We start from the raw sequence: 72,089 nt of genomic DNA, 5'->3' as shown, positions 1-72,089 counted from the left end.
TTTCAGCAGCACTTAGATGCTCCTTGTAGTGTAAACAAGCAAATAGTGAGTGGGTGGGCTATAACAAAAATATAAGTACCTTTCCATACAACATTTAACAGTTACAATAATTGGTAACATGAATGAATTTTCTTAATCAGTGCTAGGTACTCACAGAGTATCAATCACAGAGGGTATTCAATACTCAGACTTTATAGATCAGACTACTGCAGCAGTTCTCAAACTGTGGGTTGGGACCTCAAAGTGGGTTCCAATTCCGTTTTAATGGGGTCACCAGGGCTGTCATAGGCTACGTCTTCACTACCCGCCGTATCAGTAGGTACCAATCGATTGCTCGAGGATCGATATATCGTGTCTCATCTAGACATGATATATCGATCCCCGAATGTGCTTATATCGATTCCGGAACTCCACCAACCCGAACGGAGTTGCGGAGTCGACATGGGGAGCCGCGGACATCGATCTCGCGCCGTGAGGATGGTGAGTAATTTGATCTTAGATACTTCGACTTCAGCTACGTTATTCACGTAGCTGAAGTTGCGTATCTGAGATCGATTTTCCCCCGTAGTGTAGACCAGCCCTTAGACTTGCTGGGGCTAAGGGCTGAAGGCAAAGCCTGAGCCCCACTGTCTGGAGCAAAGCCTGAGGGCTTCAGCCTTGGGCAGTGGGGTTCAGATTACAGGTCCCTGCCTGGAGCTGAAGCCTTTGGGCTTGGGTTTTAGGTCCCTCTCACCCCCGGGGCAATGGGGCTTTGGCTTTGACATCCTCCCTTTCCCCCCGCCCTCCCCGGGGTGGCAGGGCTTGAATCGGCTCAGGCTTTAGTCTTCCCTCCTGGGGTCATGTAGCAATTTTTGTTGTCAGAAGGGGGTCGTGGTGCAGTGAAGTTTGACAATCCCTGGACTACTATTCAAAATGCCTAGAAATGTGAAAACTTTTGTCAAAGTTGAAGGATTCAAAACTTGTTGAGCCAAATTAATTCTGGTGTAACTCCACTGGGAATCATTTGGTCCATTGTAACTTTACAGTGTTTTCTTGGAAAGGGGTATTAGCTGAAATACAAAGCACACATATAGCTCCAATGTCTCTTTTTCTCCCTGCACTCATTTTTATCTGTCTTCCCACAAAATACTCTGAAAAATAGCTTATTTAATAATTTATCTATTTTAATTGGCTCTGTCAAGTATCTTGCTCTCCTCTTAAATTTTAAAACAGATTAAATGGTCTGAACTTAGTGTGGGAGGTAAAACAACTTGCATACGCTTTCCGTTGGAAAAAAGAAATACACCTCTACCTTGATATAACGCTGTCCTCAGGAGCCAAAAAATCTTACCATATTATAGGTGAAACCGTGTTACATCGAACTTGCTTTGATCCACCGGCGTGCGCAGCCCCGCCCCCCTGGAGCACTGCTTTACCACATTATATCCGAACTTGTGTTATACTGGGTCACGTTATATTGAGGTAGAGGTGTACAAAGAGTATTAGCCTCTTATTCTCCAGCATATTAAACTGTGAAAAATTGATGCTGAAGATGAAAATTTTGAAAAACGAAAAATAGTGAGATGAAGTGTCTCAGTTACAAAAGTATTTTATATACTTGTTCTGGCTCAGTTAATATCACTGTGTCCCAAACTTGTGGACATATGTAGTAGGCCTATAGATTGGGGGCCAAATTTGGGAGTAATTTACATCCTGTGCAAATCCATTGGACCTGAGTCTCCTCACACCAGTTTTATGGTAGTGAAATTCCACTGGAATAAACAGCTACTTCTGATTTCAGAGACTCATAGAATTTAGGGCTAGTTGAAACACTATATGAGAATTTAAACACTAATAAGACTGGAGAATCAGGCCCCTTTAAGAACGGCCATACTGGGACAGACCAAAGGTCCATCTAGCCCAGTATCCTGTCTTCCAACAGTGGCCAATGCCAGGTTCCCCAGAAGGAATGAACAGAACAGGTAATCATCAAGTGATCCATCCCCTCTTACCCATTCCCAGCTTCTGACAAACAGAGGGACACCATCCCTTCCTATCCTGGCTAATAGCCATTGATGGAATTTATCTAGTTCTTCTTTTGAACCCTGTTATTGTCTTGGCCTTCACAACATCCTCTGGCAAGGAGTTCCACAAGTTGACTGTGCGTTGTATGAAAAAATACTTTCTTTTGTTTGTTTTAAACCTGCTGCTGGTGACCCCTATTTCTTGTGTTATGAGAAGAAGTAAATAACACTTCTTTATTTGTCTTCTCCATACTAGTCATGATTTTATAGACCTCTATCATATCTCCCCTTAATCATCTCTTTTCCAAGCTGAAAAGTCCCAGTCTTATTAATCTCTTCTCATATGGAAGCCGTTCCATACCCATAATCATTTTTGTTGCTCTTTTGTGAATCTTTTCTAATTCCAATATATTTTTTTTAGATGGGACAATCAGATCTGCACGCAGTATTCAAGATGTGAGCATACCATTGATTTATATAGAGGCAATATGGTGATTTCTGTCTTATTATCTATCCCTTTCTTAATGATTCCCAACATTCTGTTAACTTTTTTGACTGCTGCTGCACATTGAGTGGATGTTTTCAGAAAACCATCAACAATGACTCCAAGATCTCCATCTTCAGTGGTTACAGCTAATTTAGACCTGATCGTTTTATATGGTTGGGATTATGTTTTCCAATGTGCCTTACTTTGCATTTATCAACATTGAATTTCGTCTGCCATTTTGTTGCCCAGTCACCCAGTTTTGTGAGATCCTTTAGTAGCTTTTGTGAAGTCAGGCTTTCCGGCCTGTAATTGCCAGGATAAGCTCTGGAGCCCTTTTTAAAAATTGGCATCACGTTAGCTATCCTCCAGTCATTTGGTACCGAAGCTGATTTAAATGGGGTTACAGACTACAGTTAGTAGTTCTGAAATTTCACATTTGAATTCCTTCAGAACTCTTGGGTGAATACCCATCTGGTCCTGTTTAGTTTATCAATTTGTTCCAAAATCTCTTCTAATGACACCTCAGTCTGGGACAGTTTCTCAGATTTGTCACCTAGAAAGAATGGTTCAGGTTCACATCCTCAGCTGTGAAGACCGATGCATAGAATTCATTTAGTTTCTCTGCAATGGCCTTATCATTCTTCAGTGCTCCTTTAGCATCTCGATTGTCCAGTGGCCCCACTGGTTGTTTAGCAGGCTTCCTGCTTCTGATGTACTTAAAACATTTTTTTCTATTACTTTTTGAGTCTTTGGCTAGTTCTTCTTCAAATTCTTTTTTGGCCTTCCTAATTATATTCATTTGCCAGAGTTTATGCCCCTTTCTATTTTCCTCACTAGGGTTTAACTTGCACTTTTTAAAGGATGCCTTTTTTGCCTCTCCCTGCTTCTTTTCCTTTGTTTAGTCATGGTGGCACTTTTTTGATTCTCTGACTGTTTTTTAATTTGGGGTATACGTTTAAGTTGAGCCTCTATTATGGTGTCTTTAAAAAGTTTTGTGCACTTGCAGGGATTTCACTTTTGTCACTGTACCTTTAATTTCAGTTTAACTAACTTCCTCATTTTTGTATAGTCCCTCTTTCTGAAATTAAATGCTACCATGTTGGGCTGCTGTGGTATTTTCCCTGCCACAGGGATGTTAAATTTAATTATATTATGGTCACTATTACCAAGCCGTCCAGCTATAATCACTTCTTGGTCCATGTGCTTGGTTTGCTGGTGCCTAGAGCCTCTCCCTGGTTAAGGACAGCCCTGCGAGAGGGCTGGGGCTGTAAGGAAAAGCCCAGGCTGATAAGGAAAGCAGGCACAGCTGGGGCCATGCCCCAAACAGAGCACAGCAGGTCTCTCTCTCTCTCTCTCACACACACACACAGACAGCCTGGCTGCCTATAGAAAGAGTACTGAGAGTGAAGCAGGGCTGGGGAAAGGCCAGAGAAGAAGGAAGCTCCAGGCTAGTGACTCTTCAGGCTACAGGGTTTGGTCCTAGGCCCACCCCTGAGGTACTGGGTGATAGAGGAAGACAGCAGATCCTACCCCCTTGCCTGTGATGACTGGCTCTTATACTGCAGTCTGCCCCAGGGAGTGAGGGCTCATTGCTGACTGGCAGTAGCCACCAGCTGAGGCAAGGTGGGATTAGGGGGTTGGGGTCCCTGGGGAGGGGAGACCCTGAGAGTGAAGGGTTACTGCCAGGGGGCAGCACCCCAGATAATGGGGCACCAGTTCTGGGAGACAGACAGAGGCTCATCAATAGTGAGATGTTGGCCTGCGGAGGGTGCTTCAAGGCTGGAAAAAGAGCTAATTCCCAGGAGGCCAGCAGGAGGTGCTGCAGAGGTGAGTCTCATGCCATTACAGACCCCTGTCGCATTCAGTGCACAGAATGGATGATGTTGTTTATATGCAGCTGTTCCTCATTTTGTTTGAACAATGAGGAGAAATGTCTAGCCCATGTCATATTTACTGCACATTATTCAAACCCTGCTCTGAAGAGAGTTATTAATTTCCTTATGGGCTTATCTATGGCACTCGTAACTATAGTACCTGGGCAGTTCACAAATATGAATTTATTTTCACAACACCCTTCTGAGGTGACCGGGTGGGATTACCTCCATTTTAAAAATGGGGACTGAGGCACAGAGAGATTAAGGTCAAAATATCCACTAATTTTGCATGCTCAATTTGAAATGCCTAGGGCCAGATGTGCAAACCATAGCTCCCATTGACTTCAGTGAGTGCTCAGCACTTCTGCAAATCAGACCTGAGGGCCTCAAGGCAGGCAACCAGAAAAGGATGAATACACAATTAATGACCATGAGTGAAAAGTTTGTTTTAAGTGACTTGCCAGGCATTGCAGAGAGAGGGATAGAATTAAATTTTCCAGGGCACCATTCAACTCCCTTAAACAGTAGCCCTTCTCTTGTCTTCTGCAGCCACCTACCTTATTCACTTACACACCTTCCAAATTCTGCAACAAATGAAGCAGGGAATCCTACAGACAAATGTCTAACCACACTAACTTAATGCACCCCTGGAGCAAGTTCATCATGTGCATTGACTGAGGCAGGGGTCCTGTGGACCTACAGTCCTTCTTACATATCACTTTAATTGTGAGCTAAAAAGATCAACATAAAGAATTAACTGAATAGACCAGCTATGGAAACATGCATATAAATCACTGTACTGCCTTCCACTGCTAGACAGAAAGTAGAAATAAGGTATTAAAAAGAGATTAATTTAGTTCCACTGGCAATTGTAGGTTTATGCATAATTTTCACTTTGGAAAGAGGAGTATGTGATCATGTAATTAAAGACTATATCATAATGAAAACTCAGAAGGGGGCTGAATTAAGATTGCACAAACAACCTTAACTCTGGCATTTTAACTTGTGAGTGCTTGACTTTACAAACTTAATAATTTTTGGAGTGTAATATTATGCACTGAATTACATTGTGCATATATAGAATTGCAACGTGGCAGAAGTTTGTTTAGAAAATGTTAATATTAGAGAAAGTTAGCTTTAAAAATGTCAAACCTGTGCAGCCTGGCCCCCAGCAGTCCAAAGCTGCAATCATGGAGGAAATTATCCTTAGCCCTGGGCTGAAGTGCAACCCAATGCAGATGAACTTAGGGAATTTAGCTGGAAAACCCTTTAAAAAAGGTCTCTACTAGCATGTGCAAACTGCATCTTTTCAGAGGCTTATTACTCAGCCAAATTTGTGCAGATTTTCATGTGGGTGGCAAAAGGCACATCTTTGATGCAAAGGCCACATCCTGCCAAATTTCAAGTCACTGCACCAAAGCACGGGGTCTCTAGAGCTGTTCAGAGGAAAGGGGGACAGGGTACTAGAATGTTTTACCATGAGCAAAACACATTTTTCTTAGCATTGTTTTCAGAAACAGTTGAATTATTTTGGCTGGTGAGGAAGTGAGGGGAGAAACAGCCTGAGTCAGACCACTGGCAATGAAAATAACAGCCCAAATGGTTAGTGTTTGGCAAAGTTTTAAGCAACTGAAAACAGTGCCTGGTATTGGGAAGAATTGAGAACCCTTCCTAATAGGTGCCTGGCCTATAATTATCTTTTCAGAACAAAGTTTTGCAGGTGAAATGATGAACAGTTGAGGATAATTGGTAGGGTGATCAGATAGCAAGTGTGAAAAATTGGGACAGGCTAGGGGGGTAATAGGCATCTATATAAAAAAAAGCCCCAAATACCGGGACTGTTCCTATAAAATTGGGGCATCTGGTCACCCTAATAGCTGGTGTGATTGCCCAGAGCTTATAAGCAGCAGTGCTCACTATATGGAATACTTGCAAGCTTTGTAAATGGCATTATGTATCTATGTTAAAAAGTTCTCCAGTTAGCAGAGTCCTATGATCTCAGCTCTCTCATCTATGCCTCTTTCTAGTTTCTTTTCTGTATAGAAAGAATGAAAAAATAACAAATTATGTTGCTGGAATTTTAGGATAGAGATTTAAACTCACAAAAGCCAAGAACTATTGTGCTTCATTTGGCTCTTCCTATTTCTGTCCCAATCTACCCTCCTCTTTAACTCCTTTGTGCATATTCATTATGTGTATTAGGACAGTCTGACATGGAATTGCTCCAGTGTCCATATACTCGCAGAATCTGATATTTTACTGCCACCAGTGATGGAATATTTGTACCTTGGCCCTAGTAAAAACATATATACAAAATAAATATTATTTGTACAATATTATGTCTTGGTGCTCTGTGTTATGGTAAATATTGTAAGTAGTGTCTTTCATTGTCTGTATTCTATTGCGTAGAGATAAGGGCTGGCATTAGAAGGAAGGGGAAGAGCGCGAGTAATTCACTGACTATAGATTTCAATTGCAGCCTTAATATTCAATCTGTGTGGCTTTTTGGACTGACTCATAGCTTCAGTTAAAATACTGTTATTTTTCAGCAGCCTTGTCCCTTTGTATTTTGCTTTCTGAATTTAGCACTACTAAACAGCAGCTACTAAAAGTTTTATTTTTATTTCAACAATAGGGGGCATCCTAGCATTTCCACACTAGGAGAGAAATATAAAACTCCAACAGTAAAACCATATGACAGTCTGCACAGCAGTACCATCCAGCCCAGCAAGTTATCAAAACAAAAATAGTAGCTGTTAACTGAAGGAGGGAGTTTGCCTAACACTGCACTTTCCAAAATGAAGAACATCAGATGATATATGCATATTTAAGTCATAATACAGAGTGGAAAAAATTCTGTGGGAGAGTCAGTTCCAAGGGAAAGGAACCATACATTCTAAATATAGGTAGCTTAAAACTGTTGTTTAGGCCATATGCTGTTATTCTTGGGGGGGAGGGGAAGGGGATTAAATTCAGTAGCTTTATATATTCATGTAATGTATAGAAATCCAAATACATTCACATTTTCTTACCTACCGTACATACAATATTGTTTTTACAATAGTTTTGAATGTTTCATACAGAAAAATACTGGTTCCTTAACTGTTTAAGGAGCTCATTATTTTCTGGGCACATTAAACAAACATTTGGCCCTGTTCCTGCGAATGCATATACACATGCTCAATTTTATGCACGTGACAGTGTGTACTTACCTTTACTTGTGTATAAAGGCAAGCACATATGTAAATGTTTGTAGGAGCAGGACCTTCGTTTTTATATCAAAGGTATTCAGGAAGCATCATGTCACAAACTTGATGTGACAAATAAAGGAAACATTTATATTTGATACAAATCCCTTTAATTTACATCAAGTCACAAATATGCTTCTTAATGGTTAATACAGCAAGCAAAAATGGGAAAACAAATATAGCCCAGCTTGCTCCGCAAAAATCAATATCTGAATTTGATGGTAGTATTGCAATTATATAGCGGTTACAAAAAAGGCTCTTTTAAAAATAGCGTTTCTACTTGAAAATCATTCCTGTCCTGGCTGTTAAAATACATCTTTTTTCCCAAACAACCAAAAGGCCACAAGTTCTTTTTTAAATAGCAGGCATAAAGTAAAATTCCTTTTTATTAAAACAAAGAACTGACTTTAAAAGAGAAACAAGCTGATCATATTTTCCCACCTGTACTGCTGTTATTAATGTTTTACATTAAGCATTCATTCATGAAAAAAGCTTTCCATTTAAGTTCAATATATGTCCCACATCTCTTGAAAATTAAATATATTATCTCATGAAATACTGAGAAAATATATTATCTGAATACACATTGAAATGATGTACAAATCGATATTACATATTATAGTAATTCTGGGCCTGTTATCCCAGAAATATCTAGACAGCTTGGCTATCTTATTTCTCATGTGTCTTCTCAGTGCTAAACTTAATTCATGAACATTAATTAAAAATGTGAGGTTGCTGTGAGTAAATTGTGATTGGAGTTTTGTATTCACAAACAGAGGGTGATGAGTAGGGGAGCATAGTCTCATAATGTCATTGTCATAAACAGATAATTAAGGGTTAATAGAACAGGAGTACTTCATGTCTCTTTTGCCTGTAAAGGGTTAACAAGTTCAGTGAGCCTAGCTGTCACCTGACCAGAGGACCAATCAGGACACAGGATACTTTCAAATCTTGAGGGAGGGAAGTTTTTGTGTGTGCTGCTAGATTTTGGCTGTTGTTCTCTCTGTGTTCTGAGAGTGACCAGACGTGCCACCAGGTTTCTCTCCAATCTCTCTGATACAGGTTCTTATAGATTCAAAATAGTAAGTACTAGGTGATAAGGCGAGGTAGGCTTATGTTTGTTTTCTTTATTTGCAAATGTGTATTTGGCTGGGAGGAGTTCAAATGTGTATTTTGCTAAAAGGATTTTAATTTGTACTTGAATACTTAGGCTGGGAGGGTATTCCCAGTGTCTATAGCTGAAAGACCCTGTAACATATTCCATCTTAAATTTACAAAGATAATTTTTATTGTTTTTTCTTTCTTTAATTAAAAGCTTTTCTTGTTTAAGAACCTGATTGTGTTTTTTTTTACTGGGGTTTGGATCCACCAGGGAATTGGTGGGAGAAAGGAGGGAATGGGGAGAGAGGTTAATTTCTCTCTGTGTTAGGATTACTTTCTCTCTCAGGGAGAGTCTGGGAGGGGGATTTTCCTCTCTGTTTTAAGATTCAAGGAGTTTGAATCACAGTGATCTTCCAAGGTAACCCAGGGAGGGGAAGCCTGGGAGAGGCAACAGTGGGGGAAAGGGTTTACTTTCCTTGTGTTAAGATCCAGAGGGACTGGGTCTTGGGGATCCCCGGGCAAGGTTTTGGGGGGACCACAGTGTACCAGGCACTGGAATTCCTGGTTGGTGGCAGCGCTACGGGTACTAAGCTGGTAATTGAGCTTAGAGGAATTCATGCTGGTACCCCATCTTTTGGATGCTAAGGTTCAGAGTGGGGAATTATACCATGGCAGTCATGTTTCCAACTCTTGAGTTCCCAGAAATCTCTCACAATAAGAAAATATCACCTTGGGTTGGAGATCAGTGAACCAGTTTACATATTAAGCAAAGCAGCAAGTTTTGTCTGTGTGTAAATGTAAAAAAAGCCCCAAACAAATCTATTTTGGCTCATATACAACATAAGATGTATTCATCCAACCCTCACCGGTCCACACAAATATTCCTGATGTGGGAATGGTTTTAATCTTGCCTTCTATTTTGAATTGTGGTAGCAAAATGTTTGTTTATAGGCACAATGGGTATGTGTCTGAAAATGAACACTCACCCTTGCTGTACTGAAACCCCCACAGGATGTGACGTGGAAAATAAATGGACTGAGAGCTGGCCTTTATTATATTGGAGAAAATCTCTTAAAATGTGGATACTGGCAAAGGAAAAGGGTCATCAAAGGAATAAATCCAGTGTCATGCTAAGGGTGTTCCAGGCCCACTTTGAAGACTGAAATCTGCCCCTGCTCTGGCTGCAATGAACAAAACAAACCCCAAAACAAGCAAACAAATTACCTCTTCCCCCAGTTCTTCTTCAAGTGCTTGCTCATATCGATTCCAAACAAAATGAGGAACAGCTGCATATAAACAACATCATCCATTCTGTGCACTGAATGTGACAGGGGTCTGTAATGGCATGAGACTCACCTCTGCAGCACCTCCTGCTAGTCTCTGGGGGATGTTGCAGGACTAAGTGCAGACTCCATGAGGAGCTGCTTCAATTGAAATTCCCACTCCTCCTTCATCCTTGGTTTAAATGACTTGCAAATGCGGCACTTGTCAACAAGGTGGGATTCCCCTAGGCACTTGAGGCAGGAGTCGTGGGGATCCCCTATTGGCATCGGCTTCTGGCACGCCGAGCACGGTTTGAATCCCGGTGCCTTGGGCAGGGGCCCGCACCGGGGTGGAGGAAAGGGGCTAATCCCCGATCCCCCCCTTCAACTATATACACTAACTATGAATAGAAGTACCAACACTAACTATAACGACAAGAACTCGAACTATAGACACAGTAAATAGCAAAGAACTAAGAGAAGCTAGGAATGTGAAGATCAGCAAAGCCACAGTTCCAACGACCATCACGGGCGGTAAGAAGGAACTGAAGGGCCGTTGGGTCGGCTGGGGTATATATCCGGCGCTATAGCGGCGCCACTCCAGGGGGCGACCCAGTTGACTCACAGAGTATTGCTAGGGTAAAAATCTTCTGATGACTGTGCATGCGCCGCGTGCACATGTAACTGGAATGGATATGAGCAACACATCTTGAAGAACAACAGTTACAAAGGTGAGTAACAGTCTTATACCTTAACCTTTCTTGTCGCACAGACATTCTTAGATAGGTCTTACATTTTACGTTGCTGAAACTCCTTTCAGTAGCAGCCATGGTTGCAGAAAGATAGCAAAAAAATACACCAGTGCTGTTTCTGTGCTAGAGAAACTCGCATCTAAAGACCTTTTGTGAATGTAGCTAAGGAAATCAATGGGAGCCTTTATTTCCAAGCCATCTGTAAAGACTTGCTTGCAAAAGCTGGTGAAGAGCTCAGTCTCATTCTCAAAATTCTCCAAGTTTAAATCCTTGGGTAGCTGATTGAGTCAGAAAAAATGTTTGCTTTTTGGATGATCAAGAAACCAAAAAATGTCAGTAGTACTGACTTAAAGGCACTTGGGAAATTGAGCAATCATACACGTATCCTATTTTTCAATTGTGTTTAATATTATATATCAAATTGGGTTGAAAACCTTTCAACAACTTTTTTGGTATCTGATGACCTTTTGTCCTTTGCAAATTTGTCAGATATTACTTATCATCTTTGAGATAATTTCTCTTTGTACTGCATGTCTAGCCCTAACATTTTAGCCTGTGAAGCAGCTGCTTCCTTATATTCAATGAATTCACGATACCATAATTCTGATAAAGCATGTCAAAGGCTGCCAAGTAAACCATGAGCTGTTTGAATGTCAAGATCTGTATGCAGCAATTTTTTGCTGACATCATTAATTTTTTTATACGATAGGGCAGGGGTAGGCAACCTTTTGGCATGTGAGCTGATTTTCAGTGGCACTTACACTGTTTAGGTCCTGGTCAGCGGTCTGGGGCAGGGGGGGGTTGCATTTTAATTTAATTTTAAGTGAAGCTTCTTACTTAGTTACTTTACATACAACAATAGTTTAGTTATATATTATAGACTTATAGAAAGAGACCTTCTAAAAACATTAAAATGTATTACTGGCATGTGAAACCTTAAATTAGGGTGAATAAATGAAGACTCGGCACACCACTCCTGAAAGGTTGCTGACCTCTGAGATACGGTCTGCTATCACAGACAAAGCAAGTAATAAAAACTTTTTGAAATGTTCACTTGCAAGCTATCAGCTTCCAACTTAAATTCTGGCATAAGATCTCAATCTCATCTAAAGTGTCAAGATCTCCTGATTTCACAGTGGATTGGTAGCCTCTGCCCTTGCTGACAATCTTGTCCTGCTTTGGCACTTTAATGTAATGTAAATATACTTTTTCAAAACCTCCCAACAGCTCGTAGAAGCAGAGTACAGGATATACCATCTTTGAACAATTCCAAAAAGTAGAAAAACTTGAGGAACAAACATGGCAGCAGCTTCTCCGATGAATTTCACTGCCTGTTCTCTGAACCTTAATTTTCAATCCTTTGTGTGCTGCTGTCATTAGCTCTGTCATAGCTTTGTCCTCTGCAATTAATCATATCTAAGCCATCTCTTTTTTTTCAGCTTCTCTAAAATAACCTCCCTCGTACCCATCCCTGTTTTGGTGTGGATATCAATGAAGTCTTTCAAATCATTAAATGATGCCCTGAACAAACCACTCAGGGCTCTACAAGGGGCCTCAACTGGTGCATTGGGAAAACTAAATGAATGCGGCTAGGGGATTATGCTGGAAGAAATGAGTGAGACATTTTACAAAAAATAAACCTAAACCCAAACCCACAGGGCCCTTCATGGGCCCAGGCCCAGTTTTACTGAAAGTATTTGAACGCCCTTTCGCACAGCCATAAATGAACCTGTTTGATAACTTGGGGGAGGTAAGAAAATGAATCCCAACAAAGTCTACACCAGACAATTTTTCTCTAATCAAAATGTAGCAGGAGTTAAGCCAAAAATACATTCTATGATGAGCAGAGCAGGAATAGCAACTCTCTAGTGCTCTAAAGTACGTAGTGTCACTGTGTAACAGTGGCCTTTTAAGAGTGAGCATGGCTAGTGCACCTGTGACTGCACAGCTGATGCCAATGAGCTTTAAAAGAGGGCACCTGGAGAGGAAGGGGAACAGAAATTGGGAAAAGGGCAGTAAGAGCAGATATGGAGCTCTCAATGCCTGCTCCCTGGGAATAGGGAGCCCTGGCGAGCTAGGACTACCTGAGTCCCCTAGGAGGAGAAGCAAGAGCAGCAAGCTGCCAATCTCCTGAGAGGGGAGGTGGAAGGAACCTGAGAACTAGAGGTGGGGAAACCCTGAGGAGCAGTAGCCCAGGGTGAGTTGAGGAGCTGTGTTTTAATTGATTTGACCTAAGTTTGGCCAATAAAACTACATAAAAGACTGTGGGCCTGAAAATGAGTCCTTCTGGGGAGAAGCCCTGCCTTATTGCATGTGGCTTACATTTTCAAGAGTGACCAGTTATTTGGACTGCCTCAATTTTTGTGTGGCCAACTTGAGACTCCATAAAGGGACCTAATTTTTAGGGGGTGGGCAATCAACGCTTCCTGACAATCAAGCCCTTTATGTTATCACAGAGGGTAACCAAAAACTGGGGCACACCAAACCACTAGACATCTTTGAACTGTGAGGCCATTGTGTGAGTTTACTAGAGTCTGAAGCAGGTATACCTCCCCAGCATGAGAGAGAAACGGATGCATGCTCTGGCCTTGGTGCTGGGGCCTCAAAGTAGTTGCTTGTGTTTGTAGGAAGGGAGGAGGAAGTTAGTCTAAAGTTAGTTTTAATAGCAAAGAAACAGTAGGTCCATCATCCCCATTCTCTTCACTGTGAAAGCACCACTTAAAAATGTGTAAATGTATATAACAGAGAGCGAAGTTCTGGCCCTAAGCATTGGTACCAGAAATATTCTGGTTTGTTTAGGACTCAGTATGCAGTTTTCTAAAAGGTCCGTGCGAATTCTTAAATTTTGTATTAAAGAGCAACAGCCACCACTGAGGTGTCTTGGCATAGTCTGTGTCTACTCTTAGGGCTTGAGCAGGAGTCAAACTACTTCAAACAAAGTATCCTCTCCCCTCCAACAGCAAAGTATTGCAACCTTTGAAAGGAATCTTCACTGCTGCAGTAAGTGATAGTGACAGAGATGATGCTGACAGAGTGACGCTGCACATTAGTCTGTGAGAAACTGGCTCATGCAGCCATACCATTGTGAAAAGCGACCTGAGTATGTTCCCTACTTCTCTGTAATGAGTGGGCAGATATATACATGGAATTACGCACTGTTGGTGCTTGCTCAGTTTTCTGTTTCTGTTATGTTAGTTTGATTAAAAATGTTTCAGCCCATCCAAGGGTTATTAATCAGTAACTTAAGTGATGGTTACTTCATTGGCACCAGCATATATTCTTCTCTTCATCCATTAGTCTCTCCTGGTGAACTCATTCATTTCCAGGGGTTTCACAATCTATCTGACGGATGATAACACCCAATTCTGCCTTTTCATCTGAACTTCTCTGTTTCTTCCCCTCCCTGCAGACTCATCTCTGACATCGTCTCCTGGATATCCTGCTGGCATCCCATGGTGAAAATGGGATGGATTAAATCTTCCTTCCCAACCTTCACTTTTCCTTCTTCTTAGACAGCTCCACTTTCCTTTCTTCCCTGTGCTCACAACCTGGGTGTCCTATTGAACTCAGTCCTCTCCATAAACCAGACCAAGATTTGGTGAAAAATCATCATCTGAAAATATTCTAAAACCTGTCCCCTTCCTCTTCATAAACCCTTGTCTCCATTTCTTGTCATCAAGTGGGTCAACTACCTTAAACTTAGGGTGACCAGACAGCAAGTATAAAGAATTGGAACAGAGCATGGGAGTTCATAAGCGCCTATATAAGACAAATCCTCAAACATTGGGACTGTCCCTATAAAATCGGGACATCTGGTCACCCTATTTAAACTTCTCATCTTTGCTCTCTCCCAACTGCCCCCTCCCCCTCCTACTATTTAACCTGCTGCTGATAAAATCATCTTCCCATCCCATTGCTCTATATCACTCCTATCTTTGAATCCTTTCAGTGGTTTCATCTTACTTTCTCCATAAAGTTCAAGTTTTTGATCCTTCAAGGCTATGTACAACTCCAGCCCTGATTTTACCTTTTCTCTCATTTCTCCCCTACTCCACTCGTTCCTATGCACCTTCTAAACCTCTTTCAAACTGTCCCTGTTGCATTTTGCTCCCATTCTCATCTTTATGCCTCTTCCCCCATGATGCTCCTAAGTTTGCAACTCTCTCTCCATGCATCAAATGATTTCCCTCTCCGCATTCAAATCTCCTCTTAAAACACACTTCTTCCATCAGTCCTGGCCCAGACTGACTGGCCCTTTAAAAGAGAGGTGAGTCTATTACACTTGTGACTCATCAGCTGGTTCCCAAGAAGGCATTGGAGCCCTATAAAGGAGAGAATGTATGGGGAGGTGGCTACTGCCTAAAACCAGACTGATGGAATCAGGAAGGCCAGGATATGAGAACTGACTGAGAACAAAGGAGAAACAGAAGGAGCAGCAGAGCGTTGCCTGAGTGGAAGCTGCAGGATGCCTGAAGGAGAGCAGGAACTAGGAGCTGCTGGAGTGGAGCTTGGAGGAAATCTGTTGGGAGGATTGGCTAGAGCTGGGGAGCCCTGCCAAGTTGCAGGAAATCTTTTATGCAGAAGCGCATAGAAATGAGGGGAAGAATGAGCTTGGTCAGTATAATCTGGCCCTAGAATCTAGGGGTTGACTGTGAAGGGAGGTCCCCAGTGGTGAGATTCCTGAGCAAGGAGGCAGAGAGAGCACTGCAAGGAGCCATCTGGTAGAAGAGCCAAGTGGAAGGCAGTAGGAGGAATCCAGTAACAAGAGACTGAGCCTGGAAGGAGGTTCCCTTGAGCAGGGATAGAACTAACAGGTGAGGAGGCCCAAGGGAGGAGATCTAACCTGGGGCTACAGGAGACAACTTGTGGGAGAGAAGCAGGTTTTGGAACCCTCAGGTAGAGGGCCTGGAGAATGGAGCCCTGGAATAGAGGCTAAAGGAACTGGGACAGAGTGGTTAATGACTCTCCTGTGGGTGACCTGGGAATGGTGAGCTTTAAAGAGCTGCTGCATTGCAACCTTGGAGAGTTGGGAGCAACTGCTTTGGTTCTGAGGGGTCGGTGGACTGCGGCACTTATGAAGAAATGTTTTAGAATTTGCCACTGAGAGAGACAGTATTCTGTTGTGCTATGCCTGTTCTGCCAAATGTGCCCATGTCAGGGTAACTAACAGTCTGGTACAAGCTGTGGGATTCCAAACCCTTCCTATTACAGAGACTGCCAGGGCTGCCCCCACCACAAGTAGCGCACGCAGAGGATCTGCCATAGGGTGGCCTCCAGATGATATTGGCATTGCTTCAAGATTGCCCATCATTCTATGGATCGTGTCTGAACTGGATTGTGTCTGATTAAGGGCATCCCTGCACTTCAAGCTGGGGGTGGGTGGGGTGTAATTCCCAGCTCAAGAAGATGTTCCTGCGCTAGCTCTCATCGAGTTAGTGAGCTGAAAGTAGAGCATAGCTGTTGTGGTGTGAGCAATATGAGGGTCTAGCCTCCCCAAGTAAATCTCCATCTGAAACCATAGGCACCTACTCAGTGCAGCTAACCCCTCACACTGCTGTGGCTATATGTCTATTTTTAGCACACTAGCTCCATCTGAAAAAGTAGGAATGATGCTTCATAATGCTCAGCTTGTTGCCAGTGTTCATGTTACTACAGTAAGGGGCGTGGTATAAGAACTGATATAGAATAGAAATGTTAAAAATAAGGCTACATCGGACATGCTCAAGTAACGCTAAAGAGCAGAGTGTGTTAAAAACTATAGGGATCATTGGGTATTTATCTGGAAATTCTTCTGAATTCAACAGCATTTCCGCTTGACAGTCCAGGACAGTGAGTGCTCTAGGTATGGCTGCACTACAACTAGGAGAGAGTCTCCCAACCTAGGTAGACAGATTCATGCTAGCAGAGCTCGAAAATTGCCATGTGGGCACTGTGGTTCCGGGGGAGACTCAGGTTAGCCACTTGAGCTCAGACCCGGTAAAGTCGGGTAGATGTGAGAGCCTGAGCTATCAGCTGAGCTGCAACATCCCCACTGCTATTTCTAGCATGCTAACTCAAGCCCTCCTAGCATGAGTTTGTCTACCCAGGCTGGGAGGCTCATTCCCAGCTGCAGTATATGCCTATCCTTAGGGACAGACTTTTTAAACTTTTTCTTTTTACACTCTCTGGCCCTGTGTAATCATTATTTCTGTTACCTGCTGCTTCCAGCAACTTCAGCCTTTGAATTCAAAGCAGGGCTGATCCAGAAAAGATACTTTCATTGCCCACAAACTCCCTCAGTGGGGTAATTCAGAATCAAAGCCTTCCTGTCAGAAGGAGAGCAAAGATAATTTGTTTTATGTAGTACAGGGGCCTCTCTTCCTGGGTTATTTGATCACTGTAAAATACTGATTATCTGAAAGTTTTTGTAAAGCACAAGTCCCCTCTCCCACCACCACCCACTTTTCAACCTTAATGGAATAGTTCAGAGACAGGAGCAAACTTTCTCTCCAACAAACTTTCAGGTCTTCTTGCATCTGACTGCTGAAGCATCTATGCTAGCTTGCTAAAGACATATTTTATATGAAGACCTTCAGTAACTGATCCGATGAGTAGTGGCAGTTTTGCCACTGGGGCACTGCACCACTGAGAAGTGAGACCTGTTACATTCATGTAAATCAGGAGGCAATGGAGGCACAGTGGTATGTATCTGGCATAAATGAGAGGAGAATCAGGCCCTCTATACAAAGCTTCATCAAGGACAAGGAAAAACTATCAGATCACTGGCCTTCTTATGATGTGTTCAAACCAAGATAAGCACCTCCAAAAGGTAGAGAACTTTTGATCCTGCACTAAACGGTCTGGCCATAAATGTGATATGTTCAGATCCTTTTTCATAAACTATAGTGCAGATCATTTTAACAATGACGTGACACTGGTGCTGCTGGAAATTATGTGGCTCAACATGATGAGCAGCTCTGAAAAAGGAAATGGCTCCTGGGAAGTCTTTCACTTAACTATCTTAAAAGGTTCTTGTTTGTTAAACATCAACAACATTACTTTTTAATAGTTCCTAAACTCAGAGTTTTGTGTTACCTTTAGAAGAAAGTGCTTAAAATGTCGATCTGCTCCCATATCGTAAGTTTAACCAGAGAGGCAATCAAGCACGTGAGAAAAGCAGGGAATACTTTTGCTACTCAGGTCTAGGTTAATTTACAGTTGCAGCTGGTTTAGGGCCCAGTCTAGGGTTAGCTTAGGGTTGGAGTCAGATCAGGGCCCTGGCCTGGTGTTAGGCTTGGGGCCAATTCATTGACATAGGTGAGTATTAGTGCCAGAATCAATTCATGCTTAGAACCATTAGCAATTATCTCTGAGAACTCATGGAGGACTGGTGAGGTCTCAGAGGACTGAAGAAGGGCAAGCATAGTACCTGTCTTTTAGGAAGGGAGGACCTAGGGGAATTATAGACCAATCAGCTTAACTTCAATACCTGTAAAGATACTGGATCAAACTATTAATCAATTTGTTCAAACCTGGAGGATAATAGGGTTATAAGTAATAGCCAACATGGATTTGTCAAGAACTAATTATGCCAAATCAATCTAATTTTCTTTTGACACAGTTCCGTATGACATTCTCACAATCAAATAGGGAACTGATGGTTTTGCTTAAATTACTATAATGTTTTGCTGTCAAACTGGTGGTGGTGGAGGGGGAAGATTTAGTGGCGTCCTGCAGAGGTCTGTCCTGGCTCTGGTACTATTCAACATTTTCATTAATGAGTTGAATAATGGAGTAGAGAATATGCTTATGAAATTTGTCTACTATACCAAATTGAGATGGCACCAAGTTGCAAGGACTTTGGAGGACAGGATTAGAATTCAAAATGACCTTGACAAATTGGAGAATTGGTTTGAAGTCAAGATGAAATTCAATAAAGACAAGTCCTACACTTAGGAAGGAAAAATCAAATGCCCAACTACAAATTGGAGAGTGACTGGCTAGACAGTAATCTTGCAGAAAAGGATCTGGGAGTTATTTGAATATGAGCCAACCAAGTAATTCAGCTGTAAAAGGGGTTAATATCATTATGAGGGATATTAACAGGAGTATATAAAACATTGGAAGTAATTGTCCTGCTCTACGTGGCACTGGTGAGGCCTCAGATGGAGTATGGTGCCCAGTATTGGGTAACCCACTTTAAGAAAGATGTGACCAAATTAGAGAGCTCAAAGGAGAGCAACCAAAACAATGAAAGTTTTAGAAAATCTGACTTATGAAGTTAAGTATTTGGGAGGTTAAGTGCCTGACAGAGATTTTGAAGAACAAGTTAGACAAACACCTGTCACGGATAGTCAAGATTTACTTAATCCTTTATGAGCACAGGGGAAATGGACTAGATAACCTTACGACTCTGGCAAACCAGGTGCCAGTTCTTGTCCAGGCTGCAGGCATTAGCTAAGAACTGACAACTTCATAACTGGAGACCAAACCAGTTCACCTGGTTAGTTTTGCTCAAAGTAGTTATTAGTCTTATAAGAAAGTATTTAGTGTTTAGACTCTATGGAATGCATGTAAGTTGCTGCATGCATTAATCTCACTTGTAATATCTGATTTTCTTATAGCATGGAATAATGTTTTACTTTATAACTTTGAAAATGTTTGTGCTGAACTTGTGAACCCAGGCATGGGAATTGGCCCCTCTGATTTTGATAGTCCTTCTGGATGTGCAGGGGAAAGGGGACATCAAGGAATATTGCAATACAAAGGTCCCCCTGTGCTATACGAATATGTAATATACTCTTTGGGACAGAGTAACATAGTCTAAAAAAACAATGTGGTAGACTGTGTACATGTGGTCATATGATACCAGAAATGAATTGATGGTATCCATGCAACGAAAGAATGAATACCATGTCTAGCTCCAGATAAAGCCAATAGGACTGCAGTAAGGCAAAAAGCTTTGAAGGATTTGGGTTAGATTAAGCATAATTTGGTTACAAAATGTATTTGTTTAATGAATTACTAAATAACTGTCTCTCTAGGTAACCAATATAGTGCTAAGTAAGCAATACACTATGTAAGCACACGTTGAGGGAAATACATTGATAGCAAAGACTCCAATGTCAATGGGGCTGGGATTTCACCACTTGAGTTTAGACTTTGTACCTAAAACTTGGAAGTTTCTTGGCTGTCTGGGTTATGTCTTTGGGCCAAATCCTTCAAGTTGGGTGCCTAAAATTAGGCATCTAATAACTGAGCTGATTTTCAAAAATGCTGAGCACCCACACAACTCCCACTGAAGTCAAGTATATTACGAAACTACACTGCCACAGGCCTCCTACATATCAAGGAAGATAATGGAGCAGACGATGCCTCTTTTGATCCGTTCTCATGAAGAATGTAATTCGCTTTTTCTGATAGACACACCAGTTTGTATTTTGCATGCTTTTTAGCAGGCAATGAATGCTGAAAAATCAGCCATCTGTGCACAAGTCATGAAGGGAATAAATGATTATTTTTCAAAGTGATTTGTTGCTTTTTTTTCCCAAAAGAAAAAAACAATAAAAGCTCTTTTTTTTTTCAGCTTCATCCCCATTAAAATGCTTTTAAGCGACATCTGCTGTTGGGATTCCTGCGTGGCATTTTCCTTAGGCTTTAACCACATAAATACAGCAAAGCAGCGGATATTGGTGATGAGAGCTGTTGTGCACTAAGATTAGTATTAATCCACAAGGGCAAATACTATTCCTCAGACCGCTCCTGGAAGCTATTTTTAATGCAGTCTCTTCAGTGGCCATCCTGTTTCATTTGTAACTGCTCTGATCTTTCTCTGTATTTGTTCTCTCTAGTCAACTTTTCTTTCTCTATTTTCCATTGGAAATTCATCATTAAAGAAAATGTGTTCAGATTCATCATGGGCTATCAACAGAGCTCTTCCGTGGGACTGGAGGCCAGTGCAAGGAAGTTTCGCGCCCTAGGCGAAACTTCCACCTTGCACCCCCACCCAGCTAACTCCTCCCCCCAGCAGCTAACTCAGCATCCAACCCAGGGAGCCCCCCTGCAGCAGCTACCCCCCCACACACCGCGACACCTCTCCCCCCTCATCCCCCCCCCGGCAACTAACCCCGCCCAGGGAGACTCTCCCCTGCCACGACAGCTAACCCTGCCTGGGGAGACTTGCCCCCTCTCCCTCCCTGTCACGGCAGCTAACCCTGCCTGGGTAGCCCGCCCCAACTCACCTCAGCTCTGCCTCCTCCACCGAGCACGCTGGCGCTGCTCTAATTCTCCTCCCCACCCAGGCTTGCAGCGCTGATTGGAGGAGACTTAGAGCTGGGCTGTGTGCTCAGCGGAGGAGGCAGAGTGGAGGTAAGCTGGGGTGGAGAGCTGTTCCCCTGTGCGCCACCCCTGTTGTTGCAGACAGCCCTCCCCGTGCGCCCCCCCATCCAGTTCACCTCCACTCCATCTCCTCGGCTGATGGGACTTTTAGGCGCATCCAACCACCAGGCGGCCGCCTAGTTTGCCTGAATGGTTGCACCGGCGCTGGTGGGACTTAATGCTCTGTGTTCACCCTGCCTAGCTAGCTGAATTGTTACTGCACAATATTCTTCACCTCCTCACTTTTGCATAGCTACGTATTTTAACTCATATACAACATGTTTTTGAAACTCCTGATACGCTAAATTGACTGCCAAGGTGAAAAAGCTGGGAATGAGTGTGCATGGCTAGGGGAATTCTTTTAAAAATAGCCATTGATTAAAAAAAATATGCTGTTTTGGATAAAAATAAAGCCCCAGCGCTTACTGTGGATTTTACGCCTAGGAACCATGTACTAGTTAGTCATTCTCTCTCTCTCCATATGTTCCAGGACAAAAAAATTGTTAAACCATACTTAAGGCTGGTACTGTATATCAGTTATTAAAGTGTCAGTTACAAGAATGATATTATTATCTGAAACCCAAGTATTATGAACCCAGGAAATTCAGAGTAAAGGTTAAATTTAAAAGACATCCCACTCTGCTAAGGCATGGAAATTGCACGCTTAAGGGACCCAGAAAACCTTAATTCTACCATGTAATGATGTCATGAAATCAAAATATGATTTTGACAAAGATATTTTAGATTTTGTGGTCCCAGCTTTGATTAAACTGATATTTCTAAAGGCAAAGGGTTTTTTCCCCCTTATATTTTCCCTTTTTGGTGTCGCTATAGGCCACGTAAATTCTCCCAGAATCATTCTGTGCTCAGCTGTAAGTTTTGGGAGGATACTGTATTATTCATATAAAACAAGGGGACTGAATCTTTGCTTTAGGTGCAAAATCAAACAGTCTTACCAATGGAGTTGTGATCAGTGGCTTCCATAATATTCTAAAACATTCTTTCAAAAGTAGTATAATACATTCATTGCATGATAATGGATTAATATACAAATAGACATGTTAATTATATGTTCATACATATATTTATGATTGTGGCATGGAATATTATGACATGACTTTTAGCCTAGAATTGAAGCTACAATAGATTAGTGTTAACTAATAAAGCTAGGACTGAAAGAAATATTAGCCAAATCCTCAGCTGTAACAGAGGTCTCTCTTCAGTAAAGCTGGGATGGGAGGGAGGGACAAAAGTGACTTTAAATTATCTTTGGACTTTCCCCTCAGTCCCTGGGATTGTTGGGACTGGTTCAGCTGCCAGCATAAGTTGTAAAAGTCTCAAGGGTAGTGAGGCTGCCTATTAGGCCAGCCATGTCCGAGGGGAATGGGCATGTAGTGGCTGTGTCCCCTCCTGTTTGCAGGAACGATGTGCAGGAAGCTCTATCAGGTGGGGATTTATTTCTCTTTGCCTGGCCCATAGAATTCCCCGCTGACCAGGTAGGGCAGCTTGGAGGTTGGTTTGCGTCACTCCAGCAATGCCTCCCAGCATTATTGAAGGTCAGGATGTGGCCCAGTAATTGTTCTCTAACAATTAGCATTTGCTGATATCTTTTTGCACCATATCTTGCTGAATTTCTTTTACCCTATTCCCTGCCAATCTCTTTTCACCTTGCAAGCTGGCTGTGTACACTTAAAATCCACTGTGGTGGGTTGTGGAGCCCCTGTCCCTGGGTTGGCAGTTTAAAAGTTAACATCCTTCACCTGGAAGAGCCACAGCTGCTTGCACAGTTTGCAAAAAAATACTCAGACAATGGTAGAAACAGCTGGAGAAGAGAGAGCGGCTCCTCTTCACTCACACTATATAAAGAGTTCAGTCAGAGGGGGAAAGAAGGTATGTAATGGGATTTACAGTAAGTATTGTGTTATGTGGTGGTTTCCTTAAAACCCCAGCTCCTGGAGTTAAGTGATTATGTGAGAATTTCAGCTTTCACTTAAGAAAAGAAAAAAGAGTTTCTAATCTTGCGGTTTCAGAGAAAAGCTTGAAAATATGACTCGAGTGCATCATGACATACAGGCTCAGAAATCAGCAGGTAAATACTCTACCCAGCCTCCCATCTATTATGGTAAAAACCTCTCCTGACTTTTGAAAGTTTGGAGTTGGTAGTACATTGGGAAGAGTCCTCTAGGTCTCTCCAGGGGGCTAACCCTCCTGATCTCTCTTGCTTCAGAATCCTTTCAACCCTGGGGAGGGCTGCAAGAAAGAAACAGCTTGATGAGTATATTCCTTTCTATTTTCTTTGAGAGTTTCCTACACAGTTACAATAGCTGGAGACTGGAAAGTGACCAGAAGGAGTAGTAGGCCTTTCTCTTTGACATTGGCTAAGGTAAGAACTGAGGTGGTGTCTTTGTTTGGGGTTGGCCTTAGGAGAGCAAAGAACAGTGTTGTTTCAACCTTTGTTTGCCCTGAAAGGAGGAACTTTGTTATTTAGCTGGAGCGCTAAACCTTTTCAAATCTCCAACCAGCCTGTGGGGAATCGCCTCTTGTGGAGAAACTGAAGTACAGGCCTGATCAGATTACCTTTCCACAGTGACCTTGACAATAAAGGAATGTCACTATTACTATGTTCCCTTTCTTGTGAATTCCTTTTCTGTAGATGTTTGCCTTCATGGGCTGAATTCTTCCTGATGTAAATCTGAGGTACCTACACTGAAGCATATAAGTGAGATCAAAATGGTCCTAAGAGTTTCTGAGGTGGGAGTTAATTACATCATGTATTGAGTTATCCTCAGTGGAATGCAGGTTATATACTACTGTCTCTAACTTACCAGAGAGAAATGTTAAAGTGCATAGAAATAAAGTGGCCACTGGCAATTCTAAAGAAGGTTTTGATGCTCATGAAAGTTACCAGAGAGAGTCCTCAACTTTAATAAATGTAATTAATATAGTGATAGCATTATTATAGCATACCTTTCTGGTGTTGTGATAGCAACGAAAGGTACCTATTAGGATCAGAGCACTGGACTTGGCTAGGTAGCACACAAGCCTACAAAATTACATTGCAAGCTCTTCAGGACAGAGAATCTACTCTTAGTCAAGATGCAACAAGTGAGTATAACAAACTATAGGAGGGAATTGGGGATGGTACACTAAGTAAAATTCTCCTTTTAAATATTTAACATTCTAACACATTTTGTATAATAAAGGGGGAAATGATACAAGAAAAACCATGTATGCAGTCAGTGGGTCAAGACTGATACTCCACTGCCTTATCCCTTAGCCTGTGCAAAATGGACATGAAATGTTTCCATTCAGGTTTGGAAGCATTTTCCACCCAATGTGTAAAGCTCTCATCACCAGTGTGAAAAATTCTACTATGTTCAGTGTAAAACAAGGCCCTTTATGCCTAAAACTTACGATATGTGTTTCCAGTTAACAAGTAATGCCAACAATGATCTCTCTCTAGAGATGAGCCTGAGCTGCAGCCATTCAAACACTCCACAATCTAGTACTATGCTAATCTGGAGCATGATTCTGTTTACACTGACAAAGTTTTAAAGTAGGCATAAATGAGCTTTTGTCTGTCGAGTTGAAAATGGTGTAAATGAGATTAGAATCAGGCTTCTGGAATTCTGAACTGGATCTATCTATAAAACAAAAGTATAGAAAGGATGAGCTGGAACAGATTTGATCCATAGCAACTCTGTCTTCAGTGGAATTACCCTAGCTATAATGCCCAGTGCTGCAAGGTGCTGGGCACCATCATCTCCTAGTGATATGCATTGAAGTTGAAGGTGCACAGCAACTGATAACACCTGCCAAGTGCACCAGAAATCAGAATCTAGACCCTCATGTTTAGGAAGATTTGAGGCCAGGTCTTCACACTCAGGGTTAATTAAAACCAAACCAAACCAAACCAAACCCAACTATAATCCTTGCAAAAATAGGAGCAGAAAAATCAAAGTGGGTTTTTAGGAAACTGACAGCATGTGAGTAAGAAAAGCTATCAGCCTGTCAAGGGTGAATGGATGTGGATCACAAGATGGTCACTGTTACAGCTGATAACTAATCATGAAAACTTTTGCAAACACTTTCTTTTTAAACTACCGGACATGTTGAGGCTAGTTGCAAAACCTTGGCTGGCAGGTTGTCTAATTGCTTGGTCTCTTTATACTGACAGTAGCACCTGCTTGTCACCAAGGAGAGCTGTTGTAGCTGATGCTGCAAACCATCTAAAGAGTGAAATCCACACACACTTGGATGGGGAAAATCATGTGGAAGAAAGAGTTTTATTGCTATTGACTTCTCTAAACCAGAAAACTCTAACTAAACAGGTCTCTCACTGGCAAAAAATCTACTCTGAGCAAAAGTAGTGTTTAACCAATCTCTAACAAGCATGTTATGGGTTTTATAAAGGACTTCACAGGATAATAATCTTTGTTTCAGGGGGTAAGTAATGTGCGGGGTTTCCCCATAATCTAGCTTCAGTGAGATTCTGTTTGTTGCTTTTTGTCTGAAGCATCAAGTAAAAACCAGGGTCAGAGGCATGTTACGGGTGTAGATGGACCAATGATCTACTTTGACTTGGCAACTGCTATGTTCTTCAGTTTCATAGGAACACAGGATTATGATAAGATTATGGCCTGCCCCATATGTGCAAAGCTGAGAACCAAGGCAATCTTTGTGCTGTTGCATTAGAGCTACTGTTAGAACTAGCTTCTCCAAAGTGGGTGTTGGAGTGGGGCCTGCCTCCCCAGGTGTTTGGGCACAAAGGGAGCGGACACTGTATTCTGCTGGAAGGTGCTACGGTCCTTGGAGCTCCATAAGGCGCTATACATGAGCCGGGCACAGTGCCTCCTGTGAATCCTCCTGGGGCAATATACCTCTCAGCTATAGCTATATGACCCAATCCAACCCTTACTGAAGTGGAATATAATGTAATAATAGGCACCAAAGAAAGACCACACATTTTTTATACGCTGACAACAGAAAGGACTGCAGAACTGAGATTACACCAAAAGGGAATGTCATTGTTTTCTTTCTTGAAAGAGATTATAAAAGGTGCATCAAAGTTCTATGGTAGAAATGGTTGTAAATAATAAAATAGTCTTGGGAATTGCAACAGAATTGTTACAGCACTCATTAAAATGCTGCTAAAAAAGCATACTAAGCAGATCCTCTACACTGTACTGCATTACTTTCCTTATCTGATCATAATGTACCCTATGGAGACTTTAACAAGTATGTGGAGTTTTCAAAATAATCATTCAGGTAATTAATCAAGTACACTCAAGGCACCGATCTCTCTCTCTCTCCATTCTGAAGATCTCTGCATTCATAATACAGCAAAAGAAAAGTAGATGAATAGTATGAGTCTGATACAAATGATTGGTTTTATATATTGCAGTTGCCGAGAACCTAGCAAAAGAAAACCCTCCCACAATCCTATAATCAATTCCACATAAACTACAGTTGCCCTAGAGTATGGAAAGAAAACTATAGATTAGGTAATTGTAGTTTACAAGTCTGCAAGTCAGTGCAGTCAGGGAGCCCAATTTTCAGATTGCCTACAAAAGACATCAGAATCTCATATGAGCACTAAGATCAGCACTAGGGATCAGCTTAGTTTAAATCAACATCTAGCCACACTAATCACTAAAGTCTAAAATACTGGATTTGGACAGCCAGTTTAGGCACTTCTTTAATAAAGAAAAACTGTACCCATTGTAAATATATGTACTATACTTCAGAAGAACTAGAAGTATTTGAACTTTAATGGTCAGATCTTGAATGTCTCAATTTTGTTTCTACTCTAGATATTGTATTAAAGGTTGGGTCTATATCTTTTCTCAAGATATTACTTCAAAAATGCTCTGAATGTGCAGTAAGGTGGCTGCTGTTTGGATGTTACTTTTATATAGATAAAAAATATAAATCACCCAAAGTGAGTTTGGAACATTATAGACAACTAAGATGACAAGGTCATTGCCCTGAGTAGCTTACACTCCAAATAGGCAAGTGTGATGGGAGCGTCCACCCTACACAAGGCCTGGAGGGGTTAAAAGGGCTAGGAAGGCCAATTAACTGCCCAGACTGCACCTGGAGAAGGAGACAGGGTGCAGGGATTTAAGTAGAACAGGCTCAGCTGGGCAGGACTAGGAGCAGCCTGCAGGAGCTTAGAGCAGAAGAGGGCTGTAGAGAGGGACTCTGCAGTCACTTCCTGGGAGAAGAGAGGTATTTGAGCTATTAGAAAAAAGAAGCCCACAGTCATTCCCTGGGAGGAGGGTTTATGGCTTGGCAAGCCCAGAGAAAAGAGAGCCAGAGAGGTCAGCAAGGTTCAGGGACAAGCAGTGAGGTATGGGGTAGATTGAAGCTTGATGGCTGATGAGAAGGCCCCTGAGCTGTTGCCCAGAGTAGAGGGTCAGCCTGGGTCCCCTTACCAGCTGCTGACAAAGTGGCATTGGCAGGGCAGTGAGAGGAAGTCTGCCTGAGTCCATTGTCAGAGGCACTTTGATACCCCAGAAGCTGAATCATGAAGAGGAAGCAGTGGTTCTTGGAGTGAGAGGGGTCTGCAGAGTGAGAAGATGATGGGAGAGAAACTCCTGGAGGAGGGTGCAACATCTAGCCAGACCTAATCCCCAGGACAGCCAGGAAGGCACCAGCAACTGTGCGTGGGATCCCGTGACCACAAGAAACGGACAAGACATGGGAAACAACAAAGGCAAGTGATTGAGGGGCTCTGATGGTTAGCAGATGTCCTGTTAGTTCAATTTTTTTGACATTGTTCTTTTCCTTGATGCACTCTGCTTGGGTGGGTCGGGATTAAGACGTTTGGGGATTTATTTTTTTTTAAGAGGTATCTATCGGAGACAGTGGATCAGACAAATACAGCCCCAGAGGGTGGAGTATGAAGTGTGAGTTGCAGTGTGGGTTGAAGTGCTGTGCTGAAAGTATCCTGTGTAGTCCCTGATAATATGAACTAAAAGGTACCTCTTCCAACTTGGGGGTGAGGGGGGAGATGCAGTGAAATTAAGGTGAACTAGGTACCTTTTTAATTCTTTGAGGTTTTTGTACATGTGTCTCCCACTTATGGCGCAGCAGCGGCCCAGCACAGGAGTTTGGAAGTGCAAATAGCCATATCCATTACAGGTGGCACATGCTCCCTTGCCCATGTATGCTACTTTAGTTAGTTTAGTTTGTTACCATTACAATTTATAAGCTTTTAACTTGGTTATTAGACTAGGGAGGTAATACCAACCTCTGCAACTCCTGGGAGGCATCTCTCCTCCCTCAGGAGCTTTAAAGATTATCTGCTGGAGCAATCAGATATGGCTTCAGTCAAATCTGCAATCAGGCTGTAGTTCCCTTCCCTTGTACCAAGAAAAAGAGAGGCAGAGTGACGGGTACCCAAGGAGCCACTCAAGGCCTTATCAAGGAAGAAAGCAGCACTGGAAGATCCACTTCTTAGCAGCCCCGAGCTCAAAGAGATCTAAGACAAATTCTTCATGGGTTTCCTTGGTGCTGCTGCAGCAGCACTCACAGCACATCCTGGCAAGAGCAGAGGCTACAGGATCAGGGTGCTCACATGCTAACTCCTCAGTACTGGCTCAGGGAGTGCCTAGGACAGCATCAGCCCCCTGTGGTACTGAGGTTATCTTCTGCAGGCAAGAAGTACCTGTCAGTGGTGGTACCAGGCTCCTCCTTTTCATGGTGGTACCAGAGATCCCTTCAACTGTCACTTTCAGAGACACGGATGACATCAGAATAATGCCAGAGTTAGGCTCCCATTTGTTGAATTATTCCCCTTTTTCAGCTGGAATGAAGACTCCACTGGGACAGTCCAGGGTAACTGTCATGAAGATATCACTGCATTCTGGGAGTCAGAGTCATGCTTAACTGCCTACTCCTCAAAATCAAGTAGTGCCTTCAAATGCAGCACCTCACTCTGAGGACTCTTCATTATCATCTGCAATATCTTCCCAAGCACCTAGTAGAGACTATTCACCCGAGCTTCACTCATATCATAACCCTTATGAGTGGATGAGAAGAGAATTTATCTTGAGGACTCTCATTTGATGGAGGTCTAAAGGTAATCAGCTTTCATTCCCAGAGGACAACCTCATTGGGCCCATATGCAACCATGGCTTTATTGGTCTTATCACTTATTGGCCATTACCTCATTATTCAGCCACCCAGGAACCTCCTAGAGTAATCCATCAATACCCTATTTCTCCACCAGTGACTGACTACAGAATTGCAACTGACTCTTAGAGGAAGAGGATGGAGATGTTCAGGATACCCCTTCTTCACCTAGACCTCTTTACTCCTACTCAGGATAAAACCTCCATGACTTCTTTGGGGGATGATTTTAAGACTTACCAAGAACTTTTAGAGAGAATGGAAGATGTCCTAGAGCTTCCTTTGGAGCCGATTCAGGAAAAGACAAAGTTCTTTGCTACCTTACTACCACGTTGCTCATAACAGAATAGCCCTTCCAATTAATAAAGAAATTCTCGATCCTGCTGAGGAATTGTGGGCTACCCTATCACATCAAATTTGAAAAGGACTTGTAGGAGGGTGCTGGAGCAAAGGCACCTAATTAGCCCCAGCCAGCTCCAATCAGGGAAAACAGATTAGGGCTGGGGAGAAGCCTGGTGCCTGGCCTCTAGAACTGGCTGCACCTGTGGGCCTGAGGCTTCAAGGACTATAAAGGCTGGCTGGCAGCCAGAAGACAGGGGAATGGCCAGGAGAAGGTCAGTCTCCAGGCCGAGGGTGGACTCTGGGTGGAAGAGGAGACTGTAAGGCCTGCACTGTATATAGTATATGACTGGTGGTGGGAGAACATGTTTAAATAAAGCCATAGGTGCTGCAGAAGAAGCCTCTCTGTGCTTTATTGGGGCAGCCAGTGGGACCCAGGAAGAGGGGGTGGGCAGAGGATCTGTTACAGGACTGAATAAAAAGATCAAGTCCCTCCTCCCCGGATTTGAATAGCTTTATTCACATCCACCACTGTCATCACTTGTAGTTACAGCAATAAATGAAAGAGCCAAACAAGTCTACAAATCTGCCAAGTTTTTTTTTAAACCTTTTCTGGTCATGCTTATTCATCTGTTCAGATCAGTATAGTGAACTACTAAACTATGTTGCCTAACTATACATTGACACAGTAGGACAAGATCATTCAGAAAATCTTCTAGACTCTTCATAGTTCATTGGTGTATCAATCTCCTCTCAGATTATCCAAATGGATTGTTAACTGTATCAAGATTTCTTACCATTATGAATAAGTAACAGCTACTAAATTGAGTGACTGCTTAGCCTATTAGGACTCAAGCTATGCTGGAAGCATATTTCAGCAGAGTTCCAGTCATTGAAATTAGTAGAGCAGTGACACATACACACACTTTACTAACCATTACTCTGTAGCATCAGTATCTAGCACAGATGCTCAGTTTGGAAGAGCAGTTCTGCAGTACATTCCAGAAGAACAGTAGTTACCACGTGGTAAATAAATGTTGCTTCATGCTGTGATAAGTGAAGCGGGGAGCCCCCTTTTATGGACACCCAGCCAGCCAGTTAGCTATAAAGTCCCTCTTGGTGGCTGCTTGCCTTACCTGTAAAGGGTTAAAGAATCCTCCAGGTAAAGAAAAGGGAGTGGACACCTGACCAAAAGAACCAAAGGGAAGGCTAGAACTTTTAAAAATGGGGCAGGGGGGGAAGCTTTCCTGTTGTCTCTCTGTTCTTCTCTCTGGGCTGAAAAGATGGGGGCAGTGTAAAGTTTGTACCAGGTATGACAATTCATCATCCATACCTAGACACTGGGACAGGGAATGTTTTTAGATAGATGTGATTAGGTTTATTTCTTTTATTTTCTGTAGGGTTTGTGGACTCCTCTGTGCTAACCCCAGATGCTTTTGTTTGCTTGTAACCTTTAAGCTGAATCTCCAAGAAAGCTATTTTGGGTGCTTAGGCTTTTGTTAGATTTTAAAAGAGCAATTGCAAAAATTAAGTCCCAGATGTATTTTCTTTTTTGTTTTTAATAAAATTTTACTTTTTTTTTTTAAAGAACCTGATTGGTTTTGTGTCTTAAAAGGTCTTTACATGTGTGTTTTCAATTAGCTGGTGGCACCAGCTGGGTTTCCCTTTTGTCTGTTTTTTCTTTTTCAGGCTTCCCCAAGAGTCTGAATGGGGGAGTTACAGCGCAACACTTCAATGTGTGCTGCAACTCACATCACTGAAGTCCACACTGGGGGGCTGTGTAGACAAGCTCTTCATTGTTTTGCATATTTTGTCTTCATTTACACCTCTACCACCTGTGTGTAAAATGTCACTAAATTGGGATAGAGAAACTGGCCTGATGTAGCTCTGAATTATCCTCCCTAGTCCAATAACTTCAGAAGTATTGCTTAACTGAAAAAAATTTTCTGGTATTCACACTAATCACTAGAAAAGGTAGGTAGATACTGTCAATAAATATTTGTTCCTTATTTGGAAAGAAGCAGGATAATGTATTCCTATCTTACGGTGATAATGAAATACTTTCTATTATATGAGTAACTAGGGAGGAAGTTAAAGAGCACCCAACAGTATATAAGTTGGCTGAGGAGCAATCTGAATAATTAATTTACTTATTGTTTAAAAAAAATAAATCTTGAAACACTAGGAAAGGATGGAAAAAAGCTAATGTTGTATAAACAGCTAAAAAGGATGAAGGGGATGACCTGGCAAACTAAAAGCAAATTAGCCTGACATAGCTTTCTGGTAAAACCATTGAAAAGCTGATATGGGATTCAATTAGTAAAGAATTAGAAGACGGTTCTGTGGAAAATAAGTCTTGTCAAGCAAACTTGTTTTTTGGATTAGATCACAAGTTTAGCTGATAGAGTAACTGTGACATAATATACTTGTATACAGAAGTCTAATTTGTTTTAGTCTCCCATGATTTTTTTGTATAGTACTTCTTAAAAATTCAGAAGTCTATATTAAATGGAATGAAAACTAATTAACAAATTTTTAAAAAGTATTCTTAAATCATCCTCTTATGGGAGAGTTTCTAGTGGGGAGCAGCAGTAACCTGTTCTTGGCCCAATGCTATTAAATATCTTCATCTATGGTCCTGAAGAAAATACAAAATCATTTTTAGTAAAATCTGCTTGTATTACAAATTAATGGTAGTAAATAATGATAGGGAAAGGAATCATACGGGGCAATCTGGATCACTTGGTGAGGTGGCTCACTTGAACAAGTGCTTTAACATGGCCAAATGCAGGGTCATACGTCTAGGAATAAAGATTGTAGACTATGCTTACAAGATGTATACTGGACTGCAAATGACACTGAAAAGGACTAGGAGTCATGTATTCATCTGGTTATACAAGCTCCCATTGTGATGCTATACCTAAGTATGTGAACATGATGCTCAGATTAAACAGGAGACTATCAAGTAGAAGTGGGAGGATGGTCATTGTGTATGCATGTGTCATTAGTGAGACTGTTACTGGAATGTTGTATCTAGTTCTGGGGCCAAACTTTCAAACAGATATTGGAAAAACTAGAAAAGAGCTACAACAATGGTTTCAGGTGGGGAAAGCATGCCTCTATGGTGAGAGGCTTAAGAAATTCAATCTACTTAGTTTATCCAAGAGTAGGTTAAGAGGTGAATTAATCATCTACAAGGGTCTAAATGGGGAATAGGTTTCTGGTATTAGATGTCTCTTTAATCCATCTGGGACCAGGCCTACACTACATGTTCATAGAATATCTGGGTTGGAAGGGACCTCAGGAGGTCATCTAGTCCAACCCCCTGCTCAAAGCAGGACCAACACCAACTAAATCATCCCAGCCAGGGCTTCATCAAGCCTGACCTTAAAAAAAACCTCTAAGGAAGGAGATTCCACCACCTCCCTAGGTAACCCATTCCAGTGTTTCACCACTCTCCTAGTGAAAAAGTTTTTTTCCTAATATCCAACCTAAACCTCCCCCAATGCAACTTGAGACCATTACTCCTTGTTCTGTCATCTGGTACCACTGAGGACAGTCTAGATCCATCCTCTCTGGAACCCGCTTTCAGGTAGTTGAAAGCAGGTATCAAATCTCCCCCCCCCCCATTCTTCTCTTCTGCAGACTAAATAATCCCGGTTCCCTCAGCCTCTAATCATAAATCATGTGCTCCAAACCCCTAATCATTTTTGTTGCCCTCCACTGGACTCTTTCCAATTTTTCCACATCCTTCTTGTAGCGTGGGGCCAAAACTGGACATAGTATTCCAGTGCTGAATAGAGGGGAATGATCACGTCCCTTGATCTGCTGGCAATGCTCCTACTTACACAGCCCAAAATATTGTTAGCCTCCTTGGCAACAAGGGCACGCTGTTGACTCGTATCCAGCTTCTCATCCACTGTAACCCCTAGGCCCTTTTCTGTAGAACTGCTGCCTGGTCACTAGTCTGTAGCAGTACATGGGATTCTTCAGTCCTAAGTGCAGGACTCTGCACTTGTCCTTGTTGAACCTCATCTGATTTCTTTTGGCCCAATCCTATAATTTTGTCTGGATCTCTCTGTATCCTATCCCTACCCTCCAGCGTATCTACCACTCCTTCCAGTGTAGTGTCATCAGCAAACTTGCTGAGTGTGCAGTCCATGCAATCCTTCAGATAATTAATGAAAATATTAAAGGTCAGTCGTGGGGCCTGTTGGCAGCCGGACTCGAACAAAACTAGACATGGAGCCTCTGATCACTACCCGTTGAGCTCGATGATCAGCCAGCTTTCTATCCACCATATAGTCCATTCATCCAGCCCATACTTCTTTAATTTGCTGGCAAGAATACTGTGGGAGACTGTATCAAAAGCTTTGCTAAAGTCAAGAAATAATATGTCCACTGCTTTCCCCTCATCCACAGAGCCAATTATCTCATAATAGAAGGCAATTAGGTTAGTCAGGCATGACTTGCCCTTGGTGAATCCATGCTGACTGTTCCTGATCACTTTCCTCTTAAAGTGCTTCAAAATTAATTCCTTGAGGACCTGCTCCATGATTTTTTTTCAGGGACTGAGGTGAGGCTGACTGGCCTGTAGTTCCCCGGATCCTCCTACTTCCCTTTTTTTAAAGATAAGCACTGCATTAGCCTTTTTCTAGTCATCTGGGACCCATACTGCCGGCTAAAGAGAATTCTAGCTCTTCTTCAGACTTTAAAGTAAAGTGTTGTTCTGGAAGTAGTGTTCAATTATTATCCATGAACTTATGAGAGACATATGTAGCCCTAAATGCCCTTTACATTTATCTTATTGTAGGTTTACACATTTGGTAATTTTACAAAATGCACACACTTGCCAGAAGATCTTTTTGGTGGGTGAACGTGGGTTTTTAAACTATAGACTTCTGTGGAATAGTTTTAATTCTACATTACCTGTGAAATGAGATTTTTTTTTTCCAGACATCACACTGCTTCTGCTGCCTGCAGAAAGGTTAAATAATAAATCTCCTATGTATCACTGGGAACATTTTTAATAGTTGGTTTCTAGCAATAAATAGATATGAATGCCACTATGATTTCCAACAGTTTATGTTGACCTTAGGTTGTAGAGTTTTATTACAAAATTGCATTTTGTTTACATTCAGGTCAGAGTTGTGTGATCACATGAACAAATGCCCTCCAAACCCTTTAAGAAGTACAAGGAATGCTTTCAGAAATAAAAGTATAATTGGCCTAGAATTACTCTAAGGGAACACTCCGTTCAGTAGATAGATTTTATTTTTTTTAAATACATTCTGCCCCAGGTCATAAAATCCCTCCCATAGAGAGAGTTAGAAGTTACCTCAGTAGGGAAGGAGTTGAAATAGGAAATTCCTTGTAAGAGAATAATTTAATGTAACTCCAAAAAGTGGCAATCTGTTGCTGCTGACCAAACTTTAAGGGCATTTTGTTTACGAAAGGAGAGCTGGAGAAAGAGCACAGGGAAAGGAAGAGAAGGCCTGATTCTTCTCTCACTGCCACTGCTTTTACACTAGTATAACTCCACTTATTGCAGTTACTCCTATATTACTACTAGCATGAGAAGAGAATGACAATGTTTGCAAGTGATTTTTTTTCCATGCACAAGTTTATAGAAATAACCTTTAAATAGGTAATTTTGATACATAATCTCCAGCAATTTTACATTGATGTGTGCTTGACCAACTAAAGTGTTTATTGTTTGATTTAAAGTAAGGGTTAGAGCAGCAGTTCTCAAATTGTGGGTCAGGACCCCAAAGTGGGTTGTGACCCCCTTTGAATGGGGTTGCCAGGGCTGGCTTAGACTTGCTGGGGCCTGGGGCTGAAGTCTGAGCCCTATTGCCCAGGACCAAAGCCAGAGGGTTTCAGCCCTTGGCAACGGGGCTCAGGTTTGAACATCTTAATCACCAGAGTCTCAATGTCAACTTGTAGGGTATTGCTAGCATGTTTCACGGCCTTGTGCACAACATGGGCAGGCCAGTTTGCTGGCAAGATATTTTCATTTTGTTTTAAATTCTGGTACACTGTCACTTTCCATAATTCATGTTTGCATTATCAGCACAGTAGGAAGACACTTTGTTTAGGTCTAGTTTGTGTGTCACAAGTTTTTCAAGTAATGTGTTGCTTATTGCCTCTGCAGTCTCTTAGCTTTGCTCATAGAAATCTAACAATTTGTCTTGGACCCCATGTTCAGGTGTCCAGTATCTCAGTGATAAGGGGAAAGTTTTCACGTTGCCCTTGTTAGATGCATCTGTGACAACAGAGAAATAGGGACCATCTGGCTTGCTGAGGTCCTTTAAAAATTCTGTTGAGTGGTGACAGCACATCTCTGATCAGTGCCTCCGCTTTAGTCTGGCCACAGCTGACATGCTTCGCAATGGTTGAATCCGGATACAAGGTAGGCACCAGTTTAAGTTCACAGTCAGATGAGTGATATGAGTGTTGATGGACTACTGTGTAGTAAACTTGAGTTAGCTCAGTAGCGACAACTTTGTTGTTGAAGGATTCATTTGGCTTGCTGAAAAAATGTGAGACCAGGGTATTGCTCTTGTGAGTCTGGGTGTTTTGTCCATGATTTTTTGATTCAGCAAGATGCTTATCAGACTCTCTGCCATGGCAAATGCTAAATTCCTTCTTGCATGCTTTTCAAAAAGCTTTTGAATCACACTCTTAGGATTTCCAAATCCAGATGTAAGTGACTTCCCATTCTGTCCTGTATCTGTACTGTCTCTTTTTTGTTTTGTTTTTGTTTTTTGGTAGTTGGCTCCTCCCTTGCCATTGCCATTTCCGCTGGGGTTTTCAGCTGAAGACAGTTAGCTAGCCACTGAAAAGAACTGCACAGTCTCTGCTTCTTATGTGTTATTACGTGCCCACTGTAGTTTGTCCTACAGAATGCTTTGTGGTTCAGAACTGTAAACTACATATTTCTACTGTAAATTTGCATTACACTGGAAAACAACCTGAAAAACCAAAATTGCCAGTAGATAACCGATTACAATCGGGTTTAATGGGACATTGCCAATCAACTAATTTTGTCTTTCACTACCAAATATAAAATATGACCTGAATATGGGGACAAATGGCATCCCGATTGTACATCAAGCAGATGTATGCTGCTAGGTGCAATCCCTGCTTGTTAATGTGGGTAAGTGAACTTGGGCAGCAGCTTAGCAGTGCTCAGCCCCAGCCTACTGTGCATAAAATCAGCATGTGCAGAGGCAGGTGCCTCTTTTCCTTGACTCTGCCATGAGCAAGGTGGACCGGTCTGCACACACTCTGCTGGGAAGGATGATGCAGCCTCTGAGGCTTACCTCAGGGAAGTGCCGGTCACTTTGTGGGAGCCACCTCAAGTAAGCACTGCCAGGACCCATCCCTGCATTCCCTACCCCTGCCTTCAGTTGAGGTGAGCAGCAGGAAGGGCAGGGCTAGCCAGGGGAAATGGGGCATGCATGGCATGGTCAGAGGCACACTGGTCTGGCTGACCCTGTGCTACCGGCATGCCTCATCCTGTTGGGAGTGGGCCCATGCTGCTGCCCAGTGCCCCCTGGATCCATTATGCCTTGCGCCTCCTGAACCCACTATGCCCAGAGCTCCCCCACAACAAATGCAGAGTTGTGCACGCCACACCCAGCACCCTCACTTGCTAGTTTACCAATATATACAGATCTCCCCTCCCTGTGCCTTCGCCACAGCCCCACCACCATAACTACACAATGCCCTGCACAGACCCCCACTACCCAGTGCCCTGACACACACCGATCTCCCCCACTTCCCAGCACCCCAAAACACAAACCTCCCCCACTGCCCAGTGTCCTCCGCGCCCCCCTCCCCGACACACACACCTTCCAGACACTCACCATCACACGCTGGCCACACTCACCAGCCCTGCTGGGAGGACTCTGGCTCCTAGGGTGAGAGCAGTGAGGGAAGTCTCCAGACTCTCCAAGTGCTGTGCCCACCACAAGCACGAGCTCCTTGGCTGATGGCTCCCATTGGCCGGGAAAGGCGCCAATGGGAGCTGTCAGAGCCACGGAGCAGGGCTTGCAGGCACCAGCAGCACATAGGACAACCACCCCCACCCAGCCAGAGGGACTCGCCAGAAGGCAAGGTGAGTCCCAGTGGTGCTTGCCTGGAGCAGCTCCTGGGAAGCATCCCTCTGGCTCCTAGGGTTATGGGTTGAGGAGGAGGGGCAGGGGGCTGTCAGCCCACTATTGGTGTCTGCAAGCCTCGCCCCTGCAGCACGCAGCGGAGACCTTATCGCCACCTCTGTGCCTGGGGCTGCACTATAGGTTCCTGCCGGCAGGCGGGCACGTGCTGAGAGCTGCCCCAGGAAGAAGAGGAGAGCGGTGCCGGCAGCAGCTTGTGGACAGTCCTAACCAGATGGTCCCAATATTGGGACCAAGTGCGTCCCAACTGATGTAAGGTCGGGACGCGGAACAAGTCCCCTAAAATTGAGACTGTCCTGATAATATCAGGATGTCTGGTCACCCTAGCATAGGCCCAAGAACCCCTAGAAACACATCCTCTTGATGATTATTCCCTGTTTATAATTACATTTTGAGATCTCTCTAGCTGGCTTTTAATCCATTTAATGTCTTGTTAATTTTATATTCTAGCTTTTAATCAAAATGTCGTCATGTGGTATCAAAGGTCTTACAGAAGTCTAAGTATCTAACATCATACTATTACCTTTATCAACTAAACTTATAATCTTATTGAAAAATATATTTTGACATGATGTATTTTCTATAAACCCATGTTGATTGACATTAATTATATTATAGTACTTTAGTTACATTACCTTCCTTTAATTCTTGACACAGTATGTGTGAGATTTGTCATAAAGGGCGATGGTCACAAGCAGTAGCACCCCAAATGGAAGCTCTTATTAACCAACCAAGTGTATAATTTGTTAGCGGTTGCTGTGTAACACAGCAGAGAGGCAACTGGCAGGCAACATACAACACACTGTACAGTTCCTATAGCACGTGTCTTCCTACAAACTGAGTCTGTCACCCTTTCCAAAAACTTCCAGTCACAGGCCAGCAGTACTGAGAGTGGCAGGACAGTACAAGATACTTCTGTTCTTTATTAAAAAAGACTGAGTCCTGTAAGCTCAATAACTTTTGCTTCCCTCTCTATCAACAGAGCTTACCTTGTAAGGCTAACTGGTTTTGAGAAATATCTAAACACATACAACACCAAGTCACCTGTAAAATATAAACAATATTTTATTGCCCCCCCCCCCCACAAAGCCTCATAGGGTTGCACCATGCTTTTTTAAATAAAAACTAAATAATAAAATAAAAAACAGTCAGTTCATACCTAAATGATATAGAATCCTATAAAATTACTAAAATAGATACTACTTCTAAAAACGCAAGGACTCCAGCAACAAAAGGACTAAATTAACACCAGAGGCCATACTCACCACAGGAGTAAAGACAGCTCCATTGGAATTAATGAAGTTATTCACTCTTACACCAGGAATGAATTTATCCACAAGAGGTTGGAGTTTGCTGACTCCTCATCCCACCACCGTAATATGAAATATCTGTATCATTCTAGGATTACAGCTGATGTGGTGTAGATGTTTTGAACAGGCTGTATGTTCTGGACTCAGGAAAAAAAAAACTTCACCTCTAAGTATGTTATTCAGAACTTCTATGATGGTAGTTTAATTTTAATCTTCTTACCTAATAGACTGCACAGATATTTTCCGTGTGCTGACATTTATTTTTATTTCAATTCATTAGGATGACTTAAAACATCCATTTTTCCAGGATTTCAAATGACTTTTTTTTTTTTTCTAATGAAGTCATGAAAAGCGACGAGATTTGCCATTTTCTGTGATGGATAACCTTTAAATCTGTCATCCATGTTCAGGATTTACTCAGCAATTTGATTGTAAGGGGTGAAGCTTCCGGGACCTGTAAAGGAAAAGGACTCTTTGAAAGCTATTTATTCAAATAAAATATAGGAATTTATAAGTACTAATTATCCTTCCACTGCAATTATACATAAGCTTTGAAGAACCTCTGCCAGAACTTTCCTTCTTCTCCCTGACACTAAGGTACTCAGCAAGTTCAGTACCATCCCACAAAGTAATGCACTGGGGTTTTAAACTTGCCTTTTTCTTTTAATGACTGTAACATTTTTGGAGCTATTCTAGTTAATCATGGCTTGATTAGATCAAGCCCATGACTTAGTTATCCAAATGTCTCTGGCCCAATATAAGGAATTTGCTGAAGTCGGACATGACCCAACAATAACAAAAAAGAGGTCAAAGTTGTAAAAAATAAGATACATGCTCCAAATGTTTTCTTAAGTTTGATTTAATGAATCTAGCTATTCCCTATCCTTCTTGATAAGTCCCAAATTACTTTTCAAGAAGCACTCTTTTGTGTCTTTAATGTTTGCAAAACACAGTACTGCCCATGCCACACATTGAAAAACACAAGTTGGGCCTCAAAAAATCATAAGCCAAAAAACCCCCCATGATTTTTAAGCCAAACAATAAAACATGAAATTATTGCCACTGAATTTTTTTTATTTAAAAAGCAGTCTGACGCATGGTTATTTATGCCTGTGAGAGGGGTTCAGTTCCGTGCAGGCCATGTTATTTGGGTCTTGACTTAGAGCCAAACCTGCTGGGAAATATAAGAGGCAGTTTGTGCACTGTATAGAGAAATGACAAGAATAAGAGGGTGCTAGGAGGATGGGGGATGGCTCCTTACTGAGAGAGAGCTGAATGATCTGGGATGCCTAGCTGCAGAATCCAGGACTAGAACAATAGGGCTTGGGGGCAGCTTACCTAGGAAAGGAGACTCTGAGAGGCTCTGCTAGAAAGTTCTGAGGATGGCCTATTTCATTATTGCCAACCCCATGCATTCAAAAATCATGGGTCAGATCCCCAGAAGTCCTGGTTAGCTTAAAAATTATGAGATTTTTCTAAAATAAATGTGTGAGGTTTTTTTAATCTGCCTTCTGGATTTTGAAGCTTTAAGGGGAAGCTGCCTGCTTGAGCTTTGAAGGCGCAAAATCCAGCCTGAAATACACATGCAACAGTATGTCCTTCTCACTGACTGTTCAGTGGGGAGTCCAGCAACTCACTCACCAGTGAGTAATGGGGAGTAAGGGTCCTATCACTTTATAATGTGGCACACACACAGTGCCCCTCCGGTTTGGCCCTTGACTCCCTCTTCTCAGAGACTCAGGGACACTTCAGGCTGGTGCCACACCCATGCTCTTTATCTGTGATCAAGTCCCCACCACCAGTTGCCAACTATATACAGGCTTTTTACAACAGCTTTGCCTTCCACAGGCCTGGCCACTAACAGACTAGGAGACACCCACCTCCATCTGAATCTAACTTTCCCCTCCTGGTCTTTTCCACTTCCTCTCACCCTTTTAGCTCCTGCTAAGGAGGCTGGCAGGTGTGGTCAGTTACCGTTCAAGATCAAGCTAGTTACCCTGCCCCAATCAGGGGGGCTGGAGTGGCAGGAGCTGATTAAGACCTCTCTAGCAGCACCCTACCACACACTTCTATCCCTCATGCCTTCACTTTCCTCCTGTACCACTTCAGTCTCTCTCCTATCCCCCACTTTCCCCTTCTTTTACAGGGTCTCTGTTGCTCCTCACTGACCCTGTGCCCTAACAGCATCTTGTCTAGCCCCCTGAACCAGGCTGGCAGCTATTTTGCTGGTAGACATGGCTTCAGTCTCACCAAAAACAATGGGAGATGGCAGATATCTTTCACAGGGGCAACTTCACTTCCAAATGCAAATAGGTTTCAGGGAAATGGCAGCCATCTTGCTTGCTTCACCCCCATTAATGGTAAGGGGACAGGGTGGCCATTTTGAATAAGAGAAAATTGGCAAGTTGGTTGCCTTTTTACCCATCTCATGAAAATGTGAAGATCCTTTTCCCATATCCCCAGGTTGCAAGAGGTGTGATAACATCATGCGAGTTGTTAGGGAGTGGCCTGCAGAAAAGAAAGGTATGTGTTGTTTTGAGTGAAGGATCCAACTGCTTCATAATTCATGGTTTCCAGGCTGGAACCTAGAGTAGAGGGTGGTCATCAGGCTCAGCTACACCACTTGGAGGAAACAGTGATTCATTGCCTCTTGCTCCTTCTGGCTGGGGTTACTGATCCAGAGAAAGGGTTGTGCAGAGACTACTGATGCTGGAAGATTGTTTTGTGTAGTTAGACTTCTGTTTCCTCTACGAAGGGGAGGACTCTGCTTTGGCCAGAAACCCACAGTTTCCAACTCACACTATACGCCAAGGGAAAACTCCATCCAGCAAGAATGAAACTGAGGTACGATGGCTTTGGACTTCAGAGATGTAGGCTATGACCATATTCACTCTTTGTAAGCTTTTGAACTGCAAGTGACTTGGGCAGAGAAAGGTAGGAGATCTCATTGTTTTAAAATGTGTAGAATCTGAGGCTGGGAGTCCTCTGAACAGGTGAATGCAGGTCACCTGGGGGTCTGAGTGTCTGTAAGGGGAACTCAATGAGCTCATCTTCCCAGGACAAATGGAGGCCAGAGACCTGAATATTTCCCCATGGTCTTGCACCTTATATAGTTATTTAGCTGTGCATAGTAGAGATAAAATGCTATCTTTCTGATCTGATACTGTTTGACACTCCCTTTGCACAAGTATAAATGACCACAGAAGCGATGCTTTAGGTTTCACAAGAGTTTGTTAGGCACTGAATTTGCCAGTCACTGCATTTTGAGATGATGGATATTATCTAAGGAAAGATTGAACACTGAAAATAACAAGCATTTTTTCTATGTGGCCGTGTTTAGTCCCAGGATATTAGAGAGACAAGATGGGTGAGATAACAATTTTTTTATTGGACCAACTTCTGTTGGTGAGAGAGACAAACTTTCGAGCTACACAGAGCCCTTATTTGGGTTTGAAACCGCTTTCAAAGGTTGATGACTCATGTGTTCAGAACTTGGTCCAATAAAAGATATTATCTCACCCACCTTGTGTGTCTAAGCATTTTTTCTTTGATTGTAGCTAAAGACTCTAGTCTCTTTTTCCTCCTGGTGGGTGATAACCAACATAGAGGTGTAGAAGTCTGCAACATGCTGTATTCTTAGAGAATCAAAAATATTTTTATAGAAGTTAGAGTTCTCTCAGCATTTCCTTAGTAAATATTTTCAAAGGTCTTATAATGAAGCAGTCTTAATGTCCTTTTGTCTAAAAGTTGGCTTACATAAGCACACCACTATTAATAAACTCTAAAGCCTGTATTGTTATGCAGTCCTTACTTGGTCAAACATCCACTGAAAAAAATCAGAATTTGCCTGATTAAAAAATGAAGGATTTAGCTCCTATGTATTACAGAATCTTAGCCAGTAGCTTTTAAAGCTACTTGACAAAATTCAGAAGGGCACATGACCAAATTTAGAGGTGGAATAAATGATGGTGGTGGTGGCTACCCCTCAATGAGAGTGAGTATGAGTGTAAAGTAGGGTGACATTACTCCTGTGGGGGACAGAAGAGTGGGTTGTAGAAGGAAAAGCAAAAGATCGTTGTACTGTATGATGAGTTAAATTTGGAACTGTGCACCATAAAGCATTACAGGGCCAGGTTTCCTGATGCAGTTAATCTGCCCAGTCCTGGGAAGGGTGGAGGCCAAGTGTCTGAAAAGCACCTTTATACTGCTCTAGTGCAGGCTGAGGGCTTCCTTAAATTACATGCGGTGGACCGCAGCCTTGTATGGGCCCATCGAGTAACTGGGGTATACTAGAGCATAGGGACACTCTGATCATGCTGACTCCTGCTTGTGCTGAGGGTAATGAGAAGGGTGACATAGACCTCACTATGGAGATTCTCCTACATAGGGAGAATCTAAAGGTAGGCAGCTAAACTGGTTGCTTTGGTTTGCCATAGTAATGCAAAGCAAGTGTGATGAGAGCCAGAATCTGTCTCATAGTGCCCCCCGTTGGCTCAGTAGCTGAGGTGGTTATGCTGTAAATCTCATCATGCATGTAAATTTAATCTCTCCTATCATTACAATTTAAGCCTCAGCTGGCTCAGTAAGGAGCCAAGCTGTGAAAGGCTGCATCCTGACTGAACACCAGGATCCTCCAGGGAACAGTGTGTTTCCACAGTCTATTTCCATTCAAAGGTTTCTCTGCAACAAAGGCTGCTGAGTTTGCTAAATGTGCAATATACCCTTTGTTTTTGCTGTGTGGATAGCAGTTCCTAGCATTAGAGGGTGATACTCACACAAGGCCAATCAATGTTGATTTGTTGATTTCTGTTCATTCTCCTAACTCATAGTTCAGACTGGAGAGAGAAAAGGTTGATGACTCACGTGTTCAGCTCTCCAGTCCCTCTTTTACCCATTCTCTTTACAACTCCTAATACATTGTAAAGATTTGTTGACACATCTCATACAACAACAGAATGCTGCTTTCCAAAACCAGATTCCTGTAACTCTCTGAATAAGCGTTTGTTTTGTCATACCTGCTAGGCATTAATAACTGATTTGGATTTAACACTTCTCAGGTGCACAATTATATCCTCATTACGTTTGTATAGGATTTCCTGGTTGAACAACCATCATTTTATTGGTTAAATTATTAACATTTGTTTGAGTTAAATGGCAATTAGGCACCAAGAACAGTTCCACAGGGATAAAATCCAACCACTCTCTCACTTCGTGAGAAGAGCAGCAGTGTGCTGCTAATGAATGTTCAAATGACTTTTAAACCACACACACTAACATTCATTATAACTTCAATTGAAAGTTCACCAAAATGAATGCAGTTAAAAGCAATGATTTAAATGAATTCCTGATGTAATTCCACTGAACTCAGTGGAATGATGTTGAAGATGGACTTGGCAAGTTTTCTATGTATTTTTGGGGTATACGTGGTGTTAGAGCCGATATGATTTAAAATAATACAGATTGGAGGGAAAGGAGTAGATTTACAGAATTCATAGCAATTTAAAGAATCAATGTATGCACCCCATTGGGTCAGTTTCCTAAATGAGTGTTTGCATGGAACAAAGGTTCTGCAGAGCTATGGAATAAACATGAATGGGGATGCCATTGTTTAGAGGCTGCACGTACCTTTTGGTATTGGTTTTAGAAGGCTTAGTCTTTTTATTTATATTGACAAGGGCATTGTAGAGGAAAGTGATATATTAAAGGCCAAGAAACTATTGTATTCTTAAAAATAGTGAGGCCGGCTCTGCATAACCTTTGAAAGGCGTAATGACAATGGCATGCAAAACACTGTGGACCTGATTCTCATTTACGCTATGTGTAAATGCCAAAGGGTAGTGTACAGAGGCCTTAGTATAAATGAGGAAGAGATTGCAGTGCACCATGTATATCTATTCCACTATGCAACTCACCACCATCTAGCGCCGGGTGTCTTGGGAAGTTTTTTCAATGCCTCGGGGCTAGAACAAGTTGCAGCGGCGTACCTGGGAGATGGGTTCAACTTCCATAGTGCAGTGTTCTCCATCCCATAATTTCGTCTTCATACCATATTTTGAGCCTCTTTTCAAAATCCCCACAAATCCATGCATCCCTCCTTGCTGTTCACCATCCATGACAGAAGCATGGAGCCTGCACAGCTCTGCACTATCGTCATGAGTGTTGCGAGGATGGGCGCCTGATCCTGAAGTATTTGCAGAGCCACAGGGGACAGAATATTTCCTTGGAAGCTGGATTGCTGTAGGAGATAGGGCTGTCCCTAGCTGTTCTGGGGCCCTATGCAGCCCCTCCTGCAGGGGATACGTGTGGGACCCCAGGCCTATGGGGGGCAGGTCCCAGATCTCAGTGGGGGAGAAGTGTGGGGCTGGCTTGGGGGGCAGAGGGGAACAACCCCACAGCACTCACCAGCGGCACGGCCGGGACTGGATCGCTGCAGTCCTCAGGGGTGTGAGGGTGGGGCTGGACAGGGGCAGGGAAGAGGCAGGGTGTGGGCTGGAGCAGCACGCAGCTGCGTAGGGCACCAAATTTCCTGGGCCCTACACAGCTGTGTGCTTTGCGTATGGGTAAGGACGGCCCTGGAGATGGACAGAATCAATTCAAAATTGTTGACAGGATTCACGGAGCAGCTGGAGATGGTGGAGCACCAGTTCTAGACCTGAGAAACAAGCAGCGATTGGTGGGATCGCATTGCCATGCAGGTTTGGGATGATGAGCAGTGGCTGCAGAACTTTTGAATGCACAAGGTCACATTCCTCGATCTGTGTGTTGAACTCAGCCCAACCCTCCAGCACAGGGACACCAAAATGAGAGTCACACTGACAGTTGAGAAGCAAGTGGCGATTGTACTATGGAAACTTCCAGTGCCAGATTGCTACTGGTTAATCGGGAATCAATTTGGAGTTGGGAAATTCACTGCAGGTGCTGTTGTGATGCCAGTGTGCAGGACCATTAATCTCCTGCTACACAGGACTGTGACTCTGGACAATGTGAAGAAAATAGCGGATAGCTTTTCAGCAATTGGTTTCCTGAACTGCAGTGGGGTGATAGATGGAATGTATATGCATATTTTAGTGCCATACCACCTTGCCGCAGAGCATGTCAACAGAAAGGACTGTTTTTCTATGGTATTACAAGAATTGGTGGATCACCGGGGAAGTTTTACTGACATCAATGTGGGCTGGTCAGGGAAGATGCATGATGCATGCATTTTTAAGAACACAGGACTGTTAAGAAATCTGTAAGTAGAGACATTCTTTCCCAACTGGCAGATTACCATTGGGAATGTTGAAATGCCAATAGTGACCCTGGGAGACCCAGCCTACCCCCTTGATCCCATGGCACATGAAGACATACACTGGCTACTCCACAGTGCCAAGGAGCGCTTCAGCTACAGCTTCAGCAGGTGCAGAAAGATAGCTGAATTTGCCTTTGTTTTGAAGGATCAGTGGCATTATTTGGTTATGAGATGGGATTTTTTTTTTCCACTGAGATCCAAATAGTTAGTTAGTTATAGCTGTTTGCTGTGTCCTGCATAATATCTGTGAAACAAAGAAGAAGTTGTTTCCACCTTCAGGGAGGGTGGAAGTACAGTGGCTGTTAGCTGAATTTGACCAGCCAGATACTTACCAGGGTTATAAGAAGATGTCAGCATGCAGCTGTACTGCTCAGGGAGGCTTTGAAAGACCATTTTAATAGTGAGTCAGAGTAGTGCATTTTACCTGGCCTTGCTCTTTTGCAGCCTGGTATGAACCTTGTAGTGAGTGCTGTGTGTATGGGAATATAACACTACAAGTGCACCTATTAATATTGTCTGTGAATGGTGTTAAGGGTTCTGTGACAAATGGAAGCAGCAGGACATGCTCAGCAACAACCAATATATGAGTGACCTAATAAAGATTCCAAAAATATAATTTTATTCTGTAGCAAAGGAAATAAAAACTGAATAAAACTTAATAAATTAAGGAAAAATAATTTATGAAGGGAAAAGAGCAGTCATTTCTATTTCAGGTATACATACACCAACTATGTCTTTCACAGGTCAGTATATGTGAAGCTGTTGTTTTCTTTAATATACCCCCAAGTGGAGTGGCAAGGGTAGCGGACAACCCTGATGCCAAATGGAATGTTGGGGGTGGGGGGGCATAGGGAGCTCCCAATATAGAGTTCTGTGTGCGCTGAAAAGGGAGGCCAGCACAGAATGGTTGAATGTGCAAGTCACCAGAGTCAGCAGAATCTCTGTTTGTTATGTGCAAAGTGTAGACAACTCCTGCTGCACATCTGTCTTCCTTTTCTGTGTCTTTCTCCTCTCCATTTTATCCTTGCCCATACTATTTGCCAGGGTGATCATCTAGGCCCTCTGCTCATTCTCTGATGCAGCACGGGTTTGCAGGATCTCTTGGAACATGTCATCCCAAGTCCTCCTCTTTCTCCTCCTTATCTGGCTCAAGTGTTCCATGGGCGTGGAGGGGGAGACTCTCATGACCACAATCGTAGTAGCTGAAGATACAATGGTACCTCTGTGTGTTGTCACTGAATTCACAACAGAAATCAAAACTTAGGATACTGAACTCATTTCCCCTCAATCCCTACAAGTTGTAAGCACTACATTCTCACATCTCCTTGGGATTGATACAGCAAAGAGCCATTCACAGCACCAGCCATGGTTTGTATGGCCTGGTGGGTGGGTGGATTAGCTCACAGGCATGAGTATATGTGTGTAGGACAATGGAAGTGAAAACTGGCACTGTTTTCCATAGGTGGTGGTGGTGGTGGTTTTAGCTGGTACCTCACTCCTTAGAGTAACAAAGCCACAGAGAGCACAGCTGCTGCTGGTGTCCCAGTGCCATCCCAGCCTGAGCAGCTACCCTGTGTTCGGCAATGGTGCTGCTGAAGTAATTGCTGAGTGGCATAGGACAGTGTCCTACTGCACCAGAAGAAATAAGGTAGCCTTCTCCAGAAATCTTTGGCAGAGGTTTTGTCAAGAAAGTTACATCAAGATCTTTATGGAAGATTTATGGGACATCATGGTGCACGTAAACAAACTGCTCTGCCTGGCCCATTATGTCCCCCATATTACTCCTTCTCCCTGTTCTTGGTGGGAGGCCTGTGACTCTGGTTCCTCTGAAGAATCCACAGGGCTCTTGAGGGTGGTGGTGAGATTTTTGCCAATGATGGTGTGCATCGCTTTGCAAAAGCAGCAGATCTGCGGCTGTACACCAGATCTATAACTCCTTAGCTTTCACGTGGCACTGCCACTGGTCCCTCTTGTAGCCTTTCTCCTCCATGCCCCGAGCAATCTGCTTGTAGATGTCGATGTTTCTACAGCTGGAGCGGAGCTGTGCCTGTACATCCTCTTCTTCTCACAGACCCAGACAATCTACCACCTCCTGCGTAGTCCAGGCAGGCGCACATCTGCAGCATGTATCTGGCAAGCTCAGCTGGGCTACCTCTCACCAAGCCAGGCAACCAGCAAAAAGAATTTCCAAAATTCTCAGAGCTTTAAAGGGAAGGGGCAGCTTCCTGTCTCCTGGGTAGTGAAGTTCACAATGGTGACCAGAGCGGTCAGGTTGCAGCATTGTGGGACAACTCCTGGAGGCCAGTAACTGTCAATGTAAGCAACACAGTATCTATACTGACGCTGTGGTGACCTAACTTCATCGACTTTGACTCTATGCTGCTTGGGGAGTTAAGTCAGCATAGCGGGGCAGTTACCTTGGTGGGAGCAAAATGTGAGTGTAGACACATCCACTGCTGTGTCCACAAACTGCATACATCAACCTAATCCCTGTGTACACCACACCTACGGAAAATAATTCTCTGCCCTTCCCACCCGTATGCACCAGGCAGCTGGCAAAGCGGAGCCTGCAGAAACAAATGCTATGCTACTCTCAACAGTCTATGTGCCCCCATTACCTGACAAACTCCCTTTATAGAATTCTTTAGAAGAAACCTTTCTCGCTGTAAGTCTTGGAAGTGTGTTTATATTATTTTGTAGAATATATCAGACTCATAAATACCTTGTCCCAACCTCCTTCATTCTCTCCTCTCCTCTCCTGCTGTCTCTGGAATACCTGCTCCACTTAAAACAAATTCACCACTAGTCATGATGTCTTTATCTCTCATCTCCCTTCAGATCTTTGCACTGACTGAAATCACTCTCCCACCTCAATAGTCTCTGTCAGGCTTTTGACTCCCCTTTCTTTCCATCAAGCTGTTATTGCTGCACCCTGGATGACCCCATTTGCTTCTCTTCTCCCAATCCTGCACCCTCTTCTTTGGAAAATCTGTTGTGATGGCGCAGCAAAACAGAAGACTACAACTCCCATCAGCTACATCCTCTTCCTCCTGGCTGAGTAGGGACTACATTTCCCATCAGTCCCTTCCCCTTTGAACTTCCCTTTCCCCTGGACAGATAAGAGGAAAGGTTCTGAAGCAGGAAGTTGCTGGGCTCTGTTTGGGGAGTGGGAGCCACATGGCAGCAGGGAGCTGGAGAGAACCTCCAAGAACTGTGGATGTTGCTGTGTGCAGGGCCGGTGCAACCCATTAGGTGACCTAGGTGGTCACCTAGGGTGCTAGCATTTGAGAGGCAGCATTTCGGGTCCTTCAGCGGTGACTGTGGTGGCCGGATCTTCGGCCGCCCCAGTCGTCGTCGTCATTTAGGCAGAGGGAGCTGGGGCATGGGGATGGCCGCCTGCAGCAAGTAAGGGGGGGCAGCATGCACGGGAACTCCCCACCCCAGCTCACCTCTGCTCTGCCTCCTCCCCTGAGCATGCCACCCCTCTCTGCTTTTCTCCCTCCCAAGCTTGCGGCACTAAACAGCTGATTGATTGGCGCCGCAAGCCTGGGAGGCGGGAGAAGTGGAGCAGTGAAGGCGTGCTTGGGGAGGAGGCAGAACAGAGGTGAGCTGAGGCAGGGAGCTGCCGCACGGCTCCCCGGGCCAGGGGGAGCTGCCACGGGGGGGCCACCTTAGTGTGGAGGACTGCCACAGAGCTCGGGTGGGGGCACAAGTTGGAAGTTTTGCTTAGGGCGCGAAACATATTTGCGCCCGCCCTGGCTGCATGTGCAACAGACTGTGACTGCTGGACATCACAGCTGGGTGCAGGTCTGTGCCAGTTTAAGGGGGAACAGCAGTGGCTGGAAAAGAAGCCAGTGCAAAGGGGTCCAGTGAGATACACTAACTGAGCCTGGCTTGGAAATGCTTATTTGCTGGGAATAAGAGGCTAGGCAGGTGAGAGCTCCCTAGGCACTAGGCCTGAAGTGCCCTGGCTCTTGACTGGACTGCCCCAGGACCCAAAACAAGACCTGCTGTTGCTCACTTTAAACTGTAACTGTTCAAACTTCTGCCCTAAGGTATTTGCAACCTTTCTCTCAGCCCTAGTAAAAACGTTTCCCTCAGCCATGTTTCTGAGGTATGTTTACCCAGCCCGCAGCAGTGAGCCTTGAGCCTGGATCATGATACTCGCGCTTGCAAAGTTCACACAACAGTGTTAAAAATAGCTGTGTAGACACTGCAGCTTGAGCTGGAACTAAGGCTCTGAACTGCATCCCCTTTCCTTAGCTTCAACTATTTGTAGTGCCATAGCTGAAGCCAAAGTTGGTGGACCTGGGCTTGGAGGCTTGCTGGCACTGGCTGTGTGGACATACCCTGGGTGGTCATTGCGACCCATCAGGGCCAGTGGTTACAAGGCTAGCTGCCATGATGCAGTAAACTGGGTATGCTACTGGCACCCTATGGATTCGGGGTACCAAGTAGCACCAATAATTACACTGGCTTTGACATTGATAGTTCCTTACTGTGCTTCTTCACCCTTAGCTTCCAGTTGTGGTCACACTCATTCTCTGGCCCTTGTCTTTACTAAGCACTGATCTCTCTGATTTCTCACTCACAGAGTTCTCTCTTTCCTATCAACACCTTATTTCCTTCAATATTGCTCATTGTCTCCCTTACACCTGGCCATTCTCTCACTTCTGTAGTCTGTCAATATCTCTGAGCAATTTACTTCATTGGGAGTTTTTCAGCAGGATATATTATTGCATTTGAGCTGTAGGATGGATGCTATCTAATGAGGAATAATTCCCCTACCCCTCTGCCTTTTCTAGTCTGACAGTAAACTTGACACACATCCAGTGTTCGTATCAGAAATGATCAAAGCCATCATCATCTTTCTCTAATGACAAGACAGAGTATTTACAAGTTTGCTGCAGATCTTTATGTCAGTGGCCACACTCTTGACAGTTTCCCTCTCATTAAATAGGTTTCACAAGTTAGCGGTTGTCAGAATAAGTAGGACTATTTGTTGGCACCATTTGTGATGTCTTATTTTAGAGCAACAGTACAGCTATTCATAGTACCTTTGGCATCTGCTTGTGCTGAACTGAAAACTGCGCCTTTGAAGTTGAGGGGGTTGGAGGAGGGACCCTGCTCCTGCAGTTCTGTAACAGTTGGAAGTCCCCTACTGAGCCCAGGATGAACAATCTTACCACACACCCTCCCACCCCTGGTGGAGATCCTGTGCATGGGTGACACGAGGAGAATGTGTTTGGGAGAGCAGTAGGGCATTATGGGGCTAGACTTAGAGTTCTCCAGACTTTTAATTTACTTATAATCAATAATCGTGGAGGAAAAGACCTTGTTGATTACAACTTTGCTGAGTTGTTCAACCATCTTACAGTGAGAGAGAGACTTTTGGTCATGGATGCCTTTGAAGTTGTGCCATGTTCAACCTCTGTACATATAAACTAACTTTTTTTCTGTTCAAGAGATTGTTGACCAATATATAAAATCACGCTTGGAATTACAAAGTGAGACTTCATAGCACTTGGTTAAGGATCTCAGTGGTGGCAGAGAGAACCTGATTCCGATCTTGCACTGATATAAGTCCGGTTTAATTCCATTAAAATCCCCAGCATTCTAATGGTGTAAAATCGGTCTGTGGGATCAGAATCTGGCTCTGGAGTAGCAGGTGAGAGACCATGCTTATTTGCTCGTAAAACAGAATTGCTATTGCATTGAGATGAGCTGGATAGTTGGCTAGATTGAAAGACAATGGAGTAAGGATTCATTCTCACATTGAGCGAGGTCTTTTGTTTTTTCTTGAATTTTAATGTGTATGTCTATGTAATCCCAATTAATAATGGAAAGTGATTAATGTAGGGCTCTCAAGGGTGAAGGAAAGACATGCTGATATTAATGCTTTACATAGTTTTGAATATTCCATCCTATGTACTTGACTCTCAACTCACTGACATTTATTTTAAATCTGACAATTCCATTGACTTTAGTGTAAAAGTATTGTAAGATCAGGGCTGTCCTATTTTTCTGGGTTTCACCTTATATTGCAGATATTTATGAACATTTCTAAATTTTAGGTTACCCTCCATAAATCATAATCTTACTGTATAATTATACTACACAAATACAGTCGTTAACACTGACTTATTCCATACTATTTTCCAAAATATACAGTGTGGAGGAAGGAAAAATGCTATAGTTGCAAAAATGAGCAGTAGCTATAATACAGTTTCAGAATAATATAGACACTCAAGGCTTTTTGAGCATAAGCTAACATCTTAAGTGGTGGGAAGCTTTCACTTTTCAATGCACTTGAAGGCAAGTTTGTTGTCTTATGTATAATACTGTCATGTCTCTTGGCTTAATCATGAATGAAAACTGCACCACTCCTGCTTCTCATTGTGCATGATGGATTCTTTTGAGACAGAGCTACGTGGCACATACTACAAAAAAGCCATTATTGCCCAACTGACTTTGTAAAAGCAATAAAAAAAAAAGTCACGACTTGAAAATTCACGTTCAGTACTGATAAGATAACAGTAATGAATGTTAGAGCAGAGTCTATTTATAGACATTGTATGTCAGGGCCGTAGTGCATTGAACAATAGAGGAAATCCTTGGACTGATACCATGCACACAGTGACAGCTATAAACAGGAACGGCTCCAGGCACCAGCATGCCAAGCGCGTGTCTGGGGTGGCAAGCCACAGGTGGCGCTCTGCTGGTCGCCGCGAGGGCGGCAGACAGGCTGCCTTTTGTGGCATGCCTACGGAGGGTCCGCTGGTCCCGTGGCTTCGGTGGACCTCCTGCAGGCATGCTGCTGAATCCACGGGACCAGGGACCCTGGACCTCCTGCAGGCAAGCTGCCGAAGGCAGCCTACCTGCCATGCTTGGGGCGGCAAAATACCTAGAGCTGCCCCTGGCTATATATAGCTTAGCCACTCCACTGGGTAGTTTTTTTTTTTTTTGCTTTTGCTTTTTAAATTTGCTTTTTAGTGACTCTAGTGGTTCTGAAAGATGGTAGAATGACAGCTCTGGAGGCAGGCAACCTGTAGTTATCCACAGAACAGTGGAAAGCATATAATGGCAGTATAAGCTTCCCTCTGCTCCTTTGTCCGTGTTTGTCAGTCCCAACCTGGGAAAGGACTACTTGCATGGTGGAACTCTGTGAAAATCCCGGAATCCAGAGTCCACCTATAATTTGGATAGATTTGGGTTCTATTCCTTGCTCTAAACTCAGTGCAGGAAAGAGCCCCAAAAGCAGTGGGTCTGTCACATGTGGCCTTCCCAGTACCTCTGCTGTCCCCATTTTTTCCTAAAGCCCAGTGACCCCCAGTTTAACTTAAATGTCTTCAGATATCCCCAATCCTTGTTCTGTTTTTAACAATACTCTAGGTTTTGTATTCATTCTTGTAGTTGTGTATAGTACATTTATTTGCCTTTCCTGGCCTTGATCTTCCTCAGGTAGATTTCCAGTTCCTTGCCTTCCAGAATAGAGCCATCTGCTCAGCCACACTGTGCAGCTCTGGAGGTGATGCAAGCAAGTACCTTTCCCTGCTGGAACTGCTTTTCCAGGATACTGCTGTCGGTATGGGGTTATCTCAGTGAGAATGATGCAGGCTACACCAGCATATTGTTGCAAGCATTGCAGACCACCTCAGTGAATCTAGTCTTGCAGATGCAGCACTTAGATACACAAGAGAAGTTGCCAAAATCCAACTGCAGAGCACAATATTTCTTGTTACCACCATGAACCCTCCTTGTGTGAGTTGGGCGCGGGCCAATCTTGGTGTTGCAGTCGGTTGCCTTATCTCCCCTGGACGATCAAGATACAAAAGGAGCACTTAGACAATAAAGTAATTGCAGAGAAATTTGCAATTTAAATGAATTCTTTGCTTCAGTCTTCATGTGTTAGGGAGATTCCCAAACCTGAGCTGTCCTTCGTAGGTGACAAATCTGAGGAATTGTCAGAGACTGAGGTTTCACTAGAGGAGGTTTTAGAATTAATTGATAAACTTAACAGTAACAAGTCACCGGGACCAAATGGCATTCACCCAAGAGTTCTGAAAGAACTCAAATGTGAAATTGCAAAACTATTAACTATGGTTTGTAACTTGTCCTTTAAATCGGCTTCTGTACCCAATGACTGGAAGACAGCTAATGTAACGCCAATATTTAAAAAGGGCTCTAGAGGTGATCTCGACAATTACAGACTGGTAAGTCTAACGTCGGTACCGAGCAAACTAGTTGAAACAATAGTAAAGAATAAAATTGTCAGACACATAGAAGAACATAAATTGTTGGGCAAAGGTCAACATGGTTTCTCTAAAGCAGTGGTCCCCAATGCGGTGCCTGCGGGCGCCCTGGTGCCCATGGGGGCATCTTAATGCACCCGCATCCTGGACTCTGGGAGAGCATCCACCGAAATGCCACCAAATTTCAGTGGCATTTCATCGGGGACGCCTCTCGATGACGACGCTTGTTGCCAACAAGTGATGTCATCGAGAGGCTTCGCCCCTGAATTTCGGCGGGGATGCCTCTCGATGACGCTGCTTGTCAGTGGCAAGCAGTGTCATCAAGAGGCGTCGCCGCCGAAATGCCGCCAAATCGGCGGCATTTTGGCAGGTGCTCCACCGTCACAGTGGTCCTTCATCTGGCGCCCACCAGACGAAAAGGTTGGGGACCACTGCTCTAAAGGGAAATCGTGTCTTACTAATCTATTGGAGTTCTTTGAAGGGGTCAACAAACTTGTGAACAAGGGGGATCCAGTGGACATAATGTACTTAGATTTCCAGAAAGCATTTGACAAGGTCCTTCACCAAAGGCTCTTACATAAATTAAGTTGTCTTGGGATAAGAGAGAAGATCCTTTCATGGATTGAGAACTGGTTAAAAGCCTGGGAACAAAGGGTAGGAATTAATGGTAAATTTTCAGAATGGAGAGGGGTAACTAGTGGCGTTCCCCAAGGGTCAGTCCTAGGACCAATCCTATTCAACTTATTCATAAATGATCTGGAGAAAGGGGTAAACAGTGAAGTGGCAAAGTTTGCAGACGATACTAAACTGCTCAAGATAGTTAAGACCAAAGCAGACTGTGAAGAAATCCAAAAAGATCTCACAAAACTAAGTGATTGGGCAACAAAAATGGCAAATGAAATTTAATGTGGATAAATGTAAAGTAATACAAACTGGAAAAAATAACCCAAACCCAAACCCAATACAATATGATGGGGGCTAATTTAGCTACAACTAATCAGGAAAGATCTTGGAGTCATCGTGGATAGTTTTCTGAAGATGTCCACGCAGTCAATGTAGCGGTAGTCAAAAAAGCAAACAAGATGTTAAGAATCATTCAAAAAAAGGATATAGAATAAGTCAGGGAATATCTTATTGCCCTTATATAAATCCATGGTACGCCTACACCATGAATACTGCATACAGATGTGGTCTAATCTTAAAAAAGATATACTGGCATTAGAAAAGGTTCAGAGAAGGGCAACTAAAAAGATTAGGGGTTTGGAATGGGTCCCATATGAGAAGAGATTAAAGAGGCTAGGACTTTTCATCTTGGAAAAGAGGAGACTAAGGGGGGATATGATAGAGGTATATAAAATTATGAGCGGTGTGGAGAAAGTAAATAAGGAAAAGTTATTTACTTGTTCCCATAATATAAGATATTAGCAGGCTCAGAGGGGAAATGCTACCTGCAGAAATGCTGCTCGAGAGGGGGAAGATCTCCAGAGCTCACTCAAAAATCTCAAGGTCTGTATGATCTATGGGAGATTTCTAGGAGCTTTGAGTTAATGTAGAACTTAGTCTTTCCAGTGCACTCTGCTTGATACCAGCTGCCAACTAGACATGGAGCCATTGATCACTACCTGTTGAGCCCAATGATCTAGCCAACTTTCTATCCACTGTATAGTCCATTCATCCAGCCCAGTCCATTCTTTAACTTCCTGGCAAGAATACTGTGGGAGACCGTATCAAAAGCTTTGCTAAAGGCAAGGTATATCACGTCCACCACTTTCCCCATATCCACAGAGCCCGTTATCTCATCATAGAAGGTAATTAGGTTAGTCAGGAATGTCTTGCCCTTTGGGTAACTATGGCCTATAGCAGAATGATAAACAAACCAAAGAGAGACTTTCATTCAACTAAAGTACTGTCGGCTAAACATTTTTTAATTGATTATTTAATACAGTCTGTCTTTTGTCTGTCATCTTCTAAGCCTGCCTAGAAGGAGAAAATTGTAAAAGCAGCCAAGAAAAGCACAGCCTCTGTGAAGGCAGAGGCGAAGGCAGAGGCAAAGGTAGAAGTGGCTGAGCACAACAGTTCCAAGTGAATCAGTTCACGATTCCTTTGAGAGATTCAATGCGAGAGACAGAGCAGCAGTGCCTGCTGTGCTTTATTCAGGCAATCTTATTCCCTTACTCCAAGATATTTTACTGAGATTAATGGGCTGGTGTTTGAAAGTGACTGGACCGAACCAATACCTGCCAAAACAAAGCTAGATTTACAATGAATTCAAAGACCATTGGATTCAAAAATGGATTGACTAAATTGTACTTGCATAGGGAGTATTTTTGTAGTGCATTCAAAATATCCATAGTTAAGAAAAGCAGCAATGTGAATATTACATGCAGAAAAAATACCTTAATGGAACATTATTAAAGTTGCGAAGTCAAACACTCAAGTTAGGAAATGCCAGATTTGAGGCTGCCTGTGCAACCTGAATTTGGCCATCCTGTGCATATGCATTATGCTACAGTCTTTAAGTACATGACGACATACTGATTTTTCCATAGGACTCCTGCCTCATCAGTGCAAAGGATGGACCTGTTCTGGGGATGGCCTTCTAACCCTCTAGACTTGAATGCCTGAGCTGCAGTGTCCACACAATTATTTTAGCACACTAGATCAAGCCCTGCTAGTGCCAGCCTGTGTACCTGAGCTGGGAGGCTCACTCCCAGCTGCAATGTAGACATCCCAGAGTCTATTAGAGCTGCCAGCTGGAAGGTCTAGGCTAGGGGCTGATCTAAAGCCCATTAAAGTCAATGGTAGTCTGTTTGATTACAATAAGTTTGGGCTCAAACTCATCATCCTTTGGATTAAGTGGTAGAGGCTCATGCTTCTAGCGCTGAATGTTCCCATTGCAAACCCTGCTTTTGGCCCAAGCAGGGGTCAATTACACTAGCTCTCCATGGCCTCAACGTGGTCCAGAGGCTACAGTTTGGGCTCCTCTGTTTTAGAGTTTAGGCTATGTATGTCTGAAAGGAAACTCCTGTGCCCGGTGATTCTCTACTGTCCACTCACTGACACCTGTCTTCAAGTCAGTGATGGTATGCAAAGTCTCCATAAGCCTGTGTTTTCAACCTCAAATCTCTCCTTTGTTAGCATACAGGGGGAGTGAGGGGTTATAGAATGACTTCATTAAGACATCCTAGATCAAGGAATGAGGCAACCACAGTTGCCAACAGACTTCACTGGGAATGTTGCTTCCTGAATAATACTCACAATTTTCCCCAGTATCCAACTTGTTTTGGCAAAGGCCTCATATGGGATCTCTGCCCTCGGACATCTTTCAAAAATACCTGCCATTTGGAGCACTCTGGTGCATTTTAAAGCAAGAGGAGCAGTGCTCTGCAGAAATATTTTTATATGCTTGATGGGAAAGTAATATCTGGGAGGGAGGACTTAGCAGTGTCCAGCATGGGAATGAACACTGAAAGAAGCTAAGTAACTACCCTCAGAGCCCACTGTAGTACATTGCTGTATCAAGATAAGCCCTAGATACACATATTAAATGGGGCAATATATATTTTTTCTATCATGCTACTGGATCACAGTTTGTTTTTAAAACAATACGATGAATATGTTGTTATGGAACCTATTTCCTAGCCTGTCACATGTAGGTAATCAGACTCTGAGTGGGGAAGTGATGTATGATGTGATGAAATAATGAATCATTAGTGGTGATGAAAAGTGCTAGACTGACAGCCTAGAAAATGAAATTTATTTATCTGCAGCAAGAACAGAAGTGCAGAAGTCTCGCTTTCTGCTGCGTGGATGTGCCTTAGATCTGTTCTATTCCTCAGGGTCTTATTCCATCCTTGGCTTCTCTGCTGAGGGTGCAGCTGTGGTAATAGCTTTTTATGAAACAAACCTGTGTGCTAGGAAATGGTCTGAGACAACCAATTCCTTTCTTATAGGCTCCAGGAAGCTGAACTAAAGCAATCTAGGGCTATAGATGTATCCTCTCAGGAGGACATCCTTTGGCCCTGTATCACACCATGGCCATATGTTATGGCCTTACACTTCCATGGGGTGGCAGTGGCAGGGTTTTCCAAGCAAAAGGAGTCTGCTGGAGTCTCCTCTGAGGGCATGCTGGGCTTCCCCCTCACCAGTCCACCACTCATTATCTTTAGATGGATTGGGTGCTTTCCAGAGGACTCACCCTCATTCATCCAAGCACAGGACTCAGGAGCCATGATGGCACACACACACACTCATGCCCGTCACCCCAACCGGGGTATGGGCCGCCAACAACAGATCTCCAGAGTCCTCTATCCTGGGCTATTCATTCTAACTGGTTCCAGGTATAGCCCATTTTTTTGCTATCAGCCTAAAGGTCACGTCGCCAGGTGTTTCTTGGACGGCCTCTTTTCCGCTTGCCTTGAGGGTTCCACCGCCGTGCCTGTCTGGTGATGTTAGTTGGCTGCTTGCATAGTGTATGTCCTATCCAGCCCCATCTTCTCCTTCTGATTTCTTCCTCTGCTGGGAGTTGACAGGTCCTCTCCAAGAGGTGGATGTTACTGATGGTGTCTGGCCAGCAGATCTGGAGAATCCTTCTGAGGCAGCTATTTATGAAGGTCTGGATCTTCCTGATGGTTGTTTTGGTTGTCCTCCAGGTTTCAGCTCCATACAGTAGGACTGATTTCACATTGGAGTAGAACAGTAGAATTTTGTGGCATGGTGGCAGCAAGGGCCTTTCCTCCCAAAGTCCTCTGCTCTGATAGTGTTAGTGAAAGCTCATAGAGCAGCGAATTTGAGTTAACACTCCAGTAAGATGAATGGTGCAGTTACCATTCTCAGAGTTATTGTTTCAGGCTATCTGCAGACTCAGGCAAATATTGCTGCATCAGTTCACATTTTCAAGCTTGTCTTTTCAACCAGGAGGACTAGAAACATAGTTTTGTAAAAGGAAGGCTGAAATTCTGAGAGAGTCATTATGAGCAGCTAAAAGTATGTATTTGTTGAGTTTATGCCCTAATCTGGCCCTGGGCTCTGCTAGTAAGGAGTGCTGGGGAGAGCAAACCAAAAGGATGGTGCAGCTTGTGCATTCCTCCTGCGCATTGAAGAGCGGGAAGGTGAGATTGTGTGAGTTTACCCTGGGAACATGCAACTCTGTACCTCTCTCTTCAAAGGGGTGGCAATCTAGCCTTACATAGTAGGTAATGAAAAAGCTGGTAAAGTTGGGGGATTTTAAATGGAGCCTGGGCAGGAAAAGAGATGTAAACACTAACTGAAATAACAAATGCCAAAACAATGTAGAAAGAAGAAGACAAATAAAGATACAAAACTGTGCTAAGCTTCTTGCAGAAAAAAAGAGAGAGAGAGAGGGAAAGAGAAGCAGTAAGAACTACATTTACTCAGTGCATTAAAGAGCCAGATTGGGGTAGGTAAGGCAGTCATTACTGAGTATGGTGAGCTCTGCTCCTAGATAATGCCAAACTATGTATACAGTCATAATGCTAGATATCGAGCCCCAATGAGAGGCAGCAAGGAGAAAAGGAGGTACGCCATCTGAGTACTTAATGACTTTGGTACAGAACCCTCTGGAGAAAACACTACAGTGGGGACTGCTTTGAGGAAATGCCAACCCCACAGTGCTGCTATTTATTCCTAGCACCTTCTTACTTTACTGGGAAGGAGGCAATGATATCTGATATTTACAGCTCCTACCATAGGCTTTTTGTATCTCTGACAGGCAAATTTATGAGCCTGCTGTATTTCATGTGTCTTGCAGATTGCAGAATCTGGATCATATGTCAGAGGAGAAGGAGGATGTAGCCTTGAGCACCATTGTCAAGCTGGTGATAAGTAGAACTCCTTGACCACATTACTCTTTTGTGGCTCTGTATAACTTGACAATGTATGTATCTAAAGAGTTGCATAAGATAGCAAAACCACCCTCTTGGACAAGCAGTGGGAGGGTGCTGCCAGTAGAAACACACAAGATAACAAGCTGTACTATAAATGCTATTTTTTCAATGTTGTTCTTTGCTGATAATTTAATAAAACATGACCTGTTCTATTGATAACAAGAGTACATCTTGCACAACTGTAACTTTGAAACTAGATTGCTCAGCGATATTGCTTTCCATCTGAATGGGCAGAGTCCTGAAGTTCTCATTCAGGGCCATGCTACAAACCCTTACATGCTACTGACTTGTATGTAAGGAGTCCATTGATGCCAGTGGACTTCTAGTGGAGTGGGCTCTCAGTTTTCATAATGCAAACTCCCACTAAAGTCATTGGAAGTTCACTGGAGTAAAGGATGTCAGGATCTGACTTGATAGAAAGCCTTGACTGTTGTACAGTATGGCCAAATTGGATTAGAACTAGTTTTTATAAAAGTCACCATGGTCACTGCATATTTCTGGGCTTGTGTGTATTCAGTAATGTGCTGCTTTCAAAACCACATTTTGATATAAAGCGTCATCCTGGCTGGGACCAGCCAAAATGCCACTTTTGAATGAGTTTCTATTGAGAGTTCTAGTTGCTAAAAAAAAAAAAAAAAAAAGCACTTGATTTTTAAAAAAATGGTACTTCTGCTCTGCCCCATTTCGTTGCATGATTATGTGCAAACAGCTCTCATTTTCAGACCATTAGAGGATAATTTAGGTAAGAGAATATTTATGCTTGCAAACATAAGGAGCTAACTCAGTCTTGGGAGCAGATTATGGAAGATCTGAATGGAGTAAATTAAGAAGCATATTTGGCTTGATTTAAAATTGAAGATTTTTCTATCAATTTACTTTGAATAAGAAAGGGAATAAAAATTAAAAGGAAAATGTTACAGATGTTTTGAAATTGGCATTTTATGCTATCATTTGAAGTGAAAGAACCAGCTCTAAAGTGAGACAAAAAATAAAATACTGGTAGCATCAAGTTGCTCTTGAAATGTAAAATCACTCATTCTGAAGTTGTTGGAGTTTTGTATTGTGGTAGTGCCTACCGGCCTTAATAAGGATCAGGGCTACAGTTATGTGCAGTGCCTACCACATGTAATAAGATGGTCCCTGTGTCAAAGAATTTACAGTCTTGGTTTATGACTTAACAGATAGGGTAATACAATTGGAACACAAGGTAACAGCTAGTGATACCAGATAATCGTTTCACAGTTTAACGCTCCCAATTGCAAAGGCAAAATTAGCTGCTTTCTTTTTATCTACCTCATTGCCTAGGGAAGTAGCTGCTGGCTGTATATGATCTGCCCTTGGATATCACGGGTTTCCAAGTGGAGCCATGAACTGACCCACTGAAGCAAATAAGGGCAGAATGTATGCATCAAAGGGCAGAATTTGGCTCTTAATATCTCTAGTGAGTGACTGATGCTTCTTGGAGATTTGTGAAGGAGGAAAACAGTTATGCCATAAAAACAAGGTGGTTTGGAAGTATATTATTCAGGTCCAGAGAATGGAGGCTACGTAATATCCTGATTTAAAATAAATGTCTATCTTTCTTGTCATAACCATAACCATATATACTAGCAGTCCCTTTTAAGAATAAAATTTGAATGGCTTCTCTGACACTTTTTTTTTACGATATAATTACAAAGGGGATAACATAGTCTGAATTGGAATAGGAACATTTTCGTAGAGGGGTCTGATGCATTGGTGGTATTGAAACTTTAAGCAGGTGAGCCAAACAGGCAATCTCAATGGGAGATGCATTTTGTTAAAATTCTGTAGCCCTGATATTAAATATTTTAATTGACTTAGCGTGTCCATTTCAATGTGTGTTACCAGTTGTCAGCGATGACCTGGTTTGAATCAGAAGACATTTTGTGGCATCAAAACACAGGTTTTACTTGGCATGGGGATGAACTGGCAAAAGCTCTGTATACAAGTTTTCCATAAAGTCACTGGGACTTCGGTGCCTGTAATGGACGAAAATTTGGGACCTGTGTCTGTGAGACACATTCTATGCCATGGCTTGCTTTACCGTGGATTGTAAAAAGTTACAATAGACTACAGATTAACATGACTCTTAACTCATCTTGATTACCGAAGTATGGCAGTTGTCCCATTGATTTCAATGCCACTTTTCAAATAGCAAGGTACTAAACATGAATGAGATGTGGCAGATATGACAACTTCCTGCAATATCCTTGACAAGCCTTACTGAATTAAAGTTAAGTATCTTTGGAGTCCATTGTATTAAATGCAAAGATGATGCATGATTGTGGGCTGGGATTGTATGTAACCTCTCAAGGGCGGACATGTGATGCGAACTTTGGGAAGTGTTATGAACTTCAGAGGACTGTATTGAATGATGTGCCAGACAAGGATGGACTTCTGGGACAAACAGTGTCAAGTGGTTTGCCTAGGGAATCTCTAGGGGGAGATTAATGCAAATTCCCCACTTCTAGTTCTACAAAAAGCCAGACTTTTGAAGCTACACCCTGAGAAGCTGTTACCTGTTCCTGGAACCTCAAGATCAAAGGTTCAAAGGAATAAAGGCCCAATCAAATCAAAGACCCATAAAGGAAAGACTAACTGTGCAAGTTCTAAGCAAAGGTGGTTATGAATTTGTAACCACAGAAAACCCTCTTTTGAGGGGGTTGAAAGATTGACTCTTACCAGATCCCTTGTTGGAGGTGATCTCTGGTCATCTTATTAGCATGCATGTAGGTTCTTTTATTGTCTTCAATCTGTTTGCTCTGTAATGCTTTCACCTTAAGAATAAATATACTCGCTTAGAAAGAGTTGTATGGTGACTTGTAACTGCTGGCAATTACAGCGGTGTATAGCCCTCAGAGAGAAAGCAACTACTCTGGCCTGTTGAGGCAGTCTGGCTTGCTGAGAATATCACAGTGTAGGCGGGGAACTGTGAAGCCTGGAAAAGGCCAGATCATGAGGGAGAGAGATGTGATGATGGCCGAGGAGCCAGAAGCGTAGAGTGGGTGCCCTCAAGGGATCGCAGAGGGAGAATACAGGTGAAGTTGCCCTGAACTGTGACATGAGGATTGCAAAGGCTTTCTAGAAATGGTGAGATAAACACAATGTTAAGATTTGTGGCCATGTAGTTTAATAGTTTTCTCTACCTAATTATAGCTGGTTCACATGGAACTGTTACTGGGGAAGGCGAGAAGAATTAGCATGGTGCATGTTCAGTTTGATAGAATTTACTCGCATAACGAAAATGTCTCAATCTGATTCAAATTCCCCTTTCTGTAAGGAGTGAAATTGTCTTAGTGGCTTCTGGAGTGCACATAGAAATCATGAAATGTTGAGGGTAATCAAACTTCCTGATTAATACAATTGTTCCATGACCTACTCTAGTGCTGCTTTAATAAAATGAAACTGTGATCATAAATCATGACAATGACATGAGGGAACTAACAAGTGTGTTGCTGCTCAGCCTTGGAAAGATGCAAACCAACCAGAGAGGGCAAAATTCACCCTTGTACAGTACTAGAGCAGTGTATCACTTGTGTCCTGCTAAGTCCCTCAGGCACTTAAGTGGTATATAGGTTTTGTATTGGCACTATGCTTAGCAATGAATCTCGCCCAAGGGGATGAAATGCAAGGAAACAGTTTATAAGAGAACTTGGGGAAAACATTACAATATTGTTTCTTGTCAGCACGTGCTTAGCAGGGAACATGATAGTGTAATTAATCTTTTCTTTCCAAACTGTATAACCCCAGCCTTCTTTTCTTCTGCTTATAACCTTCCAAAGGATTTTCCTTTAGGGCTGAAACTTTGGTTCATCTCAGCCAAAAAGTGACTTTTTTTTTTTTTAAGGGGAAGGGAATGGGGACCTCCTATTGGCTATTTTTGACACAGGCAGACAATTCACAAGCAGAAACAAATGCTTATACTCCCTCTCCTCACTGCACCATTTTCTGCTCAGGGTGTATCTTATGTTATATCGTGATATCTATAGTCATACAGTGACTGCTATACTTTCTGGGAATGATGAGATAACATACTTGATGAAAAATGACATTGGCTCTTTTTTTCTGTTTTCACTAAAAAAAAAAATGAGCATTTCTCTCTCCCTTGGTATATTGTTGGCTTCTTTATGGGATATGCATCTCAGATATTAGTGCTGATGCAGTTTCCATTTTTGATTAAACTACTGCTGCAGTTGGCTTCATAACTTCGGGATCAATAGGTGGAAACAATTATTTATCCTTGAAAAATACATTTAAATAAGGGGGGTAAAAAGGGAACCAGCCGGAATTAAAATTGCTGGAGTGCTGCAACGTGTTCACCCTTGTAGAATACCTAATTAAAATCTGCTTTATTACTATATTATGTTGCATTACTTGTTGAATTGTGTCCTTGTCTATTCTTTACTGTATTACCTGCCATTGATAGTTAAAGAGGATCTATCCTTAGCAGCAATGTGTAGTGGCTTTAAGAAAATTCATAGTTATGTAACCCTTCTGCCCCTCTGAGTTGGTAGCAACAAGGGCCGGGTTCAGTATCTAGAGGTTTCGTTTCAATAACACAATGCATAACCGGCTCGAGCCCCCATCCAGTGACCTGGGACACTTACATACCACACCCCCCTGGGTGCCTCTAGGAGGCAATACTTCCCCTCTCGCAAGTACGGAGTCTGAGTGTAGCAAAATCCTTTTAATAAAGGAAGGAAACAATTCATAGATTCATAGACTCTAGGACTGGAAGGGACCCCGAGAGGTCATCGAGTCCAGTCCCCCGCCCTCATGGCAGGACCAAATACTGTCCAGATCATCCCTGATAGACATTTATCTAACCTACTCTTAAATTTCTTGAGAGATGGAGATTCCACAACTTCCCTAGGCAATTTATTCCAGTATTTAACCACCCTAACAGTTAGGAACTTTTTCCTAATATCCAACCTAAATCTCCCTTGCTGCAGTTTAAGCCCATTGCTTCTTGTTCTATCATTAGAGGCTAAGGTGAACAAGTTTTCTCCCTCTTCCTGATGACACCCTTTTAGATACCTGAAAACATCTATCATGTCCCCTCTCAGTCTTCTCTTTTCCAAACTAAATAAACCCAATTCTTTCAGCCTTCCTTCATAGGTCATGTTCTCAAGACCTTTAATCATTCTTGTTGCGCTTCTCTGGACCCTCTCCAATTTCTCCACATCTTTCTTGAAATGCGGTGCCCAGAACTGGACACAATACTCCAGCTGAGGCCTAACCAGCGCAGAGTAGAGCGGAAGAATGACTTCTCGTGTCTTGTTTACAACACACCTGTTAATGCATCCCAGAATCACGTTTGCTTTTTTTGCAACAGTATCACACTGTTGACTCATATTTAGCTTGTGGTCCACTATGACCCATAGATCTCTTTCTGCCATACTCCTTCCTAGACAGTCTCTTCCCATTCTGTATGTGTGAAACTGATTGTTCCTTCCTAAGTGGAGCACTTTGCATTTATCTTTATTGAACTTCATCCGGTTTACCTCAGACCATTTCTCCAACTTGTCCAGATCATTTTGAATTTTGACCCTGTCCTCCAAAGCAGTTGCAATCTCTCCCAGTTTGGTATCGTCTGCAAACTTAATAAGCGTACTTTCTATGCCAACATCTAAGTCGTTGATGAAGATATTGAACAGAGCTGGTCCCAGAACAGACCCCTGCGGAACCCCACTTGTTATACCTTTCCAGCAGGATTGGGAGCCATTAATAACTACTCTCTGAGTACGGTTATCCAGCCAGTTATGCACCCACCTTATAGTAGCCCCATCTAAATTGTATTTGCCTAGTTTATCGATAAGGATATCATGCGAGACCGTATCAAATGCCTTACTAAAGTCTAGGTATACCACATCCACCGCTTCTCCCTTATCCACAAGACTCGTTATCCTATCAAAGAAAGCTATCTGATTGGTTTGACACGATTTGTTCTTTACAAATCCATGCTGGCTATTCCCTATCACCTTACCACCTTCCAAGTGTTTGCAGATGATTTCTTTAATTACTTGCTCCATTATCTTCCCTGGCACAGAAGTTAAACTAACTGGTCTGCAGTTTCCTGGGTTGTTTTTATTTCCCTTTTTATACATGGGCACTATATTTGCCTTTTCCAGTCTTCTGTTATCTCTCCCGTCTCCCATGACTTTCCAAAGATAATAGCTAGAGGCTCAGATACCTCCTCTATTAACTCCTTGAGTATTCTAGGATGCATTTCATGAGGCCCTGGTGACTTGCTGGCATCTAACTTTTCTAAGTGATTTTTAACTTGCTCTTTTTTTATTTTATCTTCTAAACCTACCCCCTTCCCATAACCATTCACTATGTTAGACATTCCTTCAGACTTCTCAGTGAAGACTGAAACAAAGAAGTCATTAAGCATCTCTGCCATTTCCAAGTTTCCTGTTACTGTTTCTCCCTCCTCACTGAGCAGTGGGCCTAGCCTGTCCTTGGTCTTCCTCTTGCTTCTAATGTATTGATAAAAAGTCTTCTTGTTTCCCTTTATTCCCATAGCTAGTTTGAACTCATTTTGTGCCTTTGCCTTTCTAATCTTGCCTCTGCATTCCTGTGTTGTTTGCCTATATTCATCCTTTGTAATCTGACCTAGTTTCCATTTTCTATATGACTCCTTTTTATTTTGTAGGTCATGCAAGATCTCGTGGTTAAGCCAAGGTGGTCTTTTGCCACATTTTCTGTCTTTCCTACCCATCGGAATAGCTTGCTTTTGGGCCCTTAATAGTGTCCCTTTGAAAAACTGCCAACTCTCCTCAGTTGTTTTTCCCCTCAGTCTTGATTCCCATGGGACCATACCTGTCAGCTCTCTGAGCTTACCAAAATCCGCCTTCCTGAAATCCATTGTCTCTATTTTGCTGTACTCCCTTCTACCCTTCCTTAGAATTGCAAACTCTATGATTTCATGATTGCTTTCACCCAAGCTTCCTTCTACTTTCAAATTCTCAACGAGTTCTTCCCTATTTGTTAAAATCAAGTCTAGAACAGCTTCCCCCCAGTAGCTTTTTCAACCTTCTGAAATAAAAAGTTGTCTGCAATGCAGTCCAGGAACTTGTTGGATAGTCTGTGCCCCACGGTGTTATTTTCCCAACATATATCTGGATAGTTGAAGTCCCCCATCACCACCAAATCTTGGGCTTTGGATGATTGTTAGTTGTTTAAAAAAAGCCTCATCCACCTCTTCCACCTGGTTAGGTGACCTGTAGTAGACTCCTAGCATGACATCACCCTTGTTTTTTACCCCTTTTAGCCTAACCCAGAGTCTCTCAACACTTCCGTCTCCTATGTCCATCTCCACCTCAGTCCAAGTGTGTACATTTTTAATATATAAGGCAACACCTCCTCCCTTTTTCCCCGTCTATCCTTCCTGAGCAAACTATACCCATCCATACCAACATTCCAGTCGTGTGTATTATCCCACCAAGTTTCAGTAATGCCAACAATGTCATATAATGCCTTATATATGTATTTATTTATTAGCACTTCCAGTTCTTCCTGCTTATTACCCATACTTCTCGCATTTGTATATAGGCATCTAAGATACTGGTTTGATCTTGCCTCCCAGTTTTGCCCTGACCCTCCTTTTTTTCTGCCATTATAGCCCACGCTCCCTCTTGTTTCCGACCCATCTCCCAGGTCTTCATGTTCCCCACTTATCTGTGGGCTTTGCTCACCTGTCCCCGTCGAACCTAGTTTAAAGTCCTCCTCACTAGGTTAGCCAATCTGTGTGCAAATAGGGTCTTTCCCCTCCTCGAAAGGTGAACGCCATCTCTGCCTAGCAGTCCTTCCTCGAATAGCATCCCGTGCTCGAGGAATTCAAAGCCCTCCTGGCGACACCATCTTCGCTGCCAGGCATTCACCTCCATGATGCATCTGTCTCTGCCCAGGCCCCCATTGGAGAAACACCACAAACAGGATTATAACACAAACCATAAGCAAAAACCCACCTCCAAGTACGTTTGGCAATGTCCTTTCCCCCTTAGGGTCTTAAGCCCAATCACCCCAAAGTCCAACAACCTGAAAGTCTCTGGTCAGTGCCACCCCAGAATTCAAAAGTTTATCTGCAGAGTTTTACCCCCCCCAGCCTGGGTGGAAATGGGTGGGGGAAGTCCACACAAGGTGTTAAGGGGCACCTTATGTGGGCCAGGGCCAACTGCTCCACCTCTCTGTGGAGTTCTGCTGCAGCCTTCACCATGACCAGCTCCACTACACCAGCTGTGCCGCTCCTCCAGCCATCCCTGCAAACCGCTTCATTCTGCTCACTGTTCCATGGGCTGCTCCAACATGCTGCAAACTGCTCTGCTCTGCCAGCTGCTTAATGATAGGTCTTCCGGCTTCCCCACTAGTTAACACAGCACTCGGTGATCTCAGCGCAGCTCTTCCAGTGATTTCAGCTCTTAGTAGGGGAGCCCTGGTGCTGGTGCACCATTGGCCCAACATGAACTCAGCTCAGCAGTCTCTAGATGGACTCCTAATGGAATCAAAATTAGCTCTACTCTTTTACAATGGAGAGAGGAGGCTGTGCAATTCATGTTCCAGGCCCTCAAAAGGGGCCCATACCATCAGGTACATACACCAGTCCCCAGCCTCTCTCAATTCACTGGGTTTTGGAACCCATGTCCCTTGTTTAGCAAGTGTCACTTAAGTTATATTGAGACATCTGTCATAAAGCAGTCTCGTAGTTCCTCATTCACATAATCAGGTGGCAACGCTTTATTTATTTATGTCAAAATAACCACCTAGGCTGCATTGGGCTATGCTGGGCGTGCCCATGCAAATATCTGAGAATTCACACTTTCTGACATTCTTTCCACACTTCCCATAATTCACCACCAGATGTCAGGGTAGAGCCCATCCTGACTTTGCTTACATTTACAATACCTGGCTATAGCAAATTAACACAGCCTGAAAGTGAGGGTTGTTCATACTAGCAAATTCAGATATAGGCCAAAACTTGTAAAGGTAGATGCATAAAGTTAAGCACCTAAATAATTGGCCTATTTTTCATAGAATCATAGAATGTAGAATTGGAAGGGACCTTGAGAGGTTCTCTAGTTTAGTACCCTGCACTGAGGCAGGACCAAGGTTTGTGCAATACAATTAATAGGAACTGTGGCTGCTCACAAACTTTGAAGAGTGGGTGATCTTTAGGTGCTGTCAGATAGATTTGAGGGCCTAATTTAGCTACCTAAGTTTGAAAACTTTGGCCAGAATTAATGTTTTTTCATCCAACGTATTTTACATGTAGCACCCATGAGAAACAGAAATTGAATGATATGTATATTATCCTGCACAAACAGGGACTGGAGAGTGGAAATTGTTGGCCAAGTACATTAAAGTAAATCCATTCTCTTAACAATTAAAAGTACCTTGCAATTAATAGCCACACAAAGGAGCTAGGACCTCTAGTTTTCACTGAAGAGCTCTCACATGTTAAGCTGAATGTCACTCAGTTTATCCAGTTTAGAAGGATAAAGGGCTAGTCAAGGCTGGCGGGATTTGAACCTACGGAACAGTGTGAAACAAAGGAGTGTTTGAGGGATGCTTTGTCTTTTCTTTGTGGTAGTGCTCCTCTTCCTGGACTAGATTTTCCTGAGATCAGAGCTGGCTAGCTGCACAGGAGCGGGGAGTAAGCTATGCCTTACGTAGAAGTGAGCGTACAGCCTATGCTCCACCAGGGTGGGATTGCAGCTCCATTTCACCCTGAAATGTGCCTAAATGGCATAGTGCAGCCCATAATGAATAGCTCCTTTGCAACAATTTGAAGTAATGTAGCCCATATCAGACTTCTCAGCTTCACACTGAAGTCAGATTAAAAATAGAGAGCATGATAAATAGTAATTTCGTTTGCTTTCAGTGGTATCATTTGTTCTTTAATGATTCTCTAATTCTTTAAAGTTCCTGAACTTCGCAGCTTGAAGCCCTCCAGTTATTGGCTCTTGCAGTGCTTTTCATCCTCAGCAGTGGTTTCACCAGACATTTTTTAAATGAGAATAAAAGGTCATTTGGCTAGTGACTAACAAAATAGGGCTATTGAACGTCCTCATTTCAATTCAGGCTTTGTTTCTTTTGACCTAATGAACAGCTACAGAACATATTAGATCACAGCTTCCGGAGCTCTCGCAATAACACTGTTCCAATGTAATACAATTTCTTTGTTTTACACTGTCATAAACAGATGGTTAAGGGTTAATGCCTCTTTTACCTGTAAAGGGTTAAAAAGTTCACCTAGCCTCGCTGACACCTGACCAGAGGAACCAATGGGGGAACAAGATGCTTCAAAAGGAAGGAGGGAAGTTTTTCCTTTGTTGAGAGTTTGTTTCAGCTGGAGTGAAAAAGATCAAGGAACCAGCCTCTTATCAGAGTAGTAAGTTTTAGAGAGGAATAAATAGGTTTATGTTTATTTCTTTGTAACCTGTCTTATGCAATTAGAGGTAGAATCAAATTGGGTATTTGGGTATTTTTTTGTGTAACTAAATTTGTTCCCAGGGGAACATCCTCTGTGTTTTGAATCTGTTGTCTGAGAGAGTAGCTGGCATGCTAATCTCTCCCAGAGGGTTTTCTTTTACCTTTCTTTTCTTTAATTAAAGCCTTTTTCTTAATACTTGATTGATTTTTCCTTGTTTTAAGATCCAAGGGATTGGATCTGGACTCACCAGGGAATTGGTGAAGGAGTCTCACAAGGCTACCCAGGGAGGGGAAGGTTTTGGGGGGAAAGGGAGTGATCCAGACACTGAAAATTCTGGATGGTGGCAGTGATACCAGATCTAAGCTAGTAATTAAGTTTAGAAGTGTCCATGCAGGTTCCCACATCTGTACTCTAAAGTTCAGAGTGGGGAAGGAACCTTGACATACACATAACCGTTTTAATGTTAAGAAGAGACATTTGTGACTTTTTGTACACAGATACAGGTCTATCTTGTGCTTAACATTTGAAGAACTCCCATTGGACTTCAGTGGGTAGTTCTGTGTTTTAAAACAATGTAATTATATGGCCCTGAGAAGGGCCACGTTGGTATAATTATATACATTTATATTTAATTTTAAAGGAAGTGACTCATTTTGCATTATAGGAGAAACTGGGCAGGAAGTACAGACAGCTTGCATGTAATTTCACCTGTCAATCTCTAACTGTGTTAGTTAAATAATTCTTTTTAAATTTAGCTTTATATTTCTAGGTCAAGTTTAATAGTTTATGGTTTATATTTAAAGTCTCTAGTTCCTGAGAGTAATGAGGAATGCTGCATTAGCCTTAGTTTTTAATCTTTTAGAGTTCTAAAAGATGAATATAAATGTTTAATACTTCCAAAGAGCCTGAAAATAAGGCGTTTGCCAAGAGGAAAACGAAATTCTTGTGCAAATTGAACTTTGAGATGCACTATCAGAAACCTTCACCGTTTTGGATAATTTAAAGTAACAGATGTCAAGTTTTCATTTTTGTAAAATTAATATAAAAAAGGGCTTAACCTGTTGATCGATTTTTATTTCTTCCTGTAAGCATCAGCAAAAAAGTTTTTAATGTATCTTAACACAATCATATATTCC

The 72,089-nt window shown here is 42.8% G+C and overlaps 1 long non-coding RNA gene across 1 annotated transcript; it reads right to left on the bottom strand.

The window, feature by feature from the left end:
- Positions 1-53,975: 53,975 nt before the first annotated feature.
- Positions 53,976-71,126, bottom strand: LOC115644878. Its single transcript, XR_003998613.1, has 4 exons — positions 71,114-71,126; positions 68,051-68,055; positions 64,264-64,269; positions 53,976-54,142 (listed from the first exon to the last, which is right to left on the bottom strand). It is a non-coding gene; the product is annotated as an uncharacterized LOC115644878 (long non-coding RNA).
- Between the last annotated feature and the right edge of the window lie 963 nt (positions 71,127-72,089).

Source organism: Gopherus evgoodei, chromosome 2, assembly GCF_007399415.2.
Source record: "Gopherus evgoodei ecotype Sinaloan lineage chromosome 2, rGopEvg1_v1.p, whole genome shotgun sequence".
Taxonomy (NCBI): Eukaryota; Metazoa; Chordata; order Testudines; family Testudinidae; genus Gopherus; species Gopherus evgoodei.
The sequence above is the reverse complement of the archived record's forward strand: the minus strand, read 5'-3'. Positions and strand labels throughout refer to the sequence as shown.